At 48.9% G+C, this 71,703-nt stretch overlaps 1 protein-coding gene across 1 annotated transcript; it reads right to left on the bottom strand.

Moving 5' to 3' along the window:
- Positions 1 to 23,778: 23,778 nt before the first annotated feature.
- On the bottom strand, positions 23,779 to 68,289 carry MOGAT2 (monoacylglycerol O-acyltransferase 2). The gene is made up of 6 exons (XM_074981130.1): positions 68,196 to 68,289; positions 56,586 to 56,764; positions 31,058 to 31,262; positions 29,223 to 29,397; positions 28,372 to 28,571; positions 23,779 to 24,096 (listed from the first exon to the last, which is right to left on the bottom strand). Exons 1-6 carry the CDS (start codon positions 68,287 to 68,289, stop codon positions 23,942 to 23,944), a joined length of 1,008 nt encoding a protein of 335 aa, XP_074837231.1. The 3' UTR covers positions 23,779 to 23,941.
- Positions 68,290 to 71,703: the final 3,414 nt, after the last annotated feature.

The raw sequence follows: 71,703 nt of genomic DNA, 5'->3' as shown, positions 1-71,703 counted from the left end.
GGAGATAGGAATAGCGCCCTACTTCGACGTTGAACGTCGAAGTAGGGACCGTGTAGACGATCCGCGTCCCGCAACGTCGAAATTGCCGGGTCCTCCATGGCGGCCATCAGCTGGGGGGTTGAGAGATGCTCTCTTTCCAGCCCCTGCGGGGCTCTATGGTCACCGTGGGCAGCAGCCCTTAGCCCAGGGCTTCTGGCTGCTTCTGCGGCAGCTGGGGATCTATGCTGCAGGCACAGGGTCTGCAACCAGTTGTCAGCTCTGTGGATCTTGTGTTGTTTAGTGCAACTGTGTCTGGGAGGGGCCCTTTAAGGGAGCGGCTTGCTGTTGAGTCCGCCCTGTGACCCTGTCTGCAGCTGTGCCTGGCATCCCTATTTCGATGTGTGCTACTTTGACGTGTAGACGTTCCCTCGCTGCACCTATTTCGATGTTGGGCTGAGCAACGTCGAAGTTGAACATCGGCGTTGCTGGCCCTGGAGGACGTGTAGACGTTATTCATCGAAATAGACTATTTCGATGTTGGCTGCACGTGTAGACATAGCCATAATATATTAATACAGTAGGGTCTCAACATTTATGAAGGTTCTGTGTTCGCAAATACAGGGCAGTGTCTGGAGCCCCAGGGAAGCGGCAGCTGCTGATGCTCCTGCCTGGAGCCCTGGGGGAAGAGGCGGCTGGCAGCGCTCCTGTCCAGGGACATGGGGAAGTGGCTGCTTGGCTGCTCACAAATAATTGAATTAGAGAACATTAAGTTTGCAAATTGTGAGACCCTACTGTAGCACGTGAGTGGGGAGGTGCTGATATAGACACACTCCCTTCTTGGGGGTGGCCTCTATTTTGAAAGGTGAAATATGATAACTCTAAAAGACGTTGTTACAAGGAAGATGGAGAAAAAATGTTTTCCTAAACCTCTGAGGATAGGACAAGAAACAAAGGTATTGCCCTAAAAGCAGGTAAGGTTGGTCATTAGGAAAAAAAAACACCAAAAAAACTTCCTGTCAGGTAATCTATTCTAGTGTTTAACAGACCCACGGCACTTGTGGAATCTCCATCACTGGGGCTTTTTAAGACCAGGTTAGACAAATACCTGTCAGAGATGGTCTAGGTAATACTTAATCCTGCCCTGAGTGACAGGGACTGGACTAGATGACTTCTTGAGATCCCTTCCAGTCCTCTGCTTCTATATGGGCACATGACTGAAGCTAAATGTACCATTTAGTTCAGTGGGACTTCTAATTTCTATCAGAATATCCACAAAACGCTTCCGTTTAATTTTTCCTTTGGGCAAGTTCTGTAAAAGCCTAGGTCTTCTCCGGTTCTGCATTGCAACAGAGGCTGTCCTGGGGAGGTACCATCTGTAAGCCCTGGTCACTGGACTTCAAGCTATGATCTGATCAAGACTGCAGAGGACTATTCGGAGAGGGAGTTGCAGCACAGTCTGCTGAGTGCAACGGAGCACGCTCTTGCCATATGGTAAAACATTGGGCCGTAGTCTAAGATGAAGTAAATCAGTGCAACTCCACTGATGTCAAAGATGCTACAGCCTCAAACACTTTGACACCTACCTCCCATCAATCTCAATGGAATTTAGGAACCTAAATATGCTTTAGACTTTAGTTTTCTGTGTTTCAGGTCAAACAGTGATGCCAGTGCATGTGGCACAAGCAGCTTTGCACTTGCTATCAGGTGTATAGATTGGTTTCAACCCACCATAACAAGTGAAAGTCTCTGAAGCGTATTACTACTTTAACGAGTCATTTAGTCCCTGCACTGAGTCTGATCCATGCAGCACCAGCATCCATTGATCAAACATTATATATTTCCCTCTAGCCACACTCTCAAGTATCTCAGCACTGTGGTCAAGTCAAGCCAAGCACCAATTTAGAAATCATTTTTGTATTAGAGCAAAGGGTGTATTTCATGTATGATAACGATGAGTGATGCAACTGCAGTCCTAAGCAGAAAGCTGTACTTTTTATAGCCCTGGCCTCTTTATTTGAAAAGTTAAATGAAAACTGTTGAAAGTTCACAGATTTGGAAATGGAGGCACTCGTTTCTCAGCTATCCCAAGTGACTTCGGTTCACAAGTGGAAGCAAAGGTCAGGATGCAATCTTTCACAGATAGAATGTGTGCTGATCTGTGGTTTTGTTTTTTTTTTAGCTGACAGTAACAGACAGCAAGATTTATGCAAGTTCATGACTAATGCCAGATTTCAGAGATTTGTACCTTTGCCATAGTACAGCAGACTATTGATTGCCTAAAATTAGAGCTCATAAAGATGGACTGTCTGGTTAAAGTCTTTATTCCTGATTCAGGTCCATGTGCGCTTTGCCTGAACGTGGAAGGCAGAATTAACAGAAGTGATCAAAGTTTTATCGTCACAAACATTTTTAAAGGAAACAGCTTAACAAGCATAAAGAAAATTTCCACAGAAAATGTCTGTTTTTCTCCTAATTGGACATTTTTCCACTGGAATTTTTGGGAATGTCCCCCTCTTCTGCCAGAACGGGGGATGAGAGTGGAAGTGAAATATTTCATTTTTGCTTAGTTGACAGACATTCCATGAATAAAGTTTCAAAAGAAATTATTTTTCCATTTTAAAAGTTTTCATAGAAAAATAAGTAGCATTTCTCAACAGGCTCTAACCAATAATAATCCAGACACACTTCTAGATGGATCATCTCCAAGTGCTCTACAAGCCTTCATTAAGTAAGCCTTACAAAGCCCCAGAGGAGCCCTTGTCTCAGGCAGGGAAACTGAGGCACAGACAGGGTGTGCATCTCCCCAAGACTTTCATAGGATATTCATGGCCAAGTCAAGACTCGAACCTATTTATATTTGGCTGCCATATTCCAAAATAATCCCCTCTCCTTCCATGCATACTTATGAACAATTCCTTACAGCAAAGCTTATACTACCCTGTGGTGCTGGGAGTGGGACTTGAAGTCATTGCAAGAGCATCCCTGTTCACACCCTACTGTTCCATGGTCTGGCCTCACCCGGATACCAGGCAAAGGGGGTCCACTGGCCATGTGCATGCCATGCCCTTAGCAATAGTTCTACACTAGTCTATCCCACTCCACCCTCTGGGCCACTCTTAGCTCCTTGAGAAGCAAGCACCTTAAGCCTTGTTCCCACCCATTATGGGGAATTTTGCAGCTGATACACTTGGCTTGTGTATGTGGTACAAGCTTAATGCTATTGGCCAAGTCTGGGTGCATCCCTGCCACCTCCCAGGCAAGCCTGGGCCTTCCCAGCACTATTCACAACTCCTGCTGTCCCAGCACACGGTCCAACTCCTCACCTCATTTAGCTGAAGCAACAAATAGAGTCTTTCCCCGAAACCCCCTTCCTGCTCTCAAAAAGCCACCTCCCAGGGTGTTTCTTTCCTATGCCCTTCTACTTTCTGGGCCAATGGGTTCATTTGGCACATCCCAATCAGGGTGATTTAGTTGGTGGTCCACAGATCAGAGGGCTGGCACAGGTACTGTTGCCTCACACTCTGTCACACTGCCTTGGACAGGTACAAAACCACTGGAGGATAAAACAAACAAAGACAGCTGTTACCTGCATCAGCCTGCTCTGGCCTAGAGCTTACCGGCTAATCACCCCCTGGAACAATCACCCTTAGCACTTTGCATCCTCAACGTGTGTGACACACATTTAATCATCTCAGCACTCCCCTGAGTAGGAAAGCAGCAGCACCTCCATTTAATAAACAATGAGAAAGTGGTGTGCCCTTGGTCACAGGAAAAAGGAATCTACATCAAAGCAAGTCAGTGTTAAAGACAGGATTTGAACTCAGGCATTTAAAGGCAAACCACTAGCTTAGTACACTGTGCCTTTTCCCCACTGTGTAGTCATTGATGGAGCAGGATTAGCTTATGTAACTCTTCTGCCAGGGGGATCCCGCAGCAGCCAGAGCTGGGTTCATTACCTAGGGTTCCTCTCCATCCATCCAACAAAAGAACTGGCTCAAGTCCCCACCCAGTAACCTGGGAAATTCACACACCATCCCCAGATGCCTCTTGAGAGACCATACTTCCCGACTCACAAGCACAGAGTCTGAGTGTAGAAGAAAAAATTTTAATCAAAGGAGAGAAGTAACTTGGCATTAATTTGGGAAAACCCCACAAAGAGGGGTTTATAAACATAAACCAGGAGTAAAAGTCCCAACCCAAGTAGGCTGGGCAGTGTCCTTTTCCCCCCTATGTTCTTAAGTACAGCAGTCCCTTTCATTTGCCCAACCCTTCTCTGAATCCCACTCACAGAGACTGCCCTTGGTCAGGGCTGCCCCAGAGTTCAGAGATGCATCTGCAGAGCACACCTCCCCACCTCTCCTGGGGTAAAGGGGCACCTTACTCATGCCACTGCCCTGACATTTGCTTGCTGCCCTTCTCCACCAGCCACCTTTTCAACTGCTGGCTCGCTGCACCTTTCCAGCAGTTGCTCTCATCATGCTGTGATGTCTGGACATTCATCTTACGGTAGTTTTCAGCACTTTGCAGGCTGGGCACCAACATTGCCCCATCTCAGGTGATTTCAGCTCTCACTGAATAGTTGACATAACATAGAGACTCCTTGTGCACACTCTTAGCTCTATATGTTGAGCAGTGGAGAGAAACAGGTCAAAGCAGCCCAAGGAGCACACATCGGAACACCTGCCCCTACTCCAGCTTTCATGGGGAGCTCATGTTCTGAGGTTCTTTCGGCTGAGGGTGGCTTACCTCATTTGGGGCAGGTTAAGCATCACCCCACTTCTTATATTCCCACAATACAACTTTGGTTACCACATTTCACAACACCTGCATTCAGTTCTGAGAAGATCTGTAACCAGCACCAGCCAACATTGATCAACTTGGCACTGCTGAATTTGCTGAATATGTAAGTGGAGGAGGAGCAAATGGTATGACATAAGCACACCCAGATCTCTCCCCTCCCACCTCGCTTTCACGAAAGCCTTCATTCAGACCCTGCTTACACTTACAGAGCTGGTAGTCAAAACAAAAAAGCAGTCAAGTAGCGCTTTAAAGACTAACAAAATAATTTATTAGGTGGCGAGCTTTCATGGGACAGACCCACTTCTCAGACCATAGCCATACCAGAACAGTTTGTGTCTTTCTAAAGAGGAATTTTCACACTACTTTGAAAAGAAAGGCTGCTCAACTCTCTTTTATATTCAAATTAGACACATTAACATGTGGTTTGAACCAGGATGTGGATTTTCTGGGTCATTATAGGGGCTCTTTTGTATACTTGTCTTAATCTAATTCTTGACTCCCCCCACTGACCCCTCTGCTCTCTAATTTGCTCACCTTGCTAATTTTTTTTTCTGATTTGTCAACCTTGATTACTGTTTTTGGGTCTCTGTGCCTTAAATATTGAGTCCATTCTTGTAGCGCTATGGTCTGAAGAAGTGGGTCTGTCCAACGAAAGCTCACTTAATAAATTTTTTGTTAGTCTTTAAAGTGCTGCTTGACTGCTTTTTTGTTTTGATAGTATATAGACTAGCACAGCTTTCTCTCTGTTACTAATCAACATGCAGAGCTGGTTGTGTTTTATACACACTGTGCACAGGTGTCAATGGCTACACAAGATAGCAGTTAGCACATTGGACAAATCTGGGTTGAATCTAAGGGTAGGTCTACATAGCAAAGTTATTTCAAAATAACAGCCGTTATTTCGAAACAACTATCCTAGTGTCTACACAATGCAACTGCTATATCCAAATAATTTCAAAATAGCAGTTTGCTTATTTCAAAATAAGGTACTCCAGAATAGCTTTCCCAGAATAGCTTATTTAAAAAAATAGGCTGCTATGTAAACATACACTACAGCTATTATATCTACATGGCAAAGCTATTTCAGGATACATTGGTATGCCAGAATAGCTACTCCGGGTCTTTGACATACGCCTGTTACTTTGAAATGTTTTTCTGAAATAACAGGCATGCTATTTTGGCATCCCTGTAGTCCTCATTGCAGGAGGAGTAAGGGATGTTTCAAAATAGCACTTTATTTTGACATTTGACTCATGTAGACAGAACCAAATAGTGAAATAGCCTATTTCAAACTGCACTCAAACGTATTTTGAGTTTAGGCTTATCCATAGAAAATGTGGGCAGAAGTCCAGAACCAGAGTGGCGGCTATCCTGTTTGTTGCATCCAATGTAGCATGTATGATTACCTGCCCCATGGCCAGGCAGCATATGTGTGCGCTTGGTGCAAGGAACTCCTGGCCCTCAGAGAAGGCCAGTGTGGCTGAACTGCAGGAGCTTAGGGAGGCAGAGAAGTATGCTGATGAGGCTTTCCAGGACACTGTAGAATTGTCCCACCTCCAGTCAGACAGACCCTGCGCTGTTAAGGAGGATGAAAGGCTCACGGAAGGAGAGCAGTCAATGGAAGCAGAGGGAAACCATCCCATAGTTGGGACCCTCCTTCCATCAGTGGTGGAGAAAGAAATGGCTACTGAGCTCTTAGTATCCCTTCCTGTCTTTTAACTTCTAGATAAATTTTCTCCTTTTCGCTGACAGGTTGTGATAATCTATTTAACTCTTCAAACAATGCAAAATATGATTGCATTGAATTTAGAGGCTCCTCCCAGAGAATCCCAGCCTCTCTCTTTAACAGTGATTGGTACCTCACTCTCATCCTCTGCAATGGGTATTTTATTACCAGCTACCGTTGTAGGTAAACTGAGGTAAGGTCCAGCTTAATAATATGACTATCAAAATACTTCATATTTTAGTTATGCTTAATGATAGGTTAAGCTGCATTTTTCGAGTGCCTAATGAGACAGGATCCTGTTTATACTAGTAAATAACAATAATAAGAAATGCTACTGAAGCAGTTCCTGGCGCTCTGAGCAAGCCACAGTCACATAATCACCAGTACAATTTAAAACATCCGAGGCCAGTTCCTTAGTTAGTCAACAGCTGGGTAGCTCTACTCAAGTCAGTGACATTGACCAGCACTGATGTCACTCTTTATACCTGCAGTGATTCTAATGCCATACTATACAAAGCTTGAAGTGCGTTGTTGAGCAGCACGTGTGCTTAGGGTGAGGTGGGGATGTTGGCTACACCAGATGGACAAGAGCGGGGAGAAGGATCCTGTGAGCATCTCATAGCGCACTGACAGCATGCCAAGCCTGCTGGATAACCCTGCGCCAACAGGGCACCTTCTATGGGTGTAAGACAATAAGGGACCAAACCAGGTGTATGGGGTGGGTGTTGGCTATTATTATCTGGTTAGTGTAGTGGCTAGAGCAGCGACGGGTAATTTAAGCTAGCGAGTGAGCTGCAGGAGCAGCCTCCTTCATTTCAGTGGGTCATAAGATTATCATAGACAAGACGGTCTCAAGAGAATAGAGCAGCTTTGCTAACTTCATTTGCATACCTAGAATTTGTGGGATGCACTAATTGAACTGGAACAGGATTTTGATTGGATGCACAGGGAGGGAGGAAGGGAGCCAGGGCTGCGAGCTTATTGGGTGGGGGCTGGGGCTCTGTGGCCTGTCCCCAGGTTCCAGCTGCCACTCCTGACACCAGAACAGCCTCCGATTTAGGGAGGCCCTCAGGCAGGCCTTCTGTGACCCACACCCATATCCATCCCCCATGCACATCTGCCCCCCACCACCACCGGCACCTCACCCCTACATCTGCCACCCACCATCCCTCCCCGAAGAACACATGGGGATGGAAGCCAATCACATGTTTATGAACACTACGGAAAGTAACTTGAAAGTATGCGCGAGGGGGCAACAACGGTGTGCCGCGGGGAGGGGAGGGCTCCTAACCTGGAAGGGGACGGGAGGGTTCAGTCCAGGGCTGGGGTGGAAGACCGTGAGCCCCATTGGCCCCGGGATTCTCTGCCCCCCAGGTACAGGGAGGAGACGGAGAGCACTGGCAGGTTAGGCCATGGGAGGGGCTCGGTGAAGGGGTGGCAGCAGGCTCAGCACGGGGATGGCAGCAGGTTTGGTGGGGAGGTGGGGGGACAGGGAGGCAGGTCACATTGGCCACATGCTCCTGGAGCGTGGTGTCAATGCCCTCCAGGGTGGTCAGCAGCCTGTCCCACACTGCCCTCCACCACCCCAGGTCAGCCTCGGTGAGCCAGAGGTGCTGCTCGGTCACCTTGGCGTGGTGGCAGCTGGGCAGGTCTTCCTCCACCCACCAATGGGCCCTCCAGCCGCGGCCCCGATGGTATGCCATGTGGGGTGGGGCCTGGGTGCCCTCAACATCCGCCGGGGGGGTTCTCTGGGTCCAGGGATGGTGCAGGGCTCTCCCAGCCCCTGGATGGTGCAGCTGTAAGGAGAGAGGGACAGCATGTTGGCGATGTGTTATGGCCCGGTGGGCCTGACCGTGGGTCAACACCCCCCACTCGGGGCACCTGCCCCCCTGCTGGGGCTGGCATCCCATCCGATGGCGCTGCAGCCAGGGAGCATCTTGGGCAGGTGGGGGTTCCCAGCCCATGTTGAGCAGTCCCCGGGTGCTGACCAGCCCCAACCGCCTGCCACCCCACGTGCAGCTCGCGGCACTGTCCACCAGGGGCTGGTGCTGGCCATTGCTAGTGGGCTGTCATGAGGTGCTGTGTACCATGCCGGGCCAGGAAGTGTATGGCCTGGAACCACTGGTCCCGCGTGCGGTCAGCTGGCTGGTGCATTGCCCCCACCCCACGGACCAGGATGCATACCCCACCATGTACCATGTACATAACTGAGGTTCCCTTGGCAACGTCTGGGGATTCCCAGCTCCTGGTTGCCCGGCTGGACGAGTGGGAGGGGATATACATTGTGAGGTCCCCCTCCTTGCTTGACCACTCGGTGATCACTTTGTCCTCCTGGATCCCCAGTCCAGGCTGCTTGCCCACCTCCAGCTGCAGCTTGTCCGCCAATGTATCCAGGACCACTGCGGGTGGGGAGCTGTCCTGGGGCCCCAGGATGCCCCAGAGCTCCTGGAAACGGGGGCAGGTGGCTGGAGCTGCCCCAGGGCAGCTGGCCTGGTCCTGGTCCAGGCATAAGCATGTCTCATTTCCTTCATTTTTGAGTGTATTTGCTCAGTGGTACACTCTGAGTGGTTCCTCATGAGGAGGCCCCGGGCCAGGTGGGAGAATGCTGTGGCATTTCGCTGCTTCACACCCATCTCGTGGAGGACCTCCTCCTCTTTCCAGAGACCCAGGAGGTCCCTCAGCTCCAGCTCTGTCCAGTAGGGAGACCTTTTTTTTCTTGATCCCGGGACTTGGGAGCCCTGCAAGTGCTCTGAGAGAGGGGCCTGGGCCTCCTCCAGGGGCTGGCTGCTGGCCATGGCTTGCCACTCATGCTCAGGGCATGTTCTGAGGGCATACAGCTGGAGCTTGTGCTCTCAGCTTCCTGGCACAGGGTTCCTGCATGCATGCTGCTTTAAGGGCAGCCGGACACAGGGATCATAGCCCCACGCTCCAGCTGACCAGTGCCATGGAGGACCCCTCTTTCGAAAGAGCAGACTGTGGAGCGTCTACATGTGTAACCTTTCAAAACAGGTTTTTGAAAGGGGATGCTCTTCCTGATATGGGATCAGTGTTCGGATTTCGATGTCTGCACCCCGTTCCTTTGCTTGTCTTTCGAAAGAACATGTCACACGTGTAGATGCTCCCCCCATTCTTTCAAAAGAGGGCCACGTATTTTGAAGTTTCGTTCACATACAGACACAGCTTTGGAGTGTGAACCAAACTAAGTTAACATAAAGGACTATGAGATGAGTCTATGCACAGGAGCTTAATTACACTGGTATAAATAAAGTGGTACAACCCTGTAGCGTGGATGCAATGAGATAAATAGCTATTCCCATGGGGGAGGGGAATAAACTCTACTGGTATGAACTCCTTTATACTGGTGCATCTGTATCCAGGCTGGTAGAACAAGCTCCCCTCAACAAAATAATTACGCAACTCCAACACTGTGTGTAGCCCAGCTATAACACTGTATTCAGAACCCCAGAACCAGCCTTGAACCTTAGGCACCGGTGTCTTAGCTGATGACTGAGGCATGGACCCCAGATTTGCCAGTTTTCGACACAAAAATATCTTGAGCTTGACCCTCATTCACACCAGCGACAGAGCACCGACTCTAAGTACAAAGTGTAACGGGGCCAATGAGAACAGGCCCACTGACACACCAGCAAAGCATTTGTTTTCATCATGTTCCTCCCTTCCTGGGTGACTGGCGCAGGGCTGGGGTGGATGTCTGGCCAATAACCCCTCACTGTCCTTTTGAGAATGAAACACTGCCTTGGATACATTCCAGTTTTACTCCCCTCATCAGTGTTGGGCCCTGAAGCTGAACGTCCTCACCACATGGCACCACCCACAGGTACAGAAAGAGCAAAGCATCCGACCCATCCATGGAATCCCCTCCCCTGCCTGTTCCTACACCTGACACCACATGGTGGATGCATTCATGGCAGGACCTCCTCATGGATACCCGGCTGCCTTAGCAAGTTCTTTATAGCAGCATTAACCTCAGGCTTCTCTCCAGAGAGCCATTAGAATGAAACACTTCTGTGAGTTAATAGCCTGCAGGACTCAGGTCTAATGCCAATTCCACCGCCCTCACACCGTAGCTTGCATGGCACAGGAGAGCCCTCCAGTGTGCTTTACAGAATCACAGAATCATAGAGCTGGAAGGGACCTCAGGAGGTCATCTAGTCCAGCCCTCTGCTTTAAGCAGGATCAACCGCTACTAAGTCATCACAGCCAGGGCCTTGTCCAGCCGGGACTTGAAAACCTCAAGGGATGGAGAATCCACCACCTCTCTAGGCAACGCATTCCAGTGCTTCACCACCCGCCTGGTGGAGAAGTTTTTCCCAATATCTAACCTACACCTCTCCCTCTTCAACTTCTGACCATTACTCCTTGTTCTGCCATCTGACACCACTGAGAACAGTTTCTCACACTCCTTTTTAGAGCTCCCCTTCAGGAAGTTGAAGGCTGCTATTAAATCACCCCTAAGTCTTCCCTTCTGTAAACTAAACAAGCCCAAATCCCTCAGCCTCTCCTCATAGGTCTTGTGCTCCAGACCCTTAATCATTTTTGTTGCCCTTCACCGAACCTGCTCTAGCAAATCCACATACTTTTTATACTGGGGGGCCCAAAACTGGACACAATATTCCAGATGTGGCCTCACTAGTGCTGAATAAAGAGGAATAACTACTTCTCTAGATCTGCTCGAAATGCTCCTCCTAATGCACTCTAGTATGCCATTAGCCTTCTTGGCTACAAGGGCACACTGTTTACTCATATCCAGCCTTTCATCCACCATAACCCCTAGGTCCCTTTCCATCGTACTGCTGCTGAGCCAGTTGGTCCCCAGCCTGTAACAGTGTTAACATTAGGCTCCATCCTGGGGGAAGGAGAAGGTCCTGACCCCTGAAGGTGCCAGTGGATTATCCTGCCCTCTGTCCTATATCTGTGCCCTCTCTGGGGTCCCAATCCTGTCAGATGCAGAGCTCCCATTTGACTTGGTAGGTGAGCGGCTGCTCTGTGGCTCTCAGGAGCAGGCCTTAAGGAGGTGCTCAGATCCTTAAAAGCACATAGGTTCTTAGCTCCCTCTTAGAATCAGGCCCAGAACAGGACATTTTCCAAGTGACATGCATGGTAGCAAGATGGGTCAGGCCCATGTATCCAACCCCCATCCATCTGCCGCCACCTAAGTTGTGAGGTTCAGATAAAAGAGGTAGGACAATCCTATAGTTAAGGGCCAGTTATCCAGGCTCAGTTTTAGCTCTGACCCAGACTTTCTGTGACCTAGGCCAAATTCCCTCATCCCACTGTGCTTCAGTTTTCATCTGTGAAATGCAGAGGGTAATCCTGCCCTTCATCCACCCACCTTCTTTCTACCTGTCCTGTTTCACTTGTGAGCTCTTTGGTGCAGAACCTGTTTCTCACCATGCTCTTGTACAGCCTCTAGCGCTACTGGTTGGAACCTCTAGCCCAGAGGTGGGCAATCTGCAACTCACTGAGAGTCTCTGTGGGGCTTTCAAGGTATTCTGTTTACCATTGGCCAGGCACAGACCGCCAGGTTCTACCAGTTTCAATCTGCGCAGTTTTCAATGGCTGTTATTACTAAAGCGGCATGCATGTAAAAGAAGGGCATATGAAGTGAGGTGCGTGTTGAAAGCACACAGTTGGCTGTGAGAGCTGTGTGCTCCCTGTGCATCCAATCAAAATCCTGTTCCAGTTCAATTAGTGCATCCCACAAATTCTAGGTATGCAAATGAAGTTAGCGAAGCTGCTCTATTCTCTTGAGACCGTCTTGTCTATGATAATCTTATGACCCACTGAAATGAAGGAGGCTGCTCCTGCAGCTCACTCGCTAGCTTAAGTTACCCGTCGCTGCTCTAGCCACTACACTAACCAGATAATAATAGCCAACACCCACCCCATACACCTGGTTTGGTCCCTTATTGTCTTACACCCATAGAAGGTGCCCTGTTGGTGCAGGGTTATCCAGCAGGCTTGGCATGCTGTCAGTGAGCTATGAGATGCTCACAGGATCCTTCTCCCCGCTCTTGTCCATCTGGTGTAGCCAACATCCCCACCTCACCCTAAGCGCACGTGCTGCTCAACAACGCACTTCAAGCTTTGTATAGTATGGCATTAGAATCACTGCAGGTATAAAGAGTGACATCAGTGCTGGTCAATGTCACTGACTTGAGTAGAGCTACCCAGCTGTTGACTAACTAAGGAACTGGCCTCGGATGTTTTAAATTGTACTGGTGATTATGTGACTGTGGCTTGCTCAGAGCGCCAGGAACTGCTTCAGTAGCATTTCTTATTATTGTTATTTACTAGTATAAACAGGATCCTGTCTCATTAGGCACTCGAAAAATGCAGCTTAACCTATCATTAAGCATAACTAAAATATGAAGTATTTTGATAGTCATATTATTAAGCTGGACCTTACCTCAGTTTACCTACAATGGTAGCTGGTAATAAAATACCCATTGCAGAGGATGAGAGTGAGGTACCAATCACTGTTAAAGAGAGAGGCTGGGATTCTCTGGGAGGAGCCTCTAAATTCAATGCAATCATATTTTGCATTGTTTGAAGAGTTAAATAGATTATCACAACCTGTCAGCGAAAAGGAGAAAATTTATCTAGAAGTTAAAAGACAGGAAGGGATGCTAAGAGCTCAGTAGCCATTTCTTTCTCCACCACTGATGGATTGTGTAACCATGGGAAAGTCACATGACCTCTGTGCCTCGTTTTTGTCAGCTAGTAGGGGGAGCTAATAATACTCCTCTCCCAGGGGGATTGTGAAGCTTAGTTAAGTAATATCCATAAAAGTGCTTTGAGGTCACTGGGCTTCAGTGCTACAAACTTATGCAAAGTATGTATATTAAGGTATTAACATGGCCTTATATATATAACACGTTGGCTACGTCTACACGTGAAGCCTACATCGAAGTAGCCTATTTCGATGTGGCGACATCGAAATAGGCTATTTCGATGAATAACGTCTACACGTCCTCCAGGGCTGGCAACGTCGATGTTCAACATCGACGTTGCGCAGCACCACATCGAAATAGGCGCTGCGAGGGAACGTCTACACGCCACAGTAGCACACATCGAAATAAGGGTGCCAGGCACAGCTGCAGACAGGGTCACAGGGCGGACTCAACAGCCAGCCGCTCCCTTAAAGGGCCCCTCCCAGACACACTTGCACTAAACAGCACAAGATCCACAGAGCCGACAATGAGTTGCAGACCCTGTGCATGCAGCATGAATCCCCCGCTGCAGCAGCAGCAGCCAGAAGCCCTGGGCTAAAGGCTGCTGCACACGGTGACCATAGAGCCCCGCACGGGCTGGAGAGACAGCGTCTCTCAACCCCCCAGCTGATGGCTGCCATGGAGGACCCCACAATTTCGACGTTGCGGGACGCGGATCGTCTACACAGTCCCTACTTCGACGTTGAACGTCGAAGTAGGGCGCTATTCCGATCCCCTCATGAGGTTAGCGACTTCGACGTCTCGCTGCCTAACATCGAAGTTAACTTCGAAATAGCGCCCGACGCGTGTAGCCGCGACGGGTGCTATTTCGAAGTTAGTGCCGCTACTTCGAAGTAGCGTGCACGTGTAGACACAGCCGTTATGGGCTTACACAACCTAGATAACTCTTTCAGCACAGGGGAGTAATATTTGGCCCCAAAAGTGATGGGCTGATAACAGCAGGTCATTTAGAATATGTTTGTTTGTTTTTAAGTGAGTGGTGAATTTTGGTCTTTCTGGTTTTTAGCTGCATAGTTTGAGACACTTCATCCAGGCCTGATGACCAGAGCGAAACCCCCCTTGTGAAAATCTTGCTCTTCCATTTTTCCTGTGTTATGCAGCAGAAGTAGAATTCTTTGGCTTTGTTGACTTGCTTTTGGTCCTGCAGGGTAATTCATTAAGTTCAAAGTGCAGTCTGATGTAGAGTTGGAATTCTTTTTATTATTACTCCACGTGTAGGCTTGCTCATGAATCAGCTGCTTGTAATAACCAGCCTACTGTACTTACTGAACCCACGATAGCAGGAGAGACACTTCGATGTTTGTCCAAAAACAATAGCTTCTTTTCCTGCACGTCAGTTATGGAGGGTGATTGAATAATTCAGAACAAATTAATTTGTCACATTACGCATGTTTTTCTGTTCATGAAGCATCTTGCAAATAAAGCACTCTTTTCTCAAATGTCATTAGTTTGAAATAATTTGACAAAAAATTCCAAACACTTTTCTTGGTCTGTAGCTTGTTCTTGAACAGTTTACTGGGAGTCTTTAAACGTCAAGTTGTTTTGATTGGCTATATATGTCATACAGCGTGGTGCTGGCTTTTGGTTGTATAAGCTCTTACACTCACAAATCGGGTAAATGCTAATGTTTCTGAAGGCAAAATGGACTTTCTGATGTTCGCCTGCATCTCATTCAGCTGGAGTTAGGAGGCCCAATACTTTTTAAAATCAAGTCCACGATGTGGCCAGCTGACGCTTACAATCTTATGGGCCATTTCCAAGTAAGTGGACGTTCCTTGTACTTAGGATAATGGAAATAACCCTCCAAGAGTAACCAGGCCTGCTGCAGTACAGCAATTATTTTTTTTCTGAGCACCTTTATGTCTAGCTGTGTTTAGAGTGACAGAAGAGGTAGACGACCATGTCATTTAGCCCCTTTTGAAGGGCGAGCTGTGAGGATGCTTTGAAGTTGGGGCCCCACTAGGGTAACTCAGAAATTAAGGTACTTGAACTAACTAGGCATTCAGGAATCTTTAGGTCATTGTACTTGATTGAAGTGAAATTGAGGATCATTTTTTTAAACAGGTATAAATATGTCAGGTGGGTTCTGGCTTGTTTTTTCTGTTTGAATGAAATTAGTGATTTTATTAATTGTTAATAGCTATTATTTATTTATTTGTGTTACCATAGCACCAGAATCCTGTTACACTAGGTGCTGTACAAACACATTGTAATTTTTTTTTGAGTACAGTATACTTGGCAAAAACCTTAAAACTGTCACATGTGGGCTTGATTTCAGCTCAGCCTGTGAAGTCTTTTTGCCAGGACAAAGCCGTAATCTTTCTAGCCATGAAACCAACAAATCTTAAACCTGATTCAGGGCTGCCTGTAAAGCCATTTGCAATCTCTGGGGAAGCTGCTGCAGAAAGGAAAAACTGATACTATGTGTGGCTTTCCTTTAGCTTTGGGATCAGTCAGTGTTCATGTCTGAAGTGATCTTCTGAGCCTCATCATTTGAATCCGCTCAGTAAGACAAACCCAGATTAGGGCGTCTTTTAGCAGAATTGCTAGAAAGAGTCACCAACAGATTGAAGCAAGCAGAGACCTTTCAACCAGGACTCACATTTCTTCTCATATTTCTAAAACAAGGGAACAGGAAATGTTTTTCTCTGTGTGGGATGTGCAGAAGTGAGGCTTTCCCCTTGCTCTGTTGTATGGGAGCCTGTGGGAGCCTTATTGTTTGACATGAAGATGGGGTGTGCCTCAGTTTCCTTCTGTATGACACCATCACCTAGCTGATGGGGAGAAGGGTGTGTGACTTTTGCTGCCACTCATGTGGAAGGTGAGGTGCCTCCAGCTGCTGGCATCGAGGAGAGGACACCGTTCATAACCTTGAAACCCAAGATGGGGATGGTTTAAGGTAATACTTTGCCAGGGAAGAGAGACAAAGACTAGAGGAGGGACAACAGGCTTGGGGTGTGAGGGCCAGGCATCTGGAAGAAGGTCAGTCTCCGCTGGCTTGGGGCTTGGGAAGGGTCAGAGCTCTGGCTCGGGGCTCCGCTTCAACCAAGATGGACTTCACTGAGTGGTCCTGTGGTAACAGGTTCTGCTCTACACTGTGTTCCTGTTCACTAATAAACCTTCTGTGCTACACAATGACTGAGAGTCACTGCAGACTGCAAAGTTTGGTGCAGGGCATGGGCAGGCCACCTCCCCCCAGCAGGAGGCACATGGCTCAGCCTTCCCTACTCCTCTGCCCAAGCCTGGGGAGGGAGCGTGGGCATGCACAGCCCCAGCCTTCTCTGGCCCTAGGAGCATGGGGGTGGTTGGCTGGTTGGCAGCCGCCCCCCGCCCCGCAGTTTGGCCTGCATGCAGCAGGCAGCTCCCCTGGCCCTGGAGCATGGGCAGCGCTTGTCCCAGCCTCCCTGACCCCAGGAGGACTGGCAACATGGCCAGGAAGCCCAGGAGACCAAAGAAGCCGTGCTGAATGGGGAGTGTGGCTGGGGCCAGCGGGGCAGTTTGGGAAGGCGTTGCCTTCCCTGCCTCTGGTATTGGCCGCCCACGGTGTAGGGGAACCTCACACACCTGGGTGTGGTTCACTGTCCCATGAAGAAGCACTCGGATCACTTACAAAGAACCAGTCTCCTCTGAGCACCAGTTGGTTTCTAGCTGAAATTGTAGAATCTCCTCCACTGAGCTCCTGAGGTCCCAGGTTTGATTCTGCCTGTGCAGGGTTACACAGGGCCCCTCCGGCTTCCCCAGGACCGACCCAGGCAGACTTGCCACTGGAAGCTCATGGTCAATGGGGTTGCTGAATGCTCCGAACTAAGGAAAGCCAAAACCACGTAGGCTTCTTGCCCCGGGGACAGTGCTCAGAGAAGCCAGAGTCCGGACTGGCTTCCTTCAAAGCATCCCAGAGTATTAGGCCTGTGGCTCCATGACGTGAGGCACACACAGTTGGACCTACCTCAGAGAACAGGATCCCAAGCAATTGTTTTTTGCTGACTTCTGTGCCCCATGTCAGGGCTGTCCTGGGGCGGGGGCAGGGTAAAACTTCTCTGGTGCCCCAGGCTTGGGGCCTGGGCAAACCCCCCACACGGCAGGTCCTGCCCCATCCTGCTCTGCCCCCTTACTCTTTCCCCAACCAACCAGGCCTGGGATTACCTGGGGCAGGGAGAGGTGTGAGGCAGCAGTAGCAGGGGGTCACCTCTTATCACGATCCCCGCCCAGCTCTCACCACACAGTGTAAGTGGCAGCCTGCTCCAATCCGCTGCACCCTCCCAGTCTACTGAGTCCTGCTTATTCGCAGGCGGCCGGGGGCAGAGGCTGCATCCTGCTGCCGTGGAGAACCGGGACTCAGCAGGCCGGGAACCCATGGCATGGCAGAGCAAAGCGAGTAGATTGCCACTGATGCTGCATGGTGGGTGCAAGGGAGCTTAGGGAGAAGTGACCCCCTGCTGCTGTCACTTCCCCCTCCCTCAGGTAATCCTCCCCCATGCCACCCATAAGATGGTTGCGGTGGCCACTGCAGGGCCTCCAAAAACAGGGCCTGGAGTGACCTGCCCCACCTCGTCCTGTGGACCGATGGCTCTGCCACATGTTAAACAGAGCCAGTCTCCGGTGCTGGTGTCTGGAGTAGGGGCGGAAAAGGCAGCCCTGTACTACTGGCTGCAAAAAGCAATGTATTTTTAGGTGATCCCTATACCTAACAGAGCAAACTCACATGGGTTTGGCTTTGGGTGTAATCGGGGTGTGTTAGCCATAAATTCTAGTACCTGTTGTTCAACCAGAGAGGGTCCCGGAGCCTGAAGTTTAGCTCCCAAAGTTGCTGTCATTCAGGGAGGGATCGGGGTTTGAGCCTGGATTTTGATTCAGGCCAATCCCAGGTTCCAAGTCATTTTTTTTTTATTTGTATTTTTGTTTCACAGGGTTTTCTGGTGCTTCCGGGAGCCGAACTAACACAAGAGCTGATCGCTGCACCCAGATTCCGTTGCTGATTGGTAGCGCCTTGAGGGGATACGCTCTGACATTGTTTTCAGCCATTAATGGCTCTCTGCTGCAAGAATGCCCATGATAAACACAAAGCAGACATGAAGCGCTAAGCTAGGCGGGTTGAGTCAGGGTCCTGTGGTGCCCCAGTGCACAGTCCTGGCTTTCGGATAAAATGGTTGCCTGGGCAGTGGGTAAAGCCCTGGCTTGGGGAAGTTAACCCCAGCCATGCCCCTTCCATGCCCACCAGAACCCAGCCCCCATTGTGACCGCTGAGCCCAGTCCTGCACCCCAGCTCCCTCCATTGTGGCTGCTGATCCCCCTGCCCAAGGCTATTACAGCCATTCCCCAGGACTGGGCATCTGCACAGCCCCGATCCCAACTCCTGGCTCCCAGAGCATTGGGTAGCCTTGGCTTCTCCACGCCCTGCCTTGAGATCAGCCATGTGGCGGAGCAGCCAGGCCATCCCTGTCAGCCAGAGTGTTGTGGGCGGGGCCACCCCAGTCTTTGGAGGAAGGTGGTGCCTTCTCCTGCCTCTATTCCCTGCTGCCTGTGGCCTTAATTCACTTCCACTCCTCCAGCTCAAATCTAGAGTCACTCTGGCCCAGCTTCTGCCCTGTCCTCTTCATTGAAACTGCCCTTCTCAGGGTCCTCCCTCTTCTACCCAGCCAGGCCTCACAGCCTGTATTCCAGTGTCCTTCTGCTCTTCCGTTACCTTTCTGGCAGGGCAGTCTGCTGCTTTCCAGCTCTACGGAGCTTCCCAGATGGACCCACCTGTGTGAGGGACAGGCCTGCTGGCCCAGAGGTCCTGCTGAGGCCAAGGAAAGGCCAGGACCCTTTAGTTAATGGGAGAAGGAAAGTAAAGACCTTGTAGTCTCAGCCCAGGTCAGGATTGTTGCCTTGGTTACTTTTCTGTATTGTCTGCATTTGTGTGGCAGACGAGTCAGACAGCCTGCATTGAAGGCTCAGCCAGAGCTGGGCAAAGCTCCTTGTTTTGTCCCACACCCACCAGATTGCACTTTGATACTCTGGCTGGCTGCTGTCCTCTGGACTGTCCTGCCTTGACTTTTGCAGCCCTGTGCTCCCTTCATGATTTCCACTCTGACTGCTTACTCAGCTGGCTTTGGCACCTCTTCCTCCCACTCTCTCCTGCCATGTATCTCTGTGGGATTTGTCCTTGGCCAGCTCTATTTCTCCTCCCATGCCCTCTCCCTGGGTATGTCTCATCTGAATTTAGCAATCCTTGGCTGTACGGAGGTCCCACAAATCTGCCTCTCCACTGTTGACCTGTATCCCTCCATTTGGTCCTGCAGCTCAGCCTGTCGCGGCCTAGTTCCCTCCTAGCCCGCTTTCACATGGCTAAAATTGAGCTCTACTTCGGCTCCCCCAGTCTCCACAGCGGTCAGCATCACCATCCTACATGCCACCTAGGCTTGCAGCCTCAAGGGGTCATCAGGACATGGCTAAGTCAGAGGGGATCTTTCTCCACAACACATCTAGACTCTAGGGCATTTTGTCTGCACCAGTATCTGTAATGCTTACCTATAGGCTCCGATTATCTTCCACTGCAGCCTACTCCCCTCTGACCTCCCTGAAAACAACATCGACCCTCACAGACCCTCCAAAATTCAGCTGCCAAAATGACCTTCCCTGTGCATGGATCCGGTCATGTCAGTTCCCCAGCGCGCTGCCAGACCCACAGCATATTGCATGAAAGCGAAATATCTTGCTCTTGTCTTCTAGGCCCTGCACAACACTGCTCCACCCTGCTTCTTGGACCTTGTCTCTTTTTATGCCTTGAGGGTATGTCTACACTACAGAGTTATTCCAGAATAGTTTATTCCAGAGTTATTATTCCAAAATAAGATATTCCAGAATAAAACGTCTACCCTCAAGGAAAGCCCCCAAATAAGCAAAACTTGTTCAGAAATAAAACAAGCAAGCAATCACATAGCACCTTAAAGACTAACAAAATAATTTATTAGGTGATGTGCTTTTGTGGGGCAGAGCCACTTCTTCAGATCTGGAGATACGCAGCGCGGCACTGATGGTTTTATAACACAGAGGTTAAAAAAATTGAAATAAAATCTGACAAATCAGATACATAAGACTGAAAAGGGGATGTGGGGGCTGTTAAATAGATTGTAAAGGGAAATGTGTGAATTGCAATTTATGCTCAAAGTCGATACGTTGAGGCCTGGCCTGAGTAGGGATAGCAGTTACCTCACACATGACAAAGACAGTTTCACGCTCTTTGGTATTGGTAGGGATCTCGAGCAGGACATTTCGCATTTCGCTCCCCTCCTCCCTTCTTTTCACCCTCCCCCACTTTCAGTCCAATGTATCTGATTTCTCAGTCTTTTTTTGTTTTGTTTTTTGGGTTTTTTTTTTATCTCTGTGTTATAAAACCGTCAGTGCTGTACTGCATATCCCCAGACCTGAAGAAGTGGGTCTGCCCCATGAAAGCTTATCACCGAATACATTATTTTGTTAGTCTTTCAGCTGCTACGTGACTGCTTGTTTGTTTTGTTAGAATACAGGCTAACATGGCCACCTCTCTGTTATTATTCTGAAACAGTGTGTCCGCAGACAGTAGAGCCTATTTCACATTAGAGCACCTGATGCATCTCCCTGCTGCATACGGGCACCTCCGTTGAGACGAGAGCGAGAGAGTTATTAATAGGAACAGGGCAAGAAATGATAGCAGGCAACCTGCTTTATTTGGCTGGATTAAGCACGGGATTACTGAAGGAGTGTTTAAAAATGTTTACCAAGCTCTGCGGCTTTTTCTAGTTGTTGTGTGTTGTTCCTTCCAAAGAGCTGTTTCGTGCATGTTATTCAGCCTCAGAATAATACCACATGCAATGTGATCAGTACAGAATTTGGAAAGAGAGCAACAGAAATGAACCTGCCTAGTATTCCCTGCTTAGAAAATAATCTGCCATATTTCCTGCTAGTGCTAAAAGAGCTTGCTGTTTCATTAATAAAAGTTGGCATTACAATAAAATCTCTGTGAGCGTTCTGACTGCATGCCATACAGCTGAGGAGTGAAGACGTCAAGGCTGTAGAAACCCCGTGGGGAGCTGCGAGCAATGTAAAATAATCTGGACAGCTGGTTGATGGCCACCTGAAGATTACTCCTTATTCCCCGGCATAAAGTTTATCCAGTGCTAAATCCCATTAAGTGTCACCTTTAATAAAGTTCAGAATATCAAGAAGCAGCTAATTAAAAGTCCTGATTGCCTGCCAACATGCCCTTTAAAATCAGACTTCTTGCCTCAAAGAGCCTCTTCATCCTCATCGTCTTCCTGTAGTCTCCCCTTAAGAAAGAGTTTAGGATTAAAAGCTATGTGCACATTGGACCAGTCTCTTTGGACTCCCTGAGCTGGATTCTCTGGTCTGTTGCATGCGTGCAGTCCTGCTGAAATCGGTAGGCTCACACTGCTGGGAGAGAGAAGGGAGTCTGGTCTTGTCATCCCACAAAGTTGGTTTTCAAAGGGATTTGGGAATTTCAGCTTCATCTTTTTTTCTGTTTAAGAAGACAAACACATCCTGAAGGCTGGGAGGGGTGATGGTGGTAAGGCTGGTGGGACTGGACTCAGGACTCTTTCAAAGCTCTGTAGTCACAGCTCTGCCACTAACCGGGTAGGTGACCCGAGGGCAGATAATTTACAACCTGATTTTTTTTTTTGCCTTCAAAGGGGAGGAATACTAGCAGCTCCTATTGGTGTCAGTGGAATTGGTGTATGCCCGGCACTTGTAAACATTAGGCCACATACCACTCTGCGCCTCAGTGTACCTTGTATGGAGACTACAGAGTCAGTTTATTTCATCAGGGCGTTGTGAGGACTGGTCAGTGAATATTAAAGTGCTCAGGAATGTTTGGTTCCCTAGGCAGTTACAACATGATGTGATGAAATGTGAGTAACGTCCCAACCTGTGACATTTCCAAGCTAGCCAGACCTAATGCACAGCAGGAGCTGCCTCAGCTGGGATCTCAGACCCTTCGATGTTCACCTTGCCCTTTAAACAGGTCTCATCTCTTTCATGCCAGTGGGACACAGCACTCAGCAGGGCTGTCCCGATGTGGCGGGCAGGACCCAGGGCAACACCCCTACATGCTGCAGACTCCACCCCCTGTTCCTCTCCCCAACCAGCCTGGCCAGGGATTACCTGGGATAAGGCACAGGGGCAGGTGACAGCAGCAGTAGGGGGGTGCCACCTCTTGGCCTACCCCCAACCCTTCACTGACCACATGGTGTGAGTAGCAGCCTGCCCCGCTCCACCACGCCCTCCTGGCTTGCTGAGCCCACTTCTCCACAGGCAGCAGCTGGGAGCGGAGGCCACTTTCTCCTACCACGGGAAAGTGGAGCTCAGTGGGCTGGGAGGTCAGCGAGCAGCAGAGCAGAGCAGGCTGCTGCTTGTGCCACGCGGTGAGTGCAGTGGGACAGGGTGGGACAAGGGGAGACAAGCTGCTGCCCACACCATGAGCCAGATAATACTCCCCCTTCCTGTCTACAGGATGGCTGTGGCACACTGCAGAGCCCTCAAAAGCACTGGGCCTGGGGCGGCCACCCTACCTCATCCAAGGGACAGGACAGCTCTGGCATTCAGTGACGACGACAGCTCTCGTTACAGGGGGCCATGTTGTGATACGGAGAATTTGTACCTCCTACTAAATGATAATTCGTTTGAGGAGCGGGGAAATAGCTCTGTGGGAGTATAGGAAACTGCACCAAATGAAGAACTAGCAAGCAGACACTCTGCATCAAAGTTCTGTTTAAAAGTATTGCAATTTACTCAGCTGAGCTAATGGATAAACTTCATTTTTTGGGACACGGACTTAGCACATCGGTGACTGCTCTGCACCACCCCTCGGGATAGACGCTTGGTCCTTTCTGTTACCTTGGTATGAACGCTGCGTAACTCTGGGTACCTCTACACTGTAATCAGAAGGTGTGACTGTTCCACCTGTAGACATATTGTGCTGCTCAGGGATGTTGTCAGAGTCCCGGGCAGGCAGAGCTAACCCATGCAGTTACCTCTGCTGCAGCAGCTGATTTGCTGTTATTACTCAATTGCAGTTACATGGCTAGCTAAAGCAAAGCCAAGTCAGCTATGTGTACATGTAATGCAATTGCTCCTCCTGATTGCACTGTAGATATAACCTCTGTGGAAGCCAACCAGGCCAACCTAGCAGTGAAAGGCCATATTGCCCATATTAAAGTTGAGGGCCTTGGCCTCTGCATCTTTGCATCTGACCTTTGGCATGGCTAACTTGTGAAAACAACACCCGCCTAACGTTAAATGCTAGGGAAGGTCTTAATAATGTACCACTGCCTGGAAACAGCAGAGTGACTGAATAATGGTGATGTTGTTCTTAAGGCAAACTTGGAAACAGTTTTTCTAATGGGGAACTTGAATACTGCAGGAAATTTATTCGACAACCACTTACCAAGTGTTCATGACATTATCAAGCATGAGAAACCGGAGAAAGTACCTTATGATGCTACAGTAAATTAGAGATGGGCCTAAATTCAAACTCTGGATCTAAACACACACCCATGTTGGGGGAAACAGACCCCAGATCTGCAGCTGGCCCTGACCGTTGGAGAGGGCTAAATGTAAACCATATGTTTGGAATGCTCCAGGTGGTGGAGCTGAACTGTGGTGTGGGCCCATCCTGAGTTTGCTTCATACGGGATGGCCTGGGTTATATAAATTCCAGGTGTTTGTCCTCTGGGACATTGTGTTTAGTTTTATGCTCCTCAAAGAGTTTGCATAGCTCTTCAACGTACGTCTGATGTAATCGATCAACTTCTTCTTGGGAGGGATTGTGCTTCTTCTCCACCTTAATTGGCTTCCCAACTGGAAAAATCAAAGTACAAATATTAGGAGAGACCCCATCCTACATACTGGGGTCTCCAGATATCACCCTCATTTTTAATGCCTAACTATGGAACCCACAGTCCCCAGGTTCAAATTGCAATGTCCCAAACAAACAGCATTGTAGTTTGGGATCAAGACAGAATATTGTATGCTAGGGACTTCCACCTGGGAGATGGTGGGCTTAACCGCCTGGGCACTGACCTGCACCCCAGGAAAGCTTGGTTCTAGTCCTAGCTCTGCTGGCTGACTTTCTGCAAGTCTATTTGCTGCCCTATGCCTCAGTTTTCACCATTTGTAAAATGGGGATAACAATACTGCCCTGCCTTTGTAAAGCGCTTTAAGATCTGGAGATGGAAAGTGCTAGATAAGAGCCATGTAATGTTATCTGGAGCTACCATGATACACTAAGGCTGTCACCATTGAGATAAATGAGATGCGGTGTTGGAGCTCATGGCAAGCCACCCAGACAGCCCTCAATGTCACTAGGGTGAGGCTCTTCTGAAGTATCCCCCTTTGTGTTTAAAGCACAGAGAAAGGACCTCAGCAAAGCCACAAGCTGCCCTGGGAATCTTAGCTCTTACCCAGGGAAGAGCTGTGAGAACGCTGTGCTTATCACCAAACAAGCCCTCGTCCCCCTTACTCAAAAGCTGTATTTGTTTAGAATCCCATTCACAAAAAGCTCCAGGAAGCAGGCCTGGGGCACAGGGAGCATGTCGACACTGCAGCAAAACACCCCTTGCTGGCCCACAGCCACGGACTTGGCCTGCTGGGGCTTGGGCTGTGGGGTTAAAAAAATGCAGTGTAAACCTGTGAGCTCAGGATATGACCCAGACGTGGGATTTGCAAGAGAGGAGGTTCCCAGAGCCGGGGTTCCTGCCTGAGTCTGAGCGGCTACTCTGCAATTTTATAGCCCCCTGCCTCCACTCCACCAGCTGCAGTCAGTGGACACCAGCAGGTGTTTTATCCCAGATTTTCAAAATACACCTGCCAAGTTGGTTGCTTCTATTTCCGGGTGCCTCACTGCAGACACGCCTTAAAGGCGGGGCCATCCTTTGGATTTATGGGGCCACGGGCTGGGCTATTAAACTGGTGCCCCTATGCCCAGTGGTAGCTCAGGGTAGTGGGAATTACAGTTTTTTTAGAGGTGTGATTTTAGAATCTTCAGTGACACTCTGGGGAGATATTTTTAAAGCAAAGTTTAAACTAAGCTCCTGTCATCTAACACAGTAAGTTCAAAAACAACGAGAATTCCTGTGGCACCTTACAGACTAACAGCTATTTTAGAGCATAAGCTTTCATGTGCAAAGACCCACTTCATCATGCGTCTGATGCATGATGAAGAGGGTCTTTGCCCACGAAAGCTTATGCTCTAAAATAGCTGTTAGTCTATAAGGCGCCACAGGACTTCTTGTTGTTTTTGAAGATACAGACTAACTTGGCTACCTCGCCAATACAGTAACAGAACCAGCAATGCCCACATGCTTTGTATATAGGACAGGCTTCAAATTCTTTTAGACAAAGAATTAATGGGCATAAAACAGACATAAAACCCTCCTGATTCACAAACCTGTCAGCCAGCACTTTAATGGAGTGGGCCATTCTGTTAATGACCTGAAAGTCTGTGTTTTACTGAAAAGGCACTTTCACAGCAGTTTGGAAAGAAAGGCTGCTGAACTCTCTTTCATATTCAAATTCGACACGTTAACATGTGATCTGAACTGGGATGGCAATTTTCTAGCTCATTACAGGGACTCTTTTCCATACTTTGCTTTATCTAATTCTTGACTTCCTTCCCCCACCCTTCTGCCCCTCTGCTCTCTGATTTGCTCACCTTGATAATATTCTTTTCTGATTTGTCAACCTGGATTACTATTTTTGGTTCTCTGGGCCTTAAATATTGACTCTGTTCTGGTATGGCTATGGTCTGAAGACGTGCCTCTGATACAGTAAGTTCAGAAACTGACAGTCTATACCTGGGCAGGCATCTACACTACCCAGGAGATCGGCTTGGGGGGATGTGTGAAATCGAATGATCTGGGTTCAACAGTTGACCCCTGTATTCCTCATTCTCACGAGGAGTAAGGGAGGTGGAAGGGAGAGTTTCTCCCATCGACCTCCCTTAGTGAGGATGGCCAGGTAGGTTGATTCCTCTACAATCAACCTGAAGGTCTGGCGTAGACCTGCCCTGGGTTTGGTAAATGGCTGTTAAATGGCTTTATTACCACTGGAATGGCTCTTTCCCAGGGTCAGTGTTCTGCTAATAGCTCTGGCAGCTGTTTTTCCCTTGTAAGTTGACTAGCTCCTCTCCAGAGAAAGCAGAGCCATGGAACAGGGATAGGAAGCGGTGGGAGGGTGGACAGCAAGAGCCAGTGATGCTCCAAATTGTCGGATGCCCTCCGCAGCTGCAGACTCTGCATATGGCTAAGGACAGACATGCTTAAAGGGACCTGATTTTCAGAAAGTGCCATCTGCCCACCAGCTGAAAATCAGGCTTAGTCACAGGGCTTGAAGTCAAATCATTACTAATTTTTCCAAACCCTTGACCTAAAGCAGCTGGCTAGAGAGGTCAGTGCTCAGATTCTCAGAGGTATGTAGATTCCTAGTTTGCATTGCAACCAATGAGAGATGTAGAGAGGCCTCAGTGTCTCTAGCAGTGAGAACAACAGGCCGTCCCTCTAGAGGCATAGGGCATCACTTTACAAGGCTCTGGGGTTATCTGTTGTCCTGAACTTCACTCTAATTGTGTTTGTCAGGCTGCAATGAGTTCTTATTGTTTAAGGTTGCTGTCCATCTGCCTAATTAAAGGCCTTGAAGATGCGGGGGTGAGTACAAGTAAAACCATTGAGAGGATCCAAACAAGCAGTAAAACAATTAGGAGTAATTGCAGGCTGTCAAACCCAATTAAAGAGGCTGGTCTTCTCAGCCTCTTTAATTAGACTTACAAATGTTGGCTGCGCTCCGTGGGCCAAATACATGGTTGGTGACAGAAAGCAGGTGTAATTCATTGAAACCACTTTGCTGCACTGAAATTTGCCCACACACTGAATTGTGTGCTAGGATCCACCTTTCTCTGCAGTTTGTTCATCCAGGCCCAGAGCCTCAAAGCTGTTTAAGGCTGCGTCTAGATTGCCGAGAACCGTCGGCAAAAGATACACAAACTGTGCATTGCATTTGCGTATCTCCTGCCGACAGTTCTGTCGGGAGAGGCTTTCCTGACATTGGCCCGTCCATACAGGCTCACGTGGTGGAAAACCCCCTCTGTCGAGACCTCCCTTCTTCCTTGTGCAACAAGGATGACTGGGATGTTGGCAGAATACTCCCGGAGCAGCAGACCTCCTGGCTCCCAACAGCAGCCTGCAGTACGGACATAGCCTAAGTGCCTTTCTCCTACTGGATGGTGGGGGGCGGTATTTAACCAGCTCTAAACATAGTGGTGCTCCTTTTAAACACTCCAGTAAACTCTGTGGGGCTGCTGACTTGTTCCGCCTCTGATCTGCTTGTGGAACTAGCTTGAAACAATCAAGTTTATCTAGTGTGACACAAAGACCTAGACCAGTTCATAGCTGAGCCAAGACAACTTGGACCCAACATAAGTGATAAATGGAGCCTCTCGTAGGCCCATCCCTATGTTGTAGCCAGTGACTTTTTTGTAAAAAAACACAAAAACAAAAGAGGAGCTGGTACTCAGCCGGCTCCCCATCCCTCCCCAAGCCAATCCCACTGCTGGGACTGCCAAGGTGCTGGTACTCAGCACCATCAGAAAAAAGTGCTGGTGGTAGCCCCGCCCCTCCTCATGGAAGGCAGCAGGTTTCTGAGTTCAGAGGAATGGGGCAGTTCACATCCCTTGGAGCTATTGTTTTGGGCTGTTTGCAGACTCAGGCAGACTTCATTTATACTCTTCACATTCTCAAGCTTTGCTTTGCACCCAGGAGCCCTAGACCTAAGCCTGAAATGAGTCCTGGTTTAGTGCATGCAAGTTGGCAGCAAATCCTTAACTTCAGCCCAGATCCAGGAGAAAGCGCAGGCAGGGACCGTGTACCTCTGAGTGACAGCGCAACTTGGGGCTGCTGCAGTGTAAGTGCTCTAGGTACCACTCCATGCGACAGTGAATCATGCGTGAGTCACAGTAGCATAAGCGCTACACATCGGACAAGGCTGCAGCCAAAGCAGCACCTTGCCCATGGCAGTGACGTGCCCCAGAACTCTCTCCGAGTGCAATCACAGCACGTCGCCCTGTGCCAAGGACAAACTTACCCACGGTGCAGATGGGCCGCCGGTACGGGAGCAGCCCGAAGCTGTATTGGAACACGCCCCGGGCGTGGAACAAGGGGAGGGAGATGCCCATGATTTGCTGAAGACGGTGCTGCATCCACCTCAGCCAGGAGCCTTTGGGGTTGTCGACCTGGTCAAACAGCTCATTCTCCCCAAAGGAAAACACGGGGACCAGCTGGGCCCTGCGGAAGCAGAACGGGGATGTCTCGGGCAGCCCATGTGCAGCAGGCCAGCAGAGGCTGCACGTAACGGGAGGCGCTGCCAGAAGCCAGCAGAGCTCTGCACTCCGCAGGAACTCCCACTTGGCCACTGGGGAGGAGATAAGGCAAAGGCACGACCGCCTGCCTGCCAGGCCTACGCCTCTGGGAGAGCAGGCCTGTGGGGCACAGGCTAATATGCTGGGGCTCACACTGCTGGGGGAATGGAGAGGCCCTGCTAGCTCCAGCCTCTGTATATCAAAGGGGTCTCCGCCTTGCTCAGAGGAGGCAGGCTCCCCCTTCCCAGGGGCATTGGGCCCCCCGTCTGGGGCGCGCTTTATGAGCACAACGAGCATAAGCAATGGCCCCTTGGCACCTTGCACTAAAGCCCACTGAAGTCAATGCAGAGACTGCACTACAGTCCACAGGCTTTGGAGCCGGCTGCTAACCGCGCCCCATCCAGCATCAGGGTCCAGCCCAGCTCTCCTCCCAGCTGTGGAACTGGAAGGGAAGGGCCCAGGCAGCAGGCCGTCCTCCCTCCCCTAGCAACGGGAGCAGAAGTGGCCTTGTTTCCCTGCCTCCTCTGCCCTGGCTGGGGCGTAGGCCTGGGGTCAGCGCCAGGGCTCACAGCATTACCCGTGCTCGATGGCCAGTCGCACGAACCCCTTTCGGTTTTTCAGCAGTAGGGTGAAGGCTCCGGGCCGCGCGTCCAGGGCCTCCTGGGCCCCTCCCACCACAATGGTCAGCACATTCCCACCTCCCGAGCGCCTCAGCACATAGGAACCGCTCTCTTTGTCTGACGGGATGAGGCCTGGGTGGGGGAGAGATGAGAAGAGATACTTGACACTAAAAGCTGCAAGTACCATGGACCCATCATTCGAACATCCCCGCTTGTAAGGCTCCACTCAGGTGCTTGAAGGTCCTTCCTCCGCCACAGTTCTCTAGTACCAGCAGTTGATCCAGTCCTTTCCAGCCCCACAAACCCCAAATGGGAGATTGTCACAGGCAGCGTTCCCTGTAAGCTGAGTGCTTGGGTGGCCACCCCGGGCAGATTCGCGTGCCACTCAACTGATTGGCAGATCCCCCACAGCTGCTCACAGCCAGCAGGAGTGTTTCTATTGGTGGTGGACATCTGCACATGCTGTCCTGCACATGACAACATTTATTCTGCACACGGATGGAAAAAATAAGTGGGAACTTTGGTCACAGGGTGAGCTGGCCCCTTGTAGGGAGGCTGGAAGCGCCTCACCCTATGAGTGACCCAGGGCAGGACATTTAACATGCAGGGGATCTATCCCATTCTCTGTGACGTTGGGGTCACATCCAGGTCAAGGTTCTGAATCACTGATATAAATTCTCCATAACACTAGTATAGGAGCCACATTTGCTTGGACTGTGCTGACGTTGGTGCTGAAACGAGCGGTGTTCCTCAAAACAAGGCAGAGATCTCTACTGGAGGTGGGTAAGGCCAAGTCCCTGCTTGGAAAGTCACCAGTCCAAGACAAGGCAAAAGAGAAGCAAGAGCTGGGGCCCCGTTTCTGCAGAGGGCAGATCCGGGGTTAGTAATGGGGAAAAGCTGGGGTAGTGACCGCCTGGGGAGATGGTTTTAAGGAGGGATTTGTGGGGGCAGAGAAGGTGTTTGGCAGAAGTGGTCAAAGAAGCTGTTTCTGTTGCAGAGGCTTCATGATGGAAAACAATAATCCTTATGTGGTTCTTAGAGAGAACAGGCAGCAGCCAGTGGTGGGTGGTCTTGTAGCTGAGACTCTTGGCAGGGGATTAGTAGATGGGGTTCAAAATCCTTCTTCTACCACCGATTCCCTTTGTGACTGAGGCACAGTCACACACATGTCACAGAACTGGAAGGGACCTCAGGAGATCACCAAGTCCAGGACCCTGCCCTCTTGGCAGGACCAAGCACCATCCCTTTTTTTTTTTTTTTAATTTATTTGCCCCAGATCCCTAAATGGCCCCCTCGGGGATTTAGCAGGCCAGTGCTCAAATCACTGAGCTATCCCTCACCCCAGTGTGACTGTTCTGCTCCCTATCAGTACCACACTGCTTCCAGCGGATGTGTGGGCCTGTCCCCTGGAGCAACATGGTGCAGCCTGAGAGCAGGGCGAGCTTCCTCATTCACACTGGTCTTGAGCCACGCTGCTCCAGGGGAGGGGAGGGGACTGCCCCCACACTGTGCAAGAAGAGGTGGGCAGGGGTGGAGCAGGGAGAGGAGGCGGAGCAAGGGCAGGGATGGGAGAGGAATGGGCAGAGCTGCACTGGGAGGGGGAGAGGCATGAGCTGAGCATGGGGCAGGGGCAGGATGGGGCATGGCAGGGGCAAACAGCCAATGCCCCCACCGGGAATCTCCACGCCAGTCACCACTGCTCCCCAATGTGACTCTGAGATCCTGTGTGCCGTTAGCACTGTCCCTTGGAGGGGCAACTCGTACCCTGCTCCCACGCTGCGGCCCTGCTTACCTCCACTCAGCACATAGTCTCGGAAGAAGGGGGCTCTGAACCAGAGGCTCAGCATCATGAGGTGAGAGGTCATCCCCGGGAACAGCTGCGAAAACCCCGTTGCCTCAGTGCAGAAGTTGATGAAGGCCCCAGCCACCAGGACCCCATGGGGATGGAAGCCAAACAAGTAGTTCTTCCTGGGATCCAGCTCTGCCGTCTTCACCAGCTGGAGACACAACCACAGATGGTCAGATGTAAGACGGGTTTGTAATGAATCTTAGAGCTGCTGCCAAAGCTTGGCTGGGTCTGTGCCACACTGAACAGTCAGGACTTTTTCTTTGTGTGTGGCTCTTTCCCTTGCACCAGGGGGTGCTAACTGTGAGTTACCCTCACACACACACACACACACACACAGTTATGCACACATGCATGCACACACACAGTTATGCACACACGCATGCTCGCGCACACGGTTATACACACATGCACACATGCATGCACACACAGTTACACAGTTATGCACATATGCACGCACACACACATGCACGCACACAGTTACACACATGCACACACACAATTATGCACACACATGGTTGAGCACGCATGCGCACACGCATGCACACACACACAGTTATGCACACACGTATGCACACACGCGCGCGGTTACGCACACATGCGCACACACATGCACACACACGTGGTTTCATTTGGCCGACTATTTTTCAGTTTCCAAAAGAGATTTCAAGCCAAAACCTTTTGAAGTTTTTGGAAACATTTCATTTGGGAGCGGGGGAAAATCCGTTATTGGCTCTCTGTCACTGAAGCCTCCTTGCCATTGAGAATGGGAAGTAACCTCGAGCACCAGCGCAAGCAGCTTTTCTAGGGCGGGGGGAAGCGACCCTGGGAACAGCAGTGCAGAGCCCGTGCAAGTGTAACCCAGGGCTGCTGGGCATGGCACCCTGACCCCCCTTTACAAACAGCTACACCATCAGAGAGTGGTGAGCCTGCTACAGCCTTGGCTAAGGGAACTGTGGCTTGGTGGTCACACATTAAGCTTTAAGGGTCCCAGGTTTGATCCCCACTGCCAACGACTGGGTCACTAAACATTGCTTGCTATAGTCTTCCGGGCAGGCTGTGGAAAATGTTTTGCTGGGCTGTCTTAGGGGTAAATGTCATATAGAGCTGCATTGACTGTCAGGTTCCCCTTCTTTCACCTGCTGGGGCAGTTCCAGGGTGAATGGCATCTGCCCCTTTAAGTGTGTCCCTGTCCCACTTGACCAGTGTGATCATTGCCAGGGGACATTGGACAGCTCAGCTATTCAATCTCTATCAGCATGGGTAGCTTTTCCCTTTAAGGACATTCTCCACCTCCTTCCCTGTCACCAATAAAGCCCCAAAGTGTCTGAGCTGTCTGAGCCATTTAACAACATGGACACTTCCTGCCTGACAAAGGGTAAGTCTCCACTGCAACAGACACCCGGGCTCACCCAAGCCAGCTGACTTGGGTCAGGGGCTGTGTAATGGCAGTGTAGATGGCCTGGGTGCTCCAGCCTGGAATGTCTACACTGCAGTTAAACAGCCTCTGAGTCTGAGCCCTGAAATCTGGAGTCAGCCGGCAGGAGGGCTTCTCACTGCAGTGTAGACAAACCCTCAGTGACCTGGAGGCAAAGATGACTGCCACCCAGCTCCAAGTGCCACCAGCCATCCCGTCCCACTCCCCTGGCTACACAGACAGTGGCACTTACTGCTCAGCTACACGAGCAAACAAGTTAGTGACACATGGTGCAATTCCAATGGCAGGGCAGCTAACTAATTCTCCTGGAGAACATCAGACACAGTGGTCAGTCGGTCAGAAGAGGTATTATTTTTATGGTGTGGCTAATTTTCCATCTGACCCAAAGAATTGTTGACATTGCATAGGTACCCAGTCATGCGCCATCTCTTAATGAGCTGAGGTTGGGAACAAAAAGCTCGTCAGCTGCAGAGCACAGGTGGTGAACAAGAAATGGGATCAGAGTGTTCATTTATTAAGTAGCCAGAGACATACGGGCTATGCCTATACTACAGCATAAAGTCGGTTTCAAGGGTGTTAAGTTGATTTTATGATGTACCTGTCTTCACTATAAATATAGTAAGGTCAAGTTTAAGAGATCCTAAGGTCGACTTTTTGACTCCAGGATTTTCATGAGGAATAATGCCCAATTTGATTTACAAGGTTGACTTAATGCTAGTGTAGACACAGTGTTATTTAATTCGATTTTGTTGGCCTCCAGAAGTATCCCACAATGCCCCTAATGTGTCTGTTCTGAGCATTGCTTTCACCTCCGCTGCCCTCCAGGTGAGCAGGAAGTAGGAAATAGGAAGCAGGAATCAGATTGTGATCTCTGGCTGCTCCCAACACCACGTGGCTGCCAGACTCTCTGGCTGCCTCCTCCACCACATGACTGCTGGGTCAAAATGAAATGAATCAATATAATTCTATTAAAAAGAAGCATTTCAATAACACCAAAAACAGCTTTTTAATAGCACCAAATTGAAACTTTTTAGATTTTTATTTCTGCATTTTATATTTCTCAGGAACGGCCTTCTAACTTTGCAACGGTGTAGGGCAGAGGCAGGCTGTGGAAAAGTGGTGTGAAAATTCATTTGGCAGTTTGTTTTCAATGGGAGCAGGGCAGGAGGGCAAAGCAGTCTGGGATGATAACATCAGACACCCACAACCACTTGAGGTACATTTTTTTACTGGCACAGAATCCCAGAATGCAACAGGGGTGCAGAAACTGTGGGGCAAATACCCACAATGCACTGCTGGCACAGTCAAACTTAGCAAAGGTAATAGGGACACACTATGTCGACTTTCTAAACGTGTGGACACACCACTGACTTTATAAAATCTAGTGGTATAAAGTCAACTTTAATAAATTTGACTTTATTTCCTAGTGTAGACATGGCCTCAATCAGAGGGAACCTAGTTTTGTTTTCTGTTAGAAGGTACATTTCTAGCACACCTTTCTTCTCCCCCAGGTAGTTTAGAAATGGATAGAAACTAGATGAAGGGTTACTTTAGGCATCATTGGGTTTTTGCCACCTCTGAGGGATACTCAGTAGCTGTTTAATGGACCAGAGCAAGCCCTGAGAACAGCTGAGTGGAAGAAGTGAAGACCATTTCCACCTGACTCTGAAGGGAAATATTGGAGGCAGGCGAATGGTAGCCAAGGGAGGAGTCTTGGTTTAGCAGTTAGGACAGAGGGCTGGGCTATGTGGTTTGCCATCCAGCCATGCTCCAGACATGCCGATTTTCAGAAGACGTCGGCATTTTCATGGCCATAAGTATCACGATAAGAGCTGAGTTCTTCTGAAGGTCTGTCCTTGGTGCCTGCAGGTTGAACCTCTGTAATCCAGATTTCCCTAGTCCAGCAACACCCATGGTCTTGCATCGTCGGTGACCCTGTGACTGCTTCAGGGCCAGGCCACTCACAGGGAAAATACGGTGGGCTGGGACCAGGAGGTTGCCAGATCAGAGGATAACAGATTCCCAGTGGTCCAAACAGGGTAGATCCAGGGGCCAGGGGCTGGTGGAAAGAGCAGTGGAGCCCCAGTGTCTGGGAGCAGAGAGGCTGTCACTGACCTTCTCTGGTCTGGCAAATTCCTTGGTTTGGGACCAGGGTGCCAGAACAGGGAGGGTCAACCTGCAGTTGCTTAGATGGATGCTGAGCTCTACAACTCTGGCCCTTTGAGGGTGATGAGCACTTGCCGATCTGGTCTTGTATGACAGTCTGCCCCTCTAATAATGAGAGATGACTCCAAATCAAAATCTCACCTCAAAATGCTCCTGGATTTTAGCCACTCACAATCTGAATGTTGCAACCTATGTGCATCCCAGATAACACTGGCCTAGCTGACAGGGGTGACACATGGATCCACAACTCCTAGACCACCAGGAACAAGCATCTTGAATTAGGCATGCAAAAATGGAGGTGTAATAGACAAGGGGGTATCTGGAGCACAACTAAGAGAACCTACCTTGGGCAAATTGCTTAAAACCAGGCCACTTACAGCCCAGATTGGGGTTTTCTGCTCAGCAAGGCAAACCAAGACAGCCACCAAAATACCTTTGCTAGCCCCTCTGGCCAGCCAGAAGTTACATAGCCAAACCCCACAGTTTCTTCATCTGTGTCAATGCCCAAACCAGTATAATCCTGCAGCTGGAACATCTGTTCCCAATATCGGAGACCCAAAGGCCACTGAAGTCAGCGGGAAGGCTCCCATTAACCTCAGGAGGCTGTGAATAGGGACTGCATAGAGGATGCATCCATAAGAAAAGTGTGTATCCTCATGTTAAGCTGTCTCTTCAGTGGCAGCAAAAGCATTTCACAGACCAGTGGTTCCCAGCCGTCTCAGTAACACGGCACACTTCAATGAGATAAACCATTCCATGGCACACCCACGTTTTTCAGCCGAATCAATTGTATTCCCCAGTGATTTTTTTCAATGCGTTTTCAATTAGTCTGTTTACCGGGTTGTTTCCTTGGAAAACTATTCCATGGCCCAGTGAACCTTGCTGTGAGGAGACTGTGAGATCACCCGACATGTTCCATCCTGTTACATTGCTCCATTGCTCCATTTTAGACTCATTCCCCTTTGCTCTGTCCCCAACTACCACTGTAAGCCACTAGATACAGCCGTGGTTCTCAACCTATGGGCCACTTGCAAGCCACTCAGCACACAAATGCAACCCACGGGACACTCACAGGCCACACAGGTAGCATATATATGGTGTGGATGTGACCCACATAACACAGAGAGAGCTGCATATGTGCAGTGCATACAACAAGTAAACAAGGATCAAATGCATTAATGTTTCTAATCCATCACAGACTACACCATCTTAGACAGCCGAGGACTCAGGAGATTCAGTTTCTCATTTTAACATGGACTAATTGTGTGACCTCCGTCGCCTTAGTCCCCAAACTTTTGCTGATATGTTGGGGGTGAAAGGCGTCTTGCCTATTCAGATTATAAGCACTGGGGCCAGGGATGCTTCCTACTCTGTGTGTACAACAGCTAGCACGGTGGGGTCCTGGTGTTGGCTGGGGAATCCAGGCCTTGCTGTTGTAAGAGTAATTGGTAGTTCTGCACACACTGAACGCATGAGCAATGTTTTCATGTGCACCTCAAGCACCCACAGCTGGAATTTGGGTCCAGATCATGCCAACTCTGCCCCTTTTCTAACTGGTTTGATTGGTGATGTGCCTCCTGCAAGCACGTGCAAGGGGAGCCATGCTTCAGTTCTCACCTCTCATAGCTTTCCTGGCATCTTAGGTACTCACAGGGCCCCCTTACCACAGTATCTGAGCACCTGGCTCTCTCTAATGGGTTTAGCTTCACAAAACCCCTGTAAGGAAGGGCAATAAATGATCCCCAACGTACAGATGGGGAACAGAGGGACTGCACCTTGCCTGAGGTCACACAGGACATCTGGGGCAGAACACAGACTTGAAACTGAGGTCTGCCATGTTCTATACTGGCAGCCTCTACACCAGGCACTCTGTCCACTTCATCCTCCCTCTTGTTGAGGGAACTCCTAGACACAGTAAACAGCTTCTTGGTGGCTGAACACTTTTCTTTTTAATGATTAGACATTCCCATTTCCTTCTTTGTTAAAATTCAATCAGACTAGTGATCAAGTTCATGTCCACAGTATTAACATTTTGGGAAGGGAGTTAATGACTGACATCGCCTGGGCTAATTGTTATATAATACCAAACCAAAACAGCAGTCATGTAGCACTTTACAGACTAATAAAATAATTTATTAGGTGATGAGCTTTCGTGGGACAGACCCACTTCTTCAGCTCGTAGCCTTACCAGAACAGGCTCAATATATAAAGCACAGAGGTCCAAAAATTGTTATCAAGGTTGACAGATCAGAAGAACTGCTATCCAGGCTGGCAAATCAGAAGAGCAGAGGGATGGCAGGGGTGGGGGTTGTTGTAGGGTGGGGAAGTTAAGAGTTAGATAAAACATCAAAGAGAAAGCCGCACTAGTCGATATACTATGAAAAAAAAAGTACTACAGGACTGCTTTTTTGTTTTTATAAAATATCAAAGTATGTAAAAGAGTCCTTATAGTGGGTCAGCAAAAGCAACAAGAGGTCCTGTGGCACCTTATAGACTAACAGAAATGTGTGAGCATAAGCTTTCATGGGCAAAGACCCACTTCGTCAGATGCAGGACCTGACGCACGAAAGCTTATGCTCACACATTTCCGTTAGTCTATAAGGTGCCACAGGACCACTCGTTGCTTTTGCAGATCCAGACTAACATGGCTACCCCTCTGATAATGGGTCCGGTAATTGCTGTCCCTGTTCAAACCACGTGTTCATATGTCGAATTCGAATATGAATGTTAGTTCTGAACATTCCCTCTGTAGACGGTTGTTAAAGTCCCTTTTCAGTAGAGCACAAACTTGCAGGTCTTTAACAGGATGGCCCACTCCCGCAGAAAAACTCCAGATACACAAACCCGTCAACCAGCACTTCAACAGAGTGGGCCAGTCTGTTAAAGACCTGACAACGAAAGATTGTTCCTTGCAAATGTATTCCCCAGTGATTTTTTTTTCAGTGCAGTTTTAAATTAGTCTGTTTACCAAACTATTTCCTTGGAAAACTGTTCCACGGCCGAGTGAACCTTGGTGTGAGGAGAGTGTGAGAGCATCTTACACATTCCTATACTAATCCCATCCTGTGACATTGCTCCATTTTAGACTCACTCCCTTTTGCTCTGTCCCCAAATAGTACTGTAAGCCACTAGTTAAGGTCGTGGTTCTCAACCTTTGGGCCGCTTGCAAGCCCCTCAGCACACAAATGCAGCCCACATGATACCCACAGGCCATACAGGTAGCATATATATGGTGCAGATGTGGCCCACGTAACACAGAGAGAGCTGCATATGTGGCCTGCAGTGGTAAATAGGTTGAGAACAACTGGGGTTGGATTACCTGTTAGATTAGTCCGAAAAAATTAAACTCTCCAATTCAAGGCCATGCCCCTGTTTTTCAGGCTGGTTTTCTTAATAACCCAAAGATACAAAATTGTTTGCATGACACACAACAATGGGTAATAGAGGCCTGGCCGACTTCTGCAAGCTGGGAAGGGACAGGGTACAACTCACCCAAATCACACTGGTTTGTCCTCTCTCTCTCTGACAATCTGCTCTCTCCCTCTTAGCTTCTCACACACTAATCTGGAGAAAGAAACCCCTGCTCTCCATGCAGGGGCACAGGGACCACAGGAAGATAGCACAGACCAGTGGGGTAGGAGCACTGACCCTGGTATTGTCTTCCCCAGGCAGCAGAGTGTAGTGGGGTGTGAACATGGTGCCTTAGAATAAGTGCATGCTGTTCGAAACATTGTACTGGCCATGGCAACGTACTCTTGAGATTGGCTACTCCTCACCCTTAGGGGTCCTCAAATGCAGCTCATCAGGTCTTAGTTGTGTACTCCTGAGCCTGAGACAGAGGAGGAGGTGTTTGCCAGCCAACCGTTACTCTTTATACGGCTACACCTCTTCACCTTCAGACCTAGGACAAAATGTCCTGGAGAAGACGAGCTAATGCAGGGAAAATGCTGTTTTCCCTCTGTCTGGCAAGCCCGCATGGAGCAGGAGGCCAGAACTGTTAATATTTTGCTCGTCCAAGCTGTGTTTGTGTTACACTTCCATGATTCAAATGGGGAGCTGGCCACAGGCCGCGGTCCTTCTTCCTGCTCTGCTTCAGCAAACACCTGGACAACAGTAAAGCTTCCTTCCTCCTCATCCCCTCCCTCCCTAAGGCACTGCTCTTTATTGATGTGTGTGGAGTCCCAGGCGGCCCACACACCACTCCCTCTCATCCCAGCACAGCACCAGAACACTACTGGTGCCAAAAGGGTCCCGTCCCCCTGGCAGCCTTTCTCATGAGGAGAGCAAGGCACCGGGAGTGAGGAGCTCTCGTTTCTGTTCCCCAGTCAGAAGAGCAGTGACCCAGCATAAACCACTTAAGCCAAAATGTTCCCACTGGGTTGCCTCAAGCTGCCCCGCTCCAGCCACCTTTCGACTCCTAAGCAGAGGTGGTCGGCTGTTCCGAGGTGCTGAGTGCACGCACCATCCAGTGACTGCCTGTCAAAAGACACCCCTTCTTGCTTTGCCCCCGTGGGAATAGGGCCTGGTGTGGAACACAGTCCCTGCTCTCAGGGCACCAGTCCCTGGTACAAGAGGGTGAGCGAAGGGTGGAGCTGTGGCTGTTCCTCTCCCATGCACTGGCCAGGTACAAATGGAGATGGATAATTTTTTGTATGGTGGTAGCACCTTGGTGCCTGAGTAATGGACCTGGACCCCTGTGGCGGAAGGCACTTTACAAACACAAAACAAAAGTCCCTGCCTCAGAGATCTTGAGCAACACCCTTTCAAGGGCTGTAATGGCTTACTGTCAACCCACCTGAGTGGAGCCATCTTTAGCTACATTCAGAACACACAGTCGCATGGGGCACTGGGAAATCTGGGGCATCAATGGGTCTTAATGTCCATCCACTCACCCACCCACCTCTTCCTCTCCCTGTACTGTGTCTCTGCTTCCTCCAGAGAGGACTTAATCCCTCTGTTCAGAGAGGGATTTGGGCTTGTTTAGTTTACAGAAGAGAAGGCTGAGGGGTGATTTAATAGCAGCCTTCAACTTTCTGAAGGGGAGCTCTAAAGAGGCTGGAGAGAAACTGTTCTCAGTGGTGTCAGATGCCAGAACAAGGAGCAATGGTCTGAAGTTAAAGAGGGGGAGGTGTAGGTTGGATATTAGGAAAAACTACTTTAATTTGTATTTTGTTATGTCATGTAACTAGCACGGTAATTGTTATTGTAATTTGCATAATATAAAATGGTATAATAAAATAAAATAAAAAAACTACAAAATAAAGCACATTTCTAAACGAGAAGTCAATTTCAAAATAAAAAAAAAAACTGAAAGGCTCTGAGAAGGCTGAAATGGATCATCTCAACCATGCTAAAACGTTTCATTTCTTTTTTTTTTTCCCCAAAAAGAAAAGTTACTGAAATTGACATATTCCAATGGAATGTTTAGATTTTTTGAATTAGACTTTTTGATTGAGAAATGCTTCACTAGCAATGTTTGACCATTTCTGTGTCAAAGTAAGCACGGGCTGATATTTTAATGGCAATCACAACGTTTTTATTTTAATGGCAATCCAACAACAACACCATCACACTGGGAGGGGATGACCTGGAAAATGTGGAACAGTTCACCTGTTTGGGGAGTATTATGGGAAGGAACAGAGGAAGAAATAAGGAGATCAATGCCAGAATAGGGAAAGCAACCGCTGCATTCAAGACTCTTTGTCCCATATGGCATTCACAAGTAATATCTGCAAAGGTGAAACTGTGGATCTTCAACACAAATGCAAAGAGTGTGCTCTTGTATGGATGTGAAACCTGGCATACTAAAAAGTCTTCAAATCACAAGCTACAGATGTTTATAAACAGATGCTTAAGGTACATCCTTCACATCAAATGGCAAGACTTTGTCACAAACGAGGAGCTTTGGAAGAGAGCAGGCCAAGAACCACTTGACTCAAATCAAGAGAAGAAAGTGGGGATGGTTAGGCCACATTCTCAGAAAACCATCATCCATCATAGTCCATTAAATTCTCACATGGAACCTGCAAGGAAAACGCAAAAGAGGAAGATCTTGGACAACATGGAGAAGATCTACTGAAATTGAAGGACAACAACTGGGATACTCCTGGGGTTAACTAGAAGTTTTGTCCAAAGACAGAGTGAAGCAGAGGAGACTTGTAGATGACCTATGTTCCACCCAGAGTACAAGGGTTTAAGTCAAGTGACATGATAACAAGGGGTGCACTAGCTAAAGTAGAAAGTTCAGTCAGGCAGACAAAGTGCTAGATTGCAGCTGAGAAGACAGGGTTTCAAGTCCGTTCTCTCCCATAGGCTACCCGTGTGATCTTGGACAAGTCACTTAGTTTCTGCCTTTGTACACTGGGGCTAATACCTCTGCCCTACCTCACATAAATGCAATGAAGATAAATGCACTAAAAAAAAAACATGGAACACCTTGGGGTGAGAGCAATGGGGACCACAGGTAAACTTATGATCTATAGGCAGTTTATATGCAGAGGTGAGTGAATTATCTGCAAACAGGCTTCAGTTGTCCATATGTTCTGCTCATTATTCAGGCATGTGGGCACAAGCCAGACTCTAAATGAGGGGGTCAGGAGGGAATTTCCTCTTTGGGGATTTTATTCCACAATTGCTCATTCCTTTGACACAGCTTGTAGTGGCTGCGGGTGGAGTGGAGATAAGACACTGACCTGCAAGAGCTGCTGGTCTGATCTGATGTGGCATCATGCAGTGAATGGGTTGCCGAACCAGGCCCGTATGCAGGAATTTCTGGGTGTGTGTGCTTTTTTTGTAAATGTGGATTGCAATTTTTTTAACATAAAGGAGTTCAGAATAGTCTGCAATGAGTGTGCATAAGAAAGGTTAATGAAAAAGTTGAGAGCAAACAGGGATAGGTAAAATAATTTTGCTATAACATACTAAAAGTTATACAGTAATAAAGATTTTATAGAAATTACCTTCTGGGATCTTTCTGTAATAAAGTAATGAAAATTGATATTCCAAAATATACATTTCCCTGTGTTTCCTGTTATTAGTGGCCAAAGGTATGCTGGGAGGGAGCTGGCCAAGGAACTACAGGTCCCAGGGTGCTTTGGGTTCCCCCATCATGCTCCCCATCTACAGGGCAGCAGGGAAGAAGGGAGAGAAACCAGACATGAATGTGTGTGTGTGTAGGGGGGTGGGTTGTGTTCACACCCCTCACACCCCAGTGTGTATGGGACTGTGAACACATCTCTGTCTATGAGCTGCTTGAAAGCCATCCTTAGAACACTGCCTCAGGTATGTGCTCTTTGTCATTTGATTTCACTGCTTGGCTGGGCACCTGCATCACATGACATTGTTTAGTCCCCAGATTGGATGGCTTCTACAGAGGCTGCAATATGCTCACCCTACTCTTTCCAGTAAATATGAGTTGAGATCAGTCAGACTCAGGCTTTCTGACCCCTCCTCCCTGCTCAGGAGCGGAACTGTAACTCTGAGTCATCCACAGTTCTCTGGGCTGCCCCTGTAATGATGCAGCTACGCATGGCTCACAAATCAGGGCAGATTTCAAAGTGACCAAATGGCCTGGAGAGATTGGCACCTAGTCCCGTGATGTGGGAAAAGCTGAGAGAGACACGACTTTGCGTAACCCCACACTCCCGTTGTTCTTCTCCTCACGGCAAACAAAAACCAGAGTGAATGGCCGACACCATCAGAAATTACATGTTCATGGTTAACTTCATGGTCCACTGTATAAATTGCTTCATTTATAAATAATGCCACCCTTTTATACAGCTCGCCCCAAAGGGTCACGGGTTATGAATAGAACTCCTGGGTGTGTTTGTTTCCAACCAAACCACTTTGTTCAGCAGCCAGGGCCTGAACAATCCATTAGCGTCTCAGGGCCACAGTTCTGTTAAATAACCCTAGTTGTGGTTTCTGCATAACCAATGGGATGAGCAGGACACAGGCCAGGAAGTCCCGAGTCACAGCCTCAGAGCATTCCACTGTGCTGCCTGTAGACACGCGGGCTAGATTTTGTTCTGTTATATCAGCGCAAATCCAGAGTGACACCACTGACAGCAGTGGCCTTTCAGAGCTTGCCAAGCACTTTAGATAAATGGGTGCTGGCAGTTAGATAACCTCAGCATTGGCACCACTTGAGATATTCCCTCTGAACTTTATTAAACCTCATCCACCTAGATTCCAGAGCTGCTCCCTGGGCCCTAATCTCCTGTCCAGTCCTTCCAGAGAACATGGGCCTCTGACTCCAGGCCTACTGATCATGATACGCTCCTCAGGGCTTCGCCCAGCTCTTCAGTGGACCAGGACTGCTGCCTCTTTCATTCACAGCCTGGAAGTAGCTGCCTGCCAGCCCCACCCCCTGCAAATGGCTTCAACTGCCATAACAGGTTGCATAACCACACAAGAATTTTCTGTTCACCCTGCTGAGTCCCAGGTTGGTTTTCTCTGCATCTTTCTCCCCCCACTCGATAGCTCTGTCTGCACTGCAGTTTTTCAGAAATAACTTCTTTCAACGTTCGAAAGTCGAAATAAGTTATTTCTGGAAAGCGCGTTCACAGCTTTTCGAAATTGAACGTTCACGCTAAAGAGCCCAATGTCGAAATAAGAGCAATGATGGGATGTGAATCCCTTTGCTTAAAAGCAAATCAAAACAAACAAAAAAAACCAGAGTAGACAGATCCTAAGACATTCTCCAACATTGCCGAGGTTGCCCACATGGCCCACTGGTCCAGCCCCAGGGACCTGGGTGCTCACAGATTCCTCCCTGACTGAACTGTCTGTAGTTTTTTGAAGTCACAGCCTGGCACCAGAAGGGGGAGCACTTATAGTGATAGCGCTTCAAGCAGCCCATGTTCACACGCCTGCAGGGCAGAACTGCATGGGCAGTTAGTTTCCTGCAAGAAAGGAACTGTGTATGATGAATAAATGTCACTCAGATAGCAGGAAAAGGAATGCACGCACCAGCTCTCCCCTCCCTTCTCCTGCAGCAACAAACATGCTCAGTGATCACAGCTCAGCTTTAAGGCCCATTGAAAATAACTTCCTCGCAGAGAGCAGAACAAACCAGCAGCTCCTTATCACCTTCTCGCCCAAAGGCACTGAAGCTTCACCGTGCCAGATTTGCTGCTGGGACATGTGGGGATTAGAGGCCATTTTTAATCTTCCAGGAGCGACTAATCTGTTTGTGTTAAAAGAACTGACTGTACACAAAAATGGCTGTGGGATAGGTCGGGGATGCCGGCCTGTATTCCTTTTTCTTAGGAGCTAATACCAGCTCCGTTTGTTTCAGTCAATTAGGCTGGTAATGCTCCATGTGCTAGCGATGTATGTACCCATCACCCAGCCAACCGCACGGAGGTAACACTCAGCACTTCCGCGGGATGGGACTTGCCCTCCAGAAACTGCAGAGCTCTTCGCAAAGCAACAGATGGTGGAGCATCCCCACCCTCTCGATGGAGGGAGAGAGGCCCGCAAAGGCTCGGTAGCCAGTCACAGGCAGGAGCGGAAATAACAGCCTCCTCTCCTGAATTCAAAGCCCAGGCCCTCTCCCTTGGCCCACTTTGCTCCTCGCTAGATGTGCAGCTAAAGGAGGCTGCTATGCGGCACTGTAGTGCTACTGCTGTAGCCTAACACCTTCCTTCCAAGCCCTGCCTGGCTAAGGTGACCATCCGTCCCATTTCTGGTGGGGCAGCCCCATATTTCGGGTGCCAGGAGGGCATCCCGGTTTATCCTCAAAACTGGGCTAACTGCTCTGTATTTGCAGGGGGAGCAGCTACTGCCTGGTTCCTGGCTCCCCACAGCTCACAGGAGCCACGAGCCAGACCCACGTGGCTGCACCTGGCTCCCAGCTCCCCACGGTGTGGAGAGCTGGGAGCCCACCTGCCCAGCTGCCACCAAGTTCCCGGCTCCCTGAACCTCGGTATCGTCACCCTATGCCTGGCAGAATGGTTCTGGCTGCCTTTACTCCCAAAACTCAGCAGTTCTCTTTAGATAGCTGTTCCCTTGGCCATGCAACACCTCAGCCCCGGGCCCCTCCTATATGGGTTTAACCTATCAGCCTGTGCACATGCCTAGGCCTACATTTTCAGCTGTGACTAGTGATTTAGGGTGACCAATTTCATTCCTGTGAAACAGGATCCTGATTTCCAAAAGTGGGGTGCTCCATGCTGTGCAAAGCCTTTAAACAGAGAAATCCCTAGTTATGCCTCACAGTCTTGGCCTCAGTCTGTGTAAAAGCTGCCCATATCACTTGGAGTCTGCGCTCCCTCCCTTTGCTCACCTCGCCTGCCTGTTGTCAGGCTGTGAGCTCTTTAGGGAAGAGGATTGTCATTATTTTCATGCCCACTGCAAAATGGGATCCTGGTCAGGTGATACTATAGCAAAGAATCCTAGGGCTGGAAGAGACCTCAGGTCACCAAGTCCAGCCCCCTGCCCAAGCAGGATCAACCCTAACTAAATCATCCCAGCCAGGGCTTTGTCAAGCCAAGCTTTAGAGTCCCTATGTATACAGCCATGGACCCTTTTGGCCACAGCATCACAATGGGAGCTCAATAGAATCATAGGGTTGGAAGAGATCTCAGGATGTCATCAAGTCCAGCCCTTTACTCAAAGCAGGACCAGTCCCAAACTAAATCATCCCAGTCACGGCTTTGTCAAGCCGGGTCTTAAAAACCTCTGGGGATGGAGATGCCATCACCCCTCGAGGTGACCTATTCCAGTGCTTCACCACCCTCCTGGTGATATAGTTTTTCCTGACATCCAACCTAGCCCTCCCCTGCTGTAGCTTGAGACCATTGCTCCTTTTCTGTCATCTGTCATTACTGAGAACAGCCTCTCTGCATCCTCTTCAGAGCGCCCCCCCCAATCAGGAAGTTGAAGACTGCTATCAAATCATCCCTTACTCTTCTCTTCTGCAGACTAAACAAGCCCAAATCCTGCAGCGCCTCCTTGGAATCATGTGCTCCAGCCCCCTAATCATTTTTGTTGCCCTCTGCTGGACCCCGTAGAAATAATTTACAATTATTTCCTTGTAGAAATGATAAAAGCCTGTCATCACTGTTCTGATTCTTTCTGTGGCCTCTTGGCCTTGGTTAACTTCCTAAGGATAACAACTTTGTCCTTCTTCAAATGGGAGTCATGACTATTAACTGATCTATGTTTACAAAGGGCTTTCATGCGGTCAGGCCCTAACTGTTATTGACAGCAGAATGCTAAATTGTGTTTCCTCCAATTTTTCCCATCCAGGGGCAGACTAAATTTTGTCATATGCACCAAAGAACGTGCCGATGTGCACCGTCCCAAGAAACACCTGCTGCCAGCTGCGGGTGCTCTGGTAATCAGCGGGTAGGACTTCAGTCCAAGCGCTCAGGTTACAGCAAATGCTGGTGCAAAAATGTGGCAGGGCTTTTATATATATATATGGAGGTTCACATCTCCTAGAGCTAGAAGGGACCTTGGCAGGTCATCACATCCAGTCCCCCACCTTCTTGGCAGGACCAAGTACCAACCGCCCCCCCGCTTTTTTTTTTTTTAAAGAAAAAAACCTCTTTGCCCCAGATCTCTAAATGGCCTCATGGGTACTGAGCTCACAACACTGAGTTTAGCAGCCCAATGCCCAAGTCACTGAACTACTGCTGCCCCCTCAAGGGTGCAGCCTGGAAGCACAGCTATATGAGGCAGGAAGGTGTGGAGGAAGAACACTGTTTTCCCAGCTCTAGGGCTGCTCAGGTTTGCCTGGGATTTATTGCTTTGCAGCGCCTCCTGGTGGCTCTCTAGAGAACAGTAACATTGCCTTGGCAGAAACTGTCCTGATTCTGCCCTCTCATTCATGGGGGTAAATCACAGATTGCTCTCAGTCCAACACATTTGCACCACTGTGAATAAAACTGAGGTGCTGGGCCTCCTGGTCTTGCAGTTACTACTGCGATGACCAGATAGCAAGTGTGAAAAATTGGAACTAGGGGGTAATTGGCACTTTTATAAGACAAAGTTCCAGCGATGGGGACCGTCCTTATCAAATCAGGAGATTTGGTCACGCAAGCTACTCCTGCAATGGGCTGATGTCTGGAGGTGAGTAGGGGCTTACGATGGGAAATGGGGGCTCAGATGAAGAGACTGTGGAATCCCCATTGGGCGCAGGGATAATCACCAGCCCAGAGCATGTGTGTGAGGGGTGGGAAAGGACGGGAAGGGTTCCTATGCCATATGCTCTTGTTTGGAGGCAGAAGCTGACCAGGTTCAGACATTTGGGGAACACAGGGACATGTGGGAAATGGCTGTCTTCAGCCCCCTGTGGGTTGATAGGTTGGGCAGCACCATTAAGGGGATCAGGAAGGCTTCCAGCTGAGGAGACATGAGACTTCCTTGTGGGAGGGAGGGATTTTCCTTAGAGGAGTGTCCCATTCTGCCCTCATGCTGCTGAAAATGCTCTTTGGTGTCGCCCTCATACGCTCCACATGCCAGACAGTCAGTCTCTCTGCATCCCTGATTTCTAACCCTGCAGTTTGGAAAGGACAGCATGTGCCACACCTCGCCAGTCTCCAGTCCCTCGTCTAGCAGGAAATCTGGACCCAGGAGAGGCCCCTGATAGGAGTGTTCTAGATGGGGAGCTGATGCCGTGAAGTGCCTGGGAGTCCCTCAACCACGTGGCAGTGGGGAGCACCAGACACAGATCTCAAAGGGATGATCCAGGTCTCATTGTCGGCACAGATACAAAACAGTCCCCCAAATGGTTGGGGAAACACACACTTGCACCCAGTTTGCCCTGGTGTAAATGCTGCCAATTCTCCCACAACAACCCTGGGTCCTGGTGTGTGTGATGCTCCACTTCAACTGCCTGAAGGGGATTACAAAGAGGATGAAGAAAAGTTGTTTTCAGTGGTGACAGATGGTAGAATGAGGGGCAGTGGTCTCAAGTTGCATTGGGAAGGGTCTAGATTGGATATTAGGAAAAACTATTTCACCAGGAGGGTGGTGAAGCACTGGAATAGGTTACCTTGCAGGGCGATGGAATCTCCATCCCTAGCAGTTTTTAAGTCTTGGCTTGACAAAGCCATGACTGGGGTGATTTAGCTGGGATTGGTCCTGCTTTGAGTAGAGGGTTGGACTTGATGACCTCCTGAGGTCTCTTCCAACCCTATGATTCTATTGATTTTAACATGAGCTCCCATTGTGATGCTGTGGCCAAAAGGGTCCCTGGCTGTATACATAGGGGCTGTGTCTTCACATGCCACTTCATCCACAAGTGGCATGGTAATGAGCCATCTGGAAGATGCTAATGAGATGCAGATGTAAATTTCTCATGCCTCATTAGCATATGGTCACATAGGTCGGACTCTGGAAGAAGCTCTTCCGGACTCCAAAATACATGTACAGATGCACAGACTGGGGGGATCTTTCGGAAGGAAACCCTCCTTCCAGAAACCCCTTCTTCCTCAAAATTTTGAGGAAGAAGGTGCTTCCGGAAGGAGGGTTTCCTTCTGGAAGATCTCCGTGGGCCACACATCTGCATGTGTATTTTGGAGTCTGGACGAGTTTCTTCCAGACTCCGAACCACGTGCCCATATGCTAATGAGGCATGAGAAATTTACATCTACACCTGTAGCCAGACAAACCCACCACCCCTTCTCTTCTCACTGTAACTACTTCAAGACACAGATGTGCTGAGTTGTTGAAATCATGGGAAGCACAGAAGAATAAACAAAGGGGACAAGCAGGCTGTTCCTGGAGCTGGCGACCTTGGGCTACCCTTGAACAGTACTGATAGTGATAAGCCCACATAACGTTCCAGGAGAGGAATCCTATGCCCATGTGAAAAGAATGTTCTGTCTTAATGATTCGGCTAACATTCAGCTATCTTTACCAAACAAATGCAAATTAATCCAGTAACCTTCTTTTGAGACTGGCGTCACTAAGACGTACCAGCACAACTGGTGTTAAGGAAGATGTGTACGTGACCCAAGGGGTATAGAGTAGGGCCGAGCAGCAGACGTGAGCTGAGCTCCAATTGCCTCACCTGCTGGTCAAAACAGGCCTTTGCCTCCCGAGGTAAGGGGACGCCCTCCTCGTACTCTTCTTTGCGAGGGATTGAGTGACAGACGCTGGCAACGCTGGAGTCAGATGATGCAGGGGTGAGAATTATACCTGCTATGTATTATTTTGCGCACATTTAATAGGTTAAGTGTCGTTGTTGTTGTTGTAACTAAAGTTAAGTTTAACAATCTAAATTACCTGTAAGTTCACATCTCTTACATGCTAAACTTTTCACTGTAATAAATCATAGCAACCACGACGCTAAGCCAGACTTCTCCAGCGATTGCATTGAACCGTACACAACCAAAGAACCCTAGCCGGCTTCTGGCTACTTAACCCCTTAGGGTCGGTGGTGCTAGTGTGCTGGAAACTGGGCATTGAGTTTGTCCACCTGCGAAGGGGCAAACTCCTGGGGCATCCGTCAGCCACCCTGGCTGCCCGCTGCGAAGGGACTGTCTGTCCTAGCAGTTAAAGACTCGGATGTAAAAGGGACTCCTTATGGCAATAAGTACTACTCTGATCAGCCACCCCTTTATTGTCAGCTAACAGCACCTCATTAGCATCTTTTTGATGGCTCATTACCATGCCACTTCCGGAAGAAGCAGCACGTGGAGACACATCCAGGGACTCTTGAGAAGGAGTTGGGAGGTTGTATTCCTGCCGTATGTGGCACTGATGGGACCCCTGTCGGAACTTCCTGTTCTGTTCTAGTGACAGCTGTGCAGGAAGGATGTAGAAAATTGGGAGAGGGATCACAGAAGAACAATGACATCAATGCCAGAGTTGGAAATTGTGCCTTGAGCTCAGAGTATTAGCTCGGCAAAGCAAAGGCGAAAGGGCTGCCGTGCAGTCTGCAAGCATCTCTTTTGGGAATGGAAATTGGATTATACAAGGCTCTTCCATCTAGCCATGAAAGCTATGACATGATCCAATGGCTGGACAGGCTTGGGCTGGAAATAAGGTGCAATGTTTTTTTATCAGTGAGTGCATCTGACCCCAAGAACAGGCTGCTGTGCAGTGTGGTGGAATCCCTACAACAACAACTTTTCAATCAAGATTGGTCGTTGTTGTGAAAGTTCAGTTCTGGGTGCTTTCCCCAGGCAAGTTCTAAGGCCTGGATCAGGCAGGAGGGCACAGCAGATGAACACTGCGTTCCTTTCTGGCTTGATAATTTATGAATCAACAAATTCGGCAGGACTTAAACTTTTCTGTCTGGTGAACCCCATGGGATATTTCTATCCACAGGGATCACCAATTTATACCATCAATCCCTACACCACAATTGGACCAGAGACCCCTCAGAACCAAGGAAAGATAGGGGTGGGGACGTAGGATTTGGAGCCTGCACAGACTGATCACCTCCTGGGTGCCCTTGTAGCCAGGGTAGCCCTCCAGGACCCTGCCTCAGCTTCCCTTCTTCACAGCCCCTTTAAAACATGCCCCATATACTCTTCTTAACTTCAGCTCCATTCCTCCCTGGGGACAGGTTTATTAACCTGATGAAAACAATCCACATCAAGGTTCTCAAATCCCTGTCCTCCTGCAGGTGGGTCTCCCCAGCCCTTCCCTGCCCGGAGCCTCTTTCATGAAAACTCCGGTTTGCCTGCTGATATTGCTGCATTCTTCTCCTTCTCTGCAGCTCTCTGCTGAACTTCACAGGAGAAGCAATTCCTCTGCACCCAGCTGGTACAAGGGGCTCATTAAACACCACACCCCAGGCTAGGAGTGGTAGGCAGGGCTAACAGTGGCGGGGCTGGTCCTTTGGCCTGTTGAACTGTAACCCACACACCTATATGTGGTCATGGTCCCTTGCAGTGGCACCTAGACCACTTACAGAGAGAAAGACCATCTCCTCTACAATCTTAGCTTTTATCTCACACTGTAGAAGATCCTGCACTGAGCTCCAGAGGCCCCAGCTTCGAGTCCGCCTTTGGGCAGTTGCAGAAGCAGTTGCAGAAGCAGTTGCAGAATCACACCATCCTGTGCCAGGCACTCGTTCTTAGGTGGCAGAAGATAACCTGCCACTATTGGGGTCTGACCCACTGCTTGCTGAAACCAATGGGAAGACTTGATGATTTCGAGAGGCCACAGGTGAGGATGGGAGAAAGGAGAACTTGCAAATCTAGCATCTATATGGATGTAGTGATCCGGATTCACCCTTGATGTGACTTTGACTTCAGTGACATGTCTCCATTCTGTCCCTGTTTGCAGGAGGCACCAGCTCTAGGCCCAAAAATGCAGGATCTGATGCAAATATTTCACAGCCCTTCAGTGAACTCTTGCATTCCAAACCAAACCCTAATTCCAATTCCTTATGTGACCTTATGGTGACTCTACTCCTCAGTGCCTCCGTTTACCCACTTGATGTTGGTATAACTGCCTGTTGCACGGGGGTCTTGTGAGATGCCATCAGCAAATGTCTGTGCAATGTTTTAACAATGGCATTTTATGCAGCCGTGCTCACGTGGCAGTACTGCCAGTGTGAATCCTTCCCAGTCCAGAGGGCGGCAATGCTGTGTGTGCCTTGCCCTCAGGAGAAACAGGTCCACTCTTTTCTTATCACTGAGGGATCCCTGCTGATATCCACTGTGCCCCCAGGCGCTTGGATTGAAAAGCATGGCTAGTTCAGATTGCTGCACCCCCGGGAACCTTAAAGTACAATGGTCGTCAGGAGAGCGGTTTCAGAAGGGCTGAGAATGTTGATATGTCTCGAGGCTGAGCCTGGCTGCTGACAGGGGAGATTCGGTGGCCCTTTGCAATGGGGACTCTTCCAAACTCTCTGGTCTTGTGTTTAGAGCCAGAGGCGGCTAAGCTGGAACGAGGCTCAAGGAGACTAGCTGCTCTCTAAAGCGGAGACTGGCTTTTATTCTTGTTTATACTAGGGATAGCCAATGGGGCCCAGACCCCTGACTAAGGGCCCTTGATATTACTGCAGTGCAAATAATTAGTAATTGTCTTATCACTAGAGTGGAACAGGAACAGAGAGGTGGCTGTGTTAGTCTGTATTCTAACAAAACCAAACAGCAGTCATGCAGCACTTCAAAGACGAACAAAATGATTTATTAGGTGGGGAGCTTTTGTGGGACAGACCCAGTGGGTCTGTCCCACAAAAGCTCCCCACCTAATAAATCATTTTGTTCATCTTTGAAGTGCTGCATGCCAGTGGAATTCATAGGACTTAACAAGGGGCAGAGGCTGGTCTGTGATGGGTTAGACAGGGCCCTGAAGCCCCCTGCTGGAGATCTGTGGCCCTGCCACACCCTATCCCCATAACCATAGAGAAGTCCTACAAGGGACGCTAGAATGTTGGACGAAGGAAGCAGCCAATCAGGGGCCAGGAAGGCCCTATAAGAAGAGCTGCAGGAGCAGAGCCAGCTCAGTGTTACAGAAGTCCTCCAGGAGTGAAGATTGCCTGAGGGAGTGACAGTACTGGGGAGAGTTTCATGTGCAGGGCTGGTGAGGGACTGAGTTCATATATACAGTAAATATATCCTGCCAGACTGTGGAAGGTTCTGATGTAAGGGTTAGGGCACAGCCAGCCCATGGGGAAGTGTATGGCCCATGGGGGAGCTTAGGGAATCAGCAGCCTAAAACAAACTTGGCAGGTAGCTGCTATCTATAGTGTCCCTGCGTTGGGGCCTGGAGATGAGAGTGGGACTGCTCCCTAATCTCCCCATTACCAAGCTGGAGGACGTCACCGGGAACTTGTCATCTGGAGACAGGGTAGGAATTGGATGCTAGTGACCCAGCCAGAAGTCTGGGACTAAAAAGGGCCATGAGATGACCTAGACTCAGTCTTGAGGAGGGGAAGCCCTAGAGGCCCCACTCAGTCCAGAGTGGGGAGTGAACAGAGCTTCTGACCCCCAGCTCAGGACCTTACCTATCTCCAGGAGGGGAAGCCCTGGAGGCAGCATTCTCTCTAAGTGGAGAAACAACCTGAGAGACTATAGAGAGAACCTTAGTGAACTTATACCCCGGAAGAGGTTTGACAGATGCCCTGGAGTGACTCAGCCAGAGACCTGAGTAGCTGAAAAGGCAAAAGGACTAAGCAAGTGCAGGCATGTGCATATGGCCAAATGGGGGCACTCACAGGGTGTGAATGTCAGCCCATTAGAATCTGCTCAGGACTTGCTGGGTGGAAATGATACAAGGTCATAGGACATTGTCTAGTAGTTAAAGCAGTGGACTGGTAATGGAGACTTGACAAACTCATTTCTGGATCTACTTCTGGCTCACTGTAAGACTACTTGCTTACTCCTGTGTCACAGGTAGGCAAGACCTGCCGGTTTCCCATTGCACTGTGTGCTGAAGACTTCATTCAGCCCTATAAAGTCTTCACTTTCAACCAGCCCCTGCACAAAATCTACCCTTCCCCCCTCCCTCCTTTCTGTCATTGCCATAGTAATGAAAAAACAAAAGGGATTTAACTTGCCTGCAAAATGTTACTCAACCATGAAAGGTAAGCAAATAACACTCTGCAAAGCTAGCTGGCTTAATTAACTAATGTACTTTAATGGTGAACGCCAGCACCTCATGCAGAAGTGAGGCATCTGGGGAAAGCGAAAATTAAAATAAAGGTTGGTGTAGTCAGCGTGGACGGGAATAGGGGAGCTTCACCCTCTGGAGAATGCTGGTTTCCTGCTTCTGGAATATTGTAAAAGTGCTGAGAAAAGCAACCATGCCTATGAACCCATACAGCGCCTCTCTGACGCCCACTTGGAAATCAGGACAAGAGACAGCTTGTTGGAGTAGTCAGTTGTATTGTGTTGCTGTAGGACTATCAAGGCCCCAAACACCCACATGGGTTTGCCAGGGGTTATCTGCAGACTCATCCTAAGACTGCTCTGAGTAAAATGAGCATTCTCAGCTGGGACCTCAATGGGTTGTACCTCCTTAAGGATGCGCTGACTAGGACGCGCTCTAACCCCATGCTATAGTGCTTTGCTGAGATGAGTCCTAAAAGATGAGCGTGGCCATAGGCTGCATTTGTAGCTCTAGGACTTCAGGGACTATTTAAAGGTAGCCGACTCAAATCTAGCAGGTGGAACATAAGCATCAAACTCACCACCCTCCCCCCACACATCCACACGGGTTCCAAATCAAAAGCCACCAGTGAGTTCTGGCCAAACCCAGATCCTGGGTTCTCATCTACACTCACTATCTTATTATTTGCAGTAACGTGGTTCCCTCTCACTTCTTTGCCAGGAAACATAAGTATATAACTAGCAGAATAGGAGCTCCCAGAGCAACATTGGTGAACAAGCCAATGCAAACCTTGAATGTATACAAAGGGGAATCACAAATAGGGAGATCACATTGGCACGGTTGCAGCCAATGCTGGAATCCCATTTCCAAAAAAGGCCGTTCATAAATAGGAGAGGCTTCAGCGGGGAGCTGTGAGAATGATTAAAAGGTTGCAAAATCTGCCTTTATTAGAGTATCAGAGGGTAGGTTAAAGGAGACTCAATCAGTCTGTAAGTACATAAAGGAAGAACAAAAACTTGGTGGTGACGGGCTCTTTGATCTAGCAGACAAAGGTGTAACAAGCTCCAATGGCTGGAAGCTGATGCTAGACAAATTCAGACTAGAAATAAGGTGCATTTTTGAACAGTGAAGGTTGTTAACCATTGGAACAACTTGCCAAGAGCGTTATTCACCATCCCTGGCAACTTTTCAAATTCAATACTGGATGTGTTTCTAAAAGATATTGTTTAATTCAAACAGAATTAATTCAGCAAAGTCCTTTGGCCAGAAGATCTGACTAGATAATCACAACTGTCTCTTTTGGCCTTGGAGTCTCAGGAGGACTCCTTCCCAGTTAATATTTGCTCAGTAAGCTCCTGACTGCCCATCTGTTTGAAATGTTCCGCTTGCAGAATCCTCTGTGCCAGCCTTCCCGATCTTGGGGCTTTGTGCCAGTGATAGTACTTTGTCTGCCTCCCAAGATAACAGACTGGCCTGGCGAGGCCTATAATAGTGGAGTTCTGGAGGCTTTAGCTTTGGTTCTGGGGGGCTGTGATGTGACCACTGCCCTGCAATGGCATAAAAAGGATTAAAACCAGATCTGGGAGACAGCTGCCCTGGGAGTTAATCAGGATTCAGCTAGGCCCCGATAAGAAGGGCCCCTGTGGGAGAGGGGCACACTCTTGCTCCAATTCTGGAGAGAGGGGATCTAACAGTCTGCTAGGGTGAGGTACCATGGACAGAGCAGTCCTGGGGAAAGGCTGGGTGAGCCAGGGGAGCTCTGTCCTGAGTCATCCCAGGCTGAGGCCTAGTGACAGATGCCTGAGGGGTACTAGGTTGTAGGGAGGCAGCCAAGACAGGCAAAGGCAGCAGGTCCACACACCCTTGCCTATGATGAGCTGCCATTTCAGAGTGAGGTAGCGGGCTAGATGATGACTGGCAGTCGAGTCACTGAGGCAAGGTGGGTGTAAGGGGTTGTGGTTTCCCTGAGGACAAGGACCCCAGTGAGCTGGAGTACTGTGACAGGGCAGTATCCCTAGGGCAGGGCACCACGGTCTGGGAGAGATGTGGGTCCGGATGCAAGTTGGTGGAGAATGGACAGTAGGTAACAGTGTTGGAGCCACTGGCCAGAAGAGGGTCCTCGAAAGATGGGATTAAACTAATTTCTGAGAGACCAGCAGGAGCATTGGTTGGGCATTTTGGAGGACTGACAGCTTTTCCCCTCTGTAAGCGGCTCAAAAAAGGGGCACGTCTTGTGTCCTGATGTAAAAGGGCCCAGACCCCAGCCTAGTTTGGCCCCCCTGGAAAGCTCACTCCACTGCAGGAACCCTGACTCTCTCCGTAATACCTTGCTTTCTGCTGTACCAGCTAGTGCCCAAAGACTACAAGCCCTTTGAAGCAAACCTCACTATGCTTTGCACATGCACATCCTGCCCTGGGCACTTAGGGTGCTGTATGGTAACAGTCAAACAAAACGTTAGGATGTAAATTGCACACCTGGTCCTGCAGCTAGGGAATAAAGCCTTGACATAAAGCCACTCTATTTTGTCAGCAACTTCTCTGCAAATTGCTCTACATAGAGAACCTAGGAGGCAGAAGCTCATGAGTTCAAATCCAAGTTTGGTCCTTGACTTGCTGTACAACTTTACTTAGTGTCACTGGCTCTGCAGATTATCTATCCTTAAAAGTGCTCAGATACCACAGAGGATGCAGGACAAGACTCTCACCGTGCATAGATGGAAAATGGGGAGACTATTTCCCTATCTCTCAAGGGCTAGTGAAAATGACGGAGGCATCTACAGCCAGATATAGGTATTGGGCTAAACAAGTCTTGCAAGGTAAAAGCAGCAGGTCTCCTACCCACTGCTCTAATCTCTAGAACAGTGTTTCTTAAACTCCGAGGCCACGGAACACCAAACAATGATATTTTTTATGCAGCACACCTATGAACATTTTCTTCAAAAAAAATTGTCAGACCAAAAAAAAAAAACACACCCAAACAGCAACACACAGTAAAAATGAAATGAAGTGATTTAATCAGGTATCATAGCAATGAAGACATAACATGGTATCTGGTTTTAAGAATGGAAAATATATACCTGCACTTCATGTGGTTGTTGGTTGCCATGCTGCCCTGGCACACCTGTGAATTGTTCACGGAACACCAGTGTTCCATGGAACATAGTTTAAGGAACACTGTTCTAGAACACCCCTACTTCCAGGCTGTGAAAGACAAAACAGTAAAATCTAGTCCTGATTTCCTAGCTCTGTTGCTAGGATTTCTTGGCCTGTCTTCAGGGCTGTGGGAGCTCTTTTCCACTGACTTCAATGAGCGTTGGATTGGACCCTACCTTTGGTTGCACTTACGGTGATGGGGAAATAGTCCCTCATGTATCTCCAAATGATGCTGTTCCTCATGCAGTGAATCCGTCGCCCACCTCTGCTTGGCGTGTCCCAGTCCAGAAGCCACCATGTTGCGTACAGGACACTGATCAGCCAGAAGCGAGTGAAGAAGAGGCCAATGAAGAGAGCTATGCAGCACTGTGCTGAGATAAAAACAGGGCAGTCAATGGGCAACCCAGGCTGGAGTCAAGAGGTGAAAGAACGTACTCCCAACTAGCGCAGCTTCCAAAGCTTCTAAATCTCTGACCTCTGTGGTTGTTTTGAAGGTAGCTCAGTCAGGCCTCAGGCCTGCAGCCATCACCTTTTGCAGGGCAGGGTCTTGGGATTCTTCCCTCTGGACTAGGGATTTCACTGAGGTCCACTGTAATCCCTTTAGAAGGCCTGACCTTACATCAGTTCTGGTCAGGGCAACGACAGAGACCACAGGTACCAGCTAGCATTTGTAAAGCAAAGTACTACTTGAGAGCAAAGGCACTGCAGATAGAACCTACTGTAAAACCAATAAACAGCTGGTTTACATGTTCACTAGGTAATACCCAACTATCAGGTGGAGACCCTGAGAGGTTTTGAAGTCCTCAGTTCTCAGCTCTTTATTTGCTGGGCTTCACCAACCAGGTCAAACCAGCCTATGCAGTGTATCCTCTGGCCAGTGAGGGTTCTCCAGACCTGGACTCGATGACCTAAGGTTCTCTCTGGCCTAAGAATATGTACTAATTTATCTGCCCGCCAAGTGTGTGAGTGTTTTAAGTTCAGGCAGTTATTTCCTACAGCTCCCCCACAGAGCTAGAATGAAATCCCTAACCCACAAATACACAACCATTTATAAAGTTAACATAATAGCCTTTGAATACTCCATGTGTCCAGTTGGTGTGGAATGGGGGCTGCCTTTCATAAAGCTGGCTGCCACCTCCCCCTATTTCCAATGTGATTGAACATGAATCGAAGCCCGTTGGCCACATGGCTGCCAACCTACGGGCTGTATGGAGCCATGGAGATGCTGTGACAGAGGGGTATCAGCAGGCAGATTTAAGGGGTACAAGGGCATACTGGGGGCAGGAAAGGGGGTTCCAGACGAGGGACGGGGAGAGGAGTGGGAGTGGAGGAGAGAGGAGGGGGTCCAGTGGGTGGAGAAGTAGGACAATTGGAATTGAGTACTAAATAACGTTGCACTGTTTAGCCACAGGGTGGCACTGAGTGTAAAAGACCTCTGAGCTAATCTCCACTACACTAAGCAATGCATTAAATGATCTTTCCATGAAGACATCAGGTGTTCATAAGCCAACTTGGTAGCCATTCAGTCTCTGGTATAGGAGTTTATGGCAGTATACTGGGAGGCAGAGGGAGGTGGGAAAGGGTGGAGCGGGGGGGGCCAGAGGGCATGGTGGATACAAGGGGTGCAGGTTCTGGAACAGTGGAGCAGAGTCCCGGGCAGAGGAGTGTGGGAGATGGGGTGGGGAGGCCTGGGAAGTGTAAAAGGCTAAACCAATCCCATGTTGTCTTTTCTGTGGTACTCCATGAATGAGACCTATATTAAATAACTTTATATCTAACTCATCAGCCCTAAAGAGTGCCACATTTCTTTGTGGAGAAGGATGCATAAATTTAGGTCAGTGGTTCTGAAACGAATGGCCATTCCAGCCTGCTTCATCCAAAGGAAACACACCAGGGATGGGTGAGTCAGACAGTAAAGATGAAAGGGATTTTTGGGGTAAGATGAGAGTAAGCAGAGCCACCATCCATGCAGTCAGGGTGGGGCAGGAGCTTGGTGTGTGTGAAAGGTTGTTTTTCCTTTCACCCTGGAAGTAGCCCTCAGGCACTGGCCAAGGAGTGGAGGGGAGTTAAAAATTCCAAAGACGGACGCACAAACCCCACAACTGGATGCCAGTCGCATGACTTTTGGCCTGTTGAGGTTGTCAATGCTGTGTCTGTCACTAGGAATGCTCAGTCACAGTTGGAGGTGGATTACTGTGGGTCAGACTCCATCATCAGATGTCCTGGGCCAGGCCCAGTGATTAGTCTTCATTTTGCTTTTGCAAAACTTGATTGAACCGAGGCCTTCTGCATCATTTAACCTCAGCATTGCCCTCCCAGGAGTCGGTGGGTTCCAGCGGCCCTAGTCCATGGCCACCCACCCCTGGTGCCAGCTCCCACTGTGTCAGCATGGAATGGGCTAAGGAGGGCACAGTTCCCCAGGAAGGGAACAGCAAGCAGCATCCTGGTACGAACTGCAAGGGGCGAGGGCTTCAGCCTTTCCAAATGGCACCTGGGGCAGGAGCTTAGGGTTGCGGCACTCCTTGACCAGTTGTGGAGTGTGCCCTGAGTTGGACCCATTAGCCTCCCTGCTGCTGAGTGAGGCAGCCTGATGGAACCCCTGGGAGCACATTGCCCCCCCTCCTGCTGCTGAGCACCCCCGCCAACCCACTCCTACTTGCTGGAGCTGGGCACCACCTTACTTTCACCACGGTCTTATGTCCTGTATGCTATGGCATCACCTTCGTAGCTGTCAGCTGGAAGTAATGGCCATCTTGAGTTCACATCTGATGAATCTCCTTAGAGGAGTAGGTTGGATATTAGGAGAAACCACTTCCCCAGGAGGGTGGTGAGGCACTGGAATGCGTTGCCTAGAGAGGTGGTGGAATCTCCATCCCTAGAGGTTTTTAAGTCCCAGCTTGACAAAGTCCTGGCTGGGATGATTTAGTTAGGGTTGGTCCTGCTTTGGGTAGGGGACTGGACTCGATGACCTCCTGAGGTCCCTTCCAGACCTGGGATTCTATGAATCTATGAGACTATGAAGAGATACACACACAATGTTCTCTCGATGTCACTTCAGCTCATTCTTGTTTGGTTGTCTCTTAACCAGGAAGTGATTGCATTGCTCTGCAGTTGTCTTGGGTTTTGTGCAAAAAATGCAGCTGTATCTTCAGGCAAAATGACTGCAGAGCCTTGTAGATGCTGACAAATAGCTCCGCATTTCTAAGCCTGTGTGCTACTAACCAAATAAGCTAGAGGGGCTAGTGTGGCCACGCCCTGTGTGTAGCAGCGTTATTTTGGAATAGCTATTCTGGAATACAGAAGGGTTACAACATTTGCGAGGGTTTGGTGTTCAGAACCCTCTCAAATGTTGATTTTTGTGAATACAGGGGGCTCAGAGCCCCGGGGAAGTGGCAGCCACTGGCACTCTCCTCCAGAGCTCCAGGGAAGTGGCGGCTGCTGGTACTTCGGGCCCCGGAGTCCCAGAGAAGCAGCATCTGCTGGCACTCTCCCCCAAGAGCCTTGGGAAAGTGGCAGCCACCAGAGCTGCCGGCCCCAGAGCCCCAGGGAAGCGGAGTTCACAAATAATTGAATTCGCGAATGTCCTACTTGCGAATGTTGCGACCTTGCTGAAAAAGGGCTGCTGTGCGGACATAGCCTTCGAGTCAAGGGACTGGGGGGAAACCTCACCCCGATCTGGCCCCTCCATACCAGGTAGAAGAGCTGCAGTGGCAAAAGGGGCCGTACATGCTCTGTATTTTGCCAGACGAGGTTTGCCCTGGGGCAGGGAATGTGGATGCAATCCTAATTAATCAATCAGTTGGGGTTGGTCCTCCTTTGAGCAGGAGGTTGGACTAGATGATTTCCTGAGGTCTCTTTCAACCCTAATCTTCTATTATTCTATGTACCAAGGCAGAGTCTCGTGTGGGATTGCACTCCGGCCGGTTAGCCTGCCCAGCTACTCATGCCACCGCAGCAACATTTCTGTTTCTAGTGATGCTCCTGCAAAGACGCAGCCCAAGAGGCACAGCACAGGATCTCACCTGGGGTGTCTAGTCTTGACTCTGCTATTGACTTGTTCTGTGTCCTTGGACAAGTCCTACAACCCCTCAAGCTAATGGAAGTATTGATTCCTATCTGCATTAACAGAGAGAGGGATCGGGTGGTTGAATCTTAAGATAGAAAGTGCTATAGAAATGTTTGTAAGCGGGGTCTGATTGAACTCTTCCTTTGCAGCTAGCTGGGAGGGAAAAAGACTTCAAGAGCAAACTGTGCTTCTACAAACCCACCTACTCTGCTTACATATCCAGCAGAGAAAGAGGTGTTGCTCAATATGGCCAGCTCTGCCCAGGGTTGGATTACAAATCACTTAGTATTGGATGCAGGAATAGTGAAAAGTGGTTATCAATGTTGTTGTTTCTGATACATGAATAAAGGGAGAACAGAAATGTCCCAAAGGAGGGAGAAATCACAGCTTCAATTGGCTGTTGACTAGAAGGGTTTGCCTAAGGCCTAATAGAAGTTAAGAGCCTAAATACCTTTAAAGGCAAGGGCCTAACAAACTAGAATTTTCACAATGAATGGTGTCATGGCTGAGAATGCTGGTGGCCCCATGGGAGTCAGCACCAATGAACCCCCATTGCTGCCATCTTGGGTTCCCTCAGAATTCAAGTGGTTCCTTTGGCATCTCTCGTGTGGAAAAATGAAACCTCAACAATGGCTTTTTATTGTTTTGAACAATGTCCTTGAAAAGTGAACATCATCTCACACAACGTCCTGAATTTCCTTCTCCTGGAGAAACTCCAGGAAATGTGTGCAGACAGGTGGGATGCTAAGTCCCTTGGCACTGCCAACTGTGCCACGCTTAGACCTATGGCACTGTACGACAAATTCAAGCAACTCACGTCTATGCCACATGCTGGGATATGATCCCTCAACATTAGCTACCTGGATGCCAACAGCTGCTGAAGTTTTAGTCTCTGTCCATTTCCTTTTTAACTGGAACGAACACTGATCTGTGACTGGAGGCTCCTCAGCTTCTGAAAGGGACATCAGTGCCCACTGGAGCTAACTATCTGCCGCTATAGTGTGAACTAAAGGAAGGTTTCTCAGCAGCATAGGACCTAAAACAACACTGAGTAGCTCTAATCCCATCAAGCGGGGGAGATGCACCAATGCACCTGATGCCACATCACCTGCTTGTTGTCATACGCGTTTCTGAAGTGCCCCTCACCATAATGTCTAGGCCTCAGCACATAACTTTGGAAAATCATCAGTTTGGAGAGGTTCCAAACTCTTCTCCCTTTCCTTGAGGGACAATCACTGTCAGCTTAGGTAGTTACTCCCAGAAGCAGTGTTCCCCAACTCCCTTACTCTCCTTCTGGCTTGGGACAAATCCCTAGTGGGTAACACCTGCCCTATGCATCAGTACAAAGCCGAGGGTGTACATAAAATCTGTCTCGACAAGTTATGTGGTGCAGTTGACTCTAGGCTGGCTCTTGCACTGTAGCACAAAACCAGCGAGTCTGGGAATGAGAGAGTTTATTTAGGTTAATTTCCCATAAGAGACCATGTGACCTCATCAAAGCTGACCGAATCCTTGACCTGAATCTCCAGTTCTCATTGCGTCTGCCTCTGCCACTGCCATAAGTTCTGTTCTTGCTGACTCCATACACCGTGGGCTCAGGTCACTTTTCCCTTGTGACTCCTTTGTGCCATCAAGGTGAGAACAAAGTGGGGGCGAAAGGAGCAGGGGAAAGGGTGTCACAGATTCTGTGGCTGAAAGGGATCATAGTTATCATCTGGTCTGACCTGCTGTACAGCACAGGCTAGAGAATGTCCCCCAGATAATCCCCAGCCTTTACTTCTTTCTTCCTTGACAAAAACCACAATGGTGGGGAATCCACTACAACCCTCGGTAAATTGGTGGTCAATTACTCACACCATTACATTCACCTTATTTCCAGTCTTAATTAGTCTTGTTTCAATTTCCAGCCACTGGATCCCATAACATCCTTGTCTGCCAAACTGAAGAGCCTTTCATGAAATATTTATTCTCCTTACAAGTACTTACAGGCTATAATCAAGTCACCTCCAAACCTTCTCTTTGAGCCCATTTATTTTGCTGAACAAGGAGCGCCATCACTGTATGGCATATTTTCTAATCTTTAAGGCATTGTTGTGGCACATTTCTACACCTTCTCCAGTTTGTTAACATCCTTCTTGAATCAAGGGTACCAAAAGTGGACACAGGGTTTCCTGCACGGGTCACACCACTGCCAAACACAGTGGTAAAATATACCAGGGTTTCCCAAACTTTATATAGTTGGGACCCAGCTTTTTTCAGTACCCTTTTCTGCAGCCCAAAAATATAAACACATGTAAAAAATGAAAAATTAATAAATGTTCACTGTTTATTATTTATTCACAATAATAATAGTACATAGCAATAATTTGTATATTTTCTAGGGACCGGTATTTTTTTCCAAGGACTGGTACTGGCTGCAGATGACACTTTAGGAAATGCTGCCTTATAATGCTACTAAAGATTTCCCTGTTTATCTGCAGCCCAGGAGCACATTAGCCTTTTTGGCTACAGCCTCATGCTGGGAGCCCATCTTCAGCTGGTTATCTAACACCAGAATCAGAGCTGCTGCTTGCAGGACACAGTCCCACATTGTGCAAGTACAGCCTACGTTCCCGGTATGCACATACAGCTAACCAAATGAACATCATTGGCTTGTGGCAGTTTAACAAGTGACTTAGGTCGCTCTGCATGAGTGCCCACTTTCCCCAAGCTTCGCATTGAAAGGCAAATGCAAGGACACATTGGGGCAGAGATGCATAGTGCAGGGATTTCAGGGGAGGTTCTGGCCATGTGCCCCTGGCCCACTCCCATCCTTTCTCTGCCCCCTCCTGCCCATGTTCTCTTCTGCCCCCTCCCCTGCTCTGCCCCCACCCAGCTCTTCCTGTGGAAGCATTGCACCACTGTCAGTGGATAGGGGGCAGTCCCCTGCTTCCTGGGAGTGGCACAGTCTGAGAACATTGTGAACTGGAAAGCTCACGCTATTCTCAGGCCACGTCACTCCAGGGAGAGGTGGGACTGCCCCCACACTCATCAGAAGCAGTGCAGTGGGAGGCCAATGCTGGCGGGGGGAGGGCAGGGGGGCATGTGACCTTCTGTGCACCCCCACCTGTTGCCTTTGCACTGGGGGAGCTGCATGAGGTACATGCTCCTGTGTCCCAGGCACAAAACTGCCTAGGACAGACAGAATAGGACCAAGGATTAAATGAGATCAAAGCTGGGGTGGGTTGATTCTGGAGCCTTCTAAGGCTCCAGGCCAATGCACTGAGCAAGAAAGGTGCAAACTTATTTCACACTCCCCGGCACAAGCGCTCTCTCTGCTTCCCAAGCAAGCAGAACCCTCAGCATTCATTACACAGATACTCTCTTCTCTCTCTCGTTTTCCATTGTCAGGATACAACCTCCACCTCATGGAGATGCAGATCATGTCCTGCTGTTGTTGAGCCACAGACTGTGGCAGACATGACCCTGAGAGCTGGCCCCACCCCTAGGATCTGGCTGTGCCATTCATCTGCTGAATGGTCCAACACCCCTCTTGAGAATGAATGGTTCCTCTTACTTCCCAGCTGCCCCTTTCTCCTTGCGTTTGTTCATTTGCATAACCATAGCAACAGCTGCCAGAGAAGACCGCTGTCTGGCTCTCCAGCTAAAGTGCCTGGCACGGATTGACTGTATCTTCCAGAGCCCTTATCTCAGGGCTGAACCTTGAACCATTCTAGGCCAGAGATTAGCAGCCCAGGACTGAACTCTGCTCATTTAGAGCCTGATCTTATGAGTTTGGGTGGCACTAAGCTCCCCGGGCTAGGGCACACAGCACTTTACAGGGTAATGTCCTTACAGAGAACTCGTCAAAAATTTTCTGGGCTGAATATTGTTCTGTGGGAAAATGCCATATTGTCAAAACTGGCATGTTCCCATGGAAAGTTCTGATGTCGACAACTTTCTGTTTGAGGGAAGCGGAGGGTGTGAAACTGTAGGCATTGCGCTCATGGTGAAGGTTTCCCTTCGGACACTTTTGGAACACCTTGGGTTTTTATATATTTGTGTGTGTGCTCACCCACATACAGGGTGTGTGGATGGTTTATGTAGTGAAAATCTAAAGAAAACATTGTTTGACCCCCCCACCACCAACTTTTTTCAAATATTTGATTTCCTCCCCATTCATCAGCCTGGAAATTTTCAATCTGGAACAATAACAAATTTCAGCATTTCTTGTAGGGTTGAACATCTTGAGTTTTGACCAGCTCTATCCTTACAACCCTGTGATCCAGGAGGACCTCCTGGGAAGTCAAGGGGCTCATGCTGCTCCCTGGTCAGGTCTAAAGTGCCATAATTCTTTTGATTTCAGCAGGGTTGCCTTTGATTTACACCAGGGTAAAATAAGAGCAAAACTCATCCGTCTCTGATTAGAAAACTCCTCTTGTGCCTAAAGTTCAACGGGGCTACCAATATGCTCAAGCCTGCCGACTGGTATGTGGGGGAGGGACGATTACCCCAGGGCCTGGCGATTCTAAGGGGGGTCAGAGTTCCTGGCCACTGCCATGTGGCAGCAGCAGCCAGATCCCTAGACCCTTTAAATGGCCTGTCCTGGAGTGCCACTCTGCATGCTTTGTGCAGCTCTGAGGACTGGACGTGACGGGCTGTGCTGAGGGCTGACTGCCTCCAGCCCCACTCCTTCCACCCGACTGCAGAGCCAGCCCTCAGCCCCCTCCCACACACACCGTCCCCGGGGGCCCACAACAGCAGTTGACCACCCTGAATGGGCTATTAAAATCCTCAAACATACAGGGTTACCACATCTGAGCTTTCCAAAAAGAGGACACCCCTGAAATGGAGTGTATCTGTATCTACCAACTCACGCTGTAGGAGTGTGTTATAGTATATATAGTACATTAACACAACATGGCTACATCTACACCACAGAGATCTTTTGAAAGAAGCTCTTCTGGAAGATCTCTTCTGAAAGAACTTCTTTCAAGACAGAGCGCCCCCACACAAAAAAGCAGATCAAAAGAGTGATCTGCTCTTTTGAAAGAGAACGTCCACACAGCCGCTGCTCTTTCAAACGAACAGGCGAGGGATCAAAAACTCAGGCCCCATGAAGACTGCTCTTTTGGAAAAAGAAACAGGTCTGTGGAGCATCTACACACGTTTTCTTTGAAAGAAGCTTTCGAAAGGGGGCGCTTTGCCTGAAACAGGAAAGGAAGAGCGATTTAGAAAGGAGCACCACGTTCTTTCGATTTACTTTTGAAAGAACACTCGTGTGTGTAGACGCCTTGTGGGCTCTTTCGAAAGAGCCCCCCTCTTTCGAAAAAATCTTTCAAAGAACTTGCTAGTGTGGACGCAGCCTGTGAGTTGGTAGATGCCTCTCAGAGGTGTCCTCTTTTTTGAAAGTTCAGATGTAGTAATCCTATCAAATGTAGCACCTCTTGCAGGGTTATTTCCAAATGCTTTACAAGCCCAGTTGGATGAAGGTTGACCAACATTTTACAAATGGGGGAGAGGAACTTCTCCAGCTAGAACCTAGCCATGCTGGGGCTGGCTGTTAAATCTAGTGGAACTGTGCTCTGTGCAGAATCTGGAGGGGGTACAGGGAACTGTATACCAGCCTCACATTCCTTGATTCCCAAAGTTACAACTAACATTAACCCAACACATGGAGTGGGGAGGAGGGAAGGGCAGTTAACGCAGCTGTAGGGGTCCTTGGTGTGGCTGGTACAGTGCAAAAGGGCCACATAGCACTGAGTCCAAGCTTCACCACAGCAGAGAGTTAACAACAAACCAAACCTCAGCCTTTGCTTTCCTCACAGGGATGGATTCCCTGCGATACCCCAGGTCTTCATTCCAAAATCCTTTGCTGTGCCCATTGTCACTGCCACTGTAAGTTAGCCACTCCTTCCCTAGACCCACTGAGATACAGAGAGGATAAATGGAGTGATCAGTGAGACAGTTTATTTCTGATCTTGTGGCTGACCCCCAGGGCCAGATCTGAACTGGTGTAAATCAGCAAAGTGATTTTGCACCAGCTGAAATCTGGCCTCACATCGTCTGATGCTCTTGTCTTAGGACATGACTGCCTTAAGAAAATTCCAACTCTCCCCCTCTTGCTTCCACTATTACTTAATTGAATCTATTACCCTCGCAGTAATAAGTTTTCCGGGCTTCTGGACTATCTAATGAGTTCCTTGCCCAAGCTAGGTTTCCTTGGAAACTGCCTTTTTTGTTTATCTAAACAAAGAACTGTGCAGAGCTGCTTCCACATCCCTTTGCCGTCCTGCAGTTTTGCAGAGGCTCATTAAGACTAACAGAGGCCAGGAGTTGTGGTGCTTGCGGCAGCATTTCTATGAGTAACACCAAGCATGTGTGGAAGTAGACAGGCAAAAAAAGACAGGCTAAGGGAGGGAAAGGTTAACTTATTCAGAGGCCAGCTCTGAGTAAGACGGGGGAGGGGCTGGGATGTGTCCTACACCAAGTCTTTGTTCGTAGGTTGCAGGGATTTTTTTAAATAAACCCCTCTCTAAGGCAAAGCCGCACAAAGGTAGTGTTATGTAAACAGCAGGACTCTGCTATTTGGCTAGTGATAACACAAACAAAGCAGAGGGCAGCTGCAAATGCAATTGGCTGGCTGCCAGACAGACTTATAATAATAATAAACTCCAACATATCCAGGCACAGTGTATGTATTAAGAGCAGCATCATTTGTGTCCCAAGGTCTTCGCTTTCCACTACTCCTCATTATTATTGAATATGTACCTATATCTTCTGTCTCATCCAGTGCTCAGCAACCTTTATCACCTCGTGGTGCACGTCAGCATTCATTATAATTTCACAGCATAAAACTCTATCCCCCTCCCCTCTTCCAGAACCAGGCACCCTCAGCCACCCCCGTGCTCTAACTAGATGCTGGCCATTCACCAGAGCTGCCACCACCCCAGAGCCACTTGCCCCCATGTGCTTCACCCACCAAGCAGTGGGGTGCATGCACAGAGCAGCAGACAGCACCCCCGGCTCCCGGCTCTGAGGCACACTAAGCGCCACTTCATGGCACAGCAGTGTGCTACAGCACACAGGTTGAGGAGCACTGGCTTAATCTACTGAATGTTTAGATGCTGGGGTGAGCAAACTTTTGGTCCAATTAGCAGCTCCCTTTCCCTCCCTCCCCCTCCCCACCCGCAACCTGTCTAGTATAATCCAAACCAACGGAAATTTTGGTTATGTTGATGTGGAAAAAAAAAAACGTTTTTGGCAAGTGAAAGGAAATAAGTCTGTAGAATGTAAAAATGTTATTAATCGGTATATACACGTGAATACACAAAAGCAATAATGCGTTTCCATGTTTCTAATGAAATGGACGAGCCTGAGACCCAGCAGCTAATTGTGCTATGCCCCCTTATGAAATGTCATGCCCCCCTCAAGGGGGCTTATCCCCCATTTTGTGCATCTCTGGTGTAAAGTCTGGTCATGGATAGATGCAGAAGGGAAGGGAATGCAAATGTAGAGGTACTACCTTTGTGCAGCTTCTGTCTGCCCACATATAATACTATTCTAAGGGGACGGCATACTTCAGAAGGATGTTAGCAGCTTTGGGTTCTAGTCCCAGCTCTGCCATTGTTGTGGAGTGAGATGTTAAGTTCCATGCCTCAGTTTCCCTATCTGTAATGTAGGTCATGGGCTCTTTCAGCCTCTGTAAGGTGCTTTGATAGCATTCTTCTCCAAAGATAAATTAAAATAAACCTTACCCAGTCCCAGGAAACTGAAGACCCACTGAACTACCGAAGCCGTCTGAAGCCTTCTCTGCAATGGAATAGAGAGTGGAGCAAATTCAATCTTCATCTTGGATTGTGCGATCCCTCAAGTGGCAAAAGCAGAAAGCAAAGTCTTTTGCACTGTCTTACAGTAAAGCATGTTGTGCAACACGCAGTGAGTAAGGATGTTGGTAAAGTTTGCAATCAGCAAGGCCAGCCCACTTCAGGAAGGGTGAGCAGAACTGTGTTCTCTGGGAGTAAACAAGGACTGTAACACAAGTGGGTCTCAGCCCTCTCTGCCTGCCCCAACCCACCCCCAGACCAACCAAAACCAGCAAGATTGTTGCCCCCAGCTCACTAGTCTTGAAATAGGCTCCCTTTAGGACCCTGAGCTGACTGTTTATTCATTTGTGTCCCTATTTACCTGGGAGTTTTCTCCTCCAGCTGCTTGCAGTACTTACTCCCAGAGCTGTGCATCTGCTGCTGGGAAGGGACTTGGCCTCTGGTGCTTTCACAGCTCAGACATGGCCACAGAGAGAGATTTGTCTTTCTCCCCATTCAACACTCCGTGCATGACTAGGCATAAGGGCTGCTGGGAGGTGTCTTTTCTGCCTAGCAGAAGGGGCAGACACAGGCATAGCCATTGTTTGCACTGTCAGGGGCTCTTGTATTTGCAGACTGTGCACAGCTGAAGGATCCCTGCAAAATTCTCCCCCAGCAGTGCAGCCTGGAAGCTGAAAAATCCAGCTAACTCTTCTTTCAGAGAAAAGCAAATACGGAGAAAAATAATTAAAAAGGAGGAGCACACAACAGTGGAGGGTGTGGTGTCTGCTAGGCAAAGGTCAAGAGCTCTGTTGCTTTGTGGATAGTTGCATTGATTTATAAAGCTATACCTGGTAGATAAGTGATGGTCCATTTTATGTTGAATAGTAACAAAGAGGAAGACGTGCTAGTCTATACACTATCAAAACAAAAAGCAGTCAAGTAGCACTTTAAAGACTAGCAAAATGGTTTATTAGGTGAGCCTTTCGTGGGACAGACCCACTTATGAAGAAGTCTGAAGAAGTGGGTCTGTCCCACGAAAGCTCACCTAATAAACCATTTTGCTAGTCTTTAAAGTGCTACTTGACTGCTTTTTGTTTTGTTGGTCCATTTTATGGTTACTCCAGCTCGGGAGGGTGGAGAGTGGAGCAGGGGCGGGTTAGTGGACCTCATCCTCATCATCATCAACAACCATGAGCTCAGTGCCTGTTGATGTCTGATGCCTCCCTCACTATTTCCTTTCATCTCTCCCTGTCCAGTTCAGAGTGGTTTAATTTCTGCAGACTAGCTCCGCACCAATCTAGTGTATCATCCACCCATTCTCTGTGGGACAGTATGTGTTAGTTGTACTTTTCTTTCAGTTGCCAACTACTGACACAACTCCGATTGCTTGATTGGTTTCACAGACCTTGTTTATCCGGGCGACATCTGAGCTGGCATCTTTTATCATTTAGTCGTACTGGCATCAGATTTCATTCGTACTGTTGCTTCATGACCAGTGCATCGCCACTCATCTGACCAACCCTCCTCCTTTATCCAGGCTTGTGACTGGCCTGGAACCCCTTGAGGCTTCACAGTGCAGTTTTAGTGGAACTACAATGACTGGTAATAGCAAAACCCACCAACAGTTGGAGATGGGGAGAGCTCTGATTTACTACAGAGAATACATTCTTGCATGTCAGGTTCCTGAGACTTGCCCACATGTTCAGGATCCAACACAGTGGGGTCAGAAAGGAAATTTCCCCTGAGTCAGATTGGCAGAGGCTCTGGGGTTTGTTTTGTTTTCCTCTGCTGCACAGGGGTCTGGTCACTTGCAGGTTTAAATGAGTGCAAATGGTGGAGTCTCCATGACTTGAAATCTTTAAATTGTGATTTGTGGATTTAGTAACTCAGCCAGAGGTTGTGGGTCTATTACAGAATCACAGAATAACAGGGCTGGAAGGGACCTCAGGAGGTCATCTAGTCCAGCCCCCTGCTTCAAGCAGGATCAACCCCCACTAAATCATCCCAGCCAGGACCTTGTCCAGCTGCAACTTAAAAACCTCAAGTGAAGAATCCACCACCTCTCTAGGCAACGCATTCCAGTGCTTCATCACCCGCCTGGTGAAGTAGTTTTTCCTAATATCTAACCTACACCTTTCCCTCTTCAACTTCTGACCATTACTCCTTGTTCTGCCATCTGACACCACTGAGAACAGTTTCTCACCCTCCTTTTTAGAGTTCCCCTTCAGGAAGTTGAAGGCTGCTATTAAATCACCCCTAAGTCTTCTCTTCTGTAAACTAAACAAGCCCAGATCCCTCAGCCTATCCTCATAGGTCTTGTTCTCCAGACCCTTAATCATTTTTGTTGTCCTTCGCTGAACCTGCTCCAGCAAATCCACATCCTTTTTATACTGGGGGGCCCAAAACTGGACACAATATTCCAGATGTGGCCTCACCAGTGCCGAATAAAGAGGAATAATTGCTCCTCTAGATCTGAGTGCATTACAGGAGTGGGTGAGTGAGATTCTGCAGCCTGCAATGTGCAGGAGGTCAGACTAGGGTTACGTTGGTTCCTTCTGACTTTAAAGTCTGAGTTTGGGAGCTGCATATAGTGGTCCAGAAGTGGGTAGACCATGGATATACATAAAAGCATGTTGATATTTTCTGGCTTATTAACTCTCCCTTTCCTAATGGTTCCTAACATTCCATTGATATCTTCGGACAACACTTCTGTCAACAGATTGTGACCATGTACAAAAACGGACCGCTCTGTTAATCTGCTTTGTTGACAGAGAGCGGCCAGACTGCCCAGCCACTCTCCTGACAAAACAGCCGACTGGAAGTACAGCAGACAGGGCTGCCCAGTGTCCTGGCAGCCCTGTCTGTCATCATAGGACCCCCTGGAGTGGCCACACTTGGTTCCCATCAACAGATTCTGTTGAGAAAGGCATTCTGCATCCTGGGGTAATGGCAGAACACTGCCAATAGAAGTGCCGTGTTCTATCAATTTACTGTTGAGAGAATACATTTGTAAAATGCCAGTTTTGTCAACCAAACTCTCTAGTGTAGACATAGCCTCGGAGATCTCGTTCTTGAGCGGTAACAGGTGATCAGAGGCACCTGGCATGGGGATTCTGGGAGGGACAGGGGCCACCAGCCGTGTACCTCTGCCTCTTCCCCTGCTTTGCCCAGGTTCTGCCTCTTCCTGCAGAAGAACCATGGTGCATATGGTGAGTGCGTGGCACTCCCTACCCTTCCCTGGAATGGCACAGCCTGAGAGTAGCCACAGCAGGGGAGGTGCAGGATTACCCCTGCACTCATCAGAAGTGGCATGGCACTGACAGTAAGGCAGGGAGGGCAACCCTGGGGATGCATGTGGCTCCCCTGTGCACCCTCATATGTCACCTCTGCAGCTGATTTAAACCCCATCATTCTGAAGGAATAGTTGGAATTATGTTCTCCAGTATGCATTACTTTG

This window comes from Carettochelys insculpta, chromosome 1 (assembly GCF_033958435.1).
Source record: "Carettochelys insculpta isolate YL-2023 chromosome 1, ASM3395843v1, whole genome shotgun sequence".
NCBI classification, from domain to species: domain Eukaryota; kingdom Metazoa; phylum Chordata; order Testudines; family Carettochelyidae; genus Carettochelys; species Carettochelys insculpta.
The sequence above is the reverse complement of the archived record's forward strand: the minus strand, read 5'-3'. Positions and strand labels throughout refer to the sequence as shown.

Excerpts from the sequence above, each read along its gene's own strand:
- MOGAT2 (XM_074981130.1), bottom strand. The coding sequence starts at position 68,289 with ATGAAGATTGAATTTGCTCCACTCTCTATTCCATTGCAGAGAAGGCTT. Across the intron at positions 29,398-31,057 it reads AGACTATGTGCTGAGTGGAG|GCCTCATCCCGTCAGACAAA; the intron begins GTAAGCAGGGCC and ends TCCCCCACCCAG. Across the intron at positions 24,097-28,371 it reads GCGGCCCATCTGCACCGTGG|TTGGGAAGCCAATTAAGGTG; the intron begins GTAAGTTTGTCC and ends TGATTTTTCCAG.